General features: G+C 36.7%; 4 protein-coding genes and 2 non-coding genes across 12 annotated transcripts; 4 read left to right on the forward strand and 2 right to left on the reverse strand.

The window, feature by feature from the left end:
- Nucleotides 1–232: 232 nt before the first annotated feature.
- Nucleotides 233–349, reverse strand: LOC132310949 (small nucleolar RNA snoR111). Its single transcript, XR_009482777.1, has one exon. It is a non-coding gene; the product is annotated as a small nucleolar RNA snoR111 (small nucleolar RNA).
- Nucleotides 350–11068: 10719 nt separating this feature from the next.
- LOC132307136 (uncharacterized) lies at nt 11069–21811 on the forward strand. 7 transcript variants are annotated; one of them, XM_059804812.1, is made up of 18 exons: nt 11069–11205; nt 11361–11450; nt 11591–11713; nt 12244–12411; nt 12502–12594; nt 12732–12871; nt 13417–13464; nt 13584–13640; nt 13837–14550; nt 14894–15145; nt 15232–15375; nt 15453–15653; nt 15746–16612; nt 16956–17022; nt 17154–17270; nt 17536–17706; nt 18056–18411; nt 19794–21811. In XM_059804812.1, exons 1-13 carry the CDS (start codon nt 11185–11187, stop codon nt 16380–16382), a joined length of 2688 nt encoding a protein of 895 aa, XP_059660795.1. In that variant the 5' UTR covers nt 11069–11184; the 3' UTR covers nt 16383–16612; nt 16956–17022; nt 17154–17270; nt 17536–17706; nt 18056–18411; nt 19794–21811. The 7 variants fall into 7 exon arrangements, with proteins under 7 accessions (XP_059660795.1, XP_059660792.1, XP_059660791.1 ...); XM_059804809.1 differs by having other exon boundaries at nt 17536–18411; nt 19749–21811; XM_059804808.1 differs by having other exon boundaries at nt 17536–18411.
- LOC132307138 (protein PLASTID TRANSCRIPTIONALLY ACTIVE 16, chloroplastic) lies at nt 21687–25602 on the forward strand. Its single transcript, XM_059804815.1, has 5 exons — nt 21687–22258; nt 23195–23647; nt 23754–23822; nt 24717–24775; nt 24866–25602. The coding sequence occupies exons 1-5, from the start codon at nt 21827–21829 to the stop codon at nt 25425–25427; spliced, it is 1575 nt and encodes a 524-aa protein (XP_059660798.1). The 5' UTR covers nt 21687–21826; the 3' UTR covers nt 25428–25602.
- Nucleotides 25603–44178: 18576 nt separating this feature from the next.
- Nucleotides 44179–44287, forward strand: LOC132310899 (small nucleolar RNA R71). The gene has a single exon (XR_009482739.1). It is a non-coding gene; the product is annotated as a small nucleolar RNA R71 (small nucleolar RNA).
- A 9732-nt stretch (nt 44288–54019) lies between these two features.
- On the forward strand, nt 54020–56824 carry LOC132309556 (uncharacterized). The gene is made up of 3 exons (XM_059807850.1): nt 54020–54859; nt 55454–55999; nt 56483–56824. The coding sequence occupies exons 1-3, from the start codon at nt 54020–54022 to the stop codon at nt 56579–56581; spliced, it is 1485 nt and encodes a 494-aa protein (XP_059663833.1). The 3' UTR covers nt 56582–56824.
- A 5908-nt stretch (nt 56825–62732) lies between these two features.
- On the reverse strand, nt 62733–63344 carry LOC132309557 (transcriptional regulator TAC1-like). Its single transcript, XM_059807851.1, has one exon. It carries the CDS (start codon nt 63342–63344, stop codon nt 62733–62735), a length of 612 nt encoding a protein of 203 aa, XP_059663834.1.
- Nucleotides 63345–65403: the final 2059 nt, after the last annotated feature.

Genomic DNA, 65403 nt, shown 5'->3' on the forward strand with positions numbered 1-65403 from the left:
CTAGAAATTGAAAGATATGATGAACCCACAATCAGATTCAAAGTGCATCAGCATATACACAGAATCCTCAAGGAAAGATATTTTATCTCCAATAGGTTCAAAGTGAAGAAATAATTTGAATCATCGTCTGCACTATCTCTCATCGATTTTTCACAATTTTAATTCTAAAAAATAGAAATATCAAGAAAAAAAAGAAAAGAAAAGAAAATGATTATAATGAAAGTGTAAGAAAATGTAGACGAGCAATAATCGAATCGTCAATCTGATTGTATGACGACTGAAACGATATATCGCAAAGGGGAGCATATATATATATATGTGTAGACTAATTTATACATACACATATCAAATCCCTAAATTGCAAACCAAATTGCTAAACTGAAAACCTCAAATCCCTAAACTGAAAATCAAATCCACAGCAAAACTCACACAACCAACAAAATACATAATCAAATCTTCATACCATACTCATCCAACCAACCAAATCTATAACCAAATCCACAAAGAAAACAAAATCCATAACCAAAAAAACTTGGTACAGAAAAAAGGAGTGTGATTTGTGTTTACCTCAACAAAATATGAGCAAGAGTTGGATCTAGAGGAGAGAAATGCGAGCAACGATCTTGCAGAGAGAAGCCGTAGAGAGGAGAGAGAAGCGGAGAAGCCGTAAAGGGGAGAGAGAAGAGAGGTGTTGCAGAGCCCATTTTGGAAGAGGGGTAAAAGGTGTTATGTCCGAGAGCCGCTTCCGTGTTTTTTTTTTAAGTGCACAGTGTTCTCCGCATTGCTTCTCCCTGTTTTTAGAAACTCCCAAAATAGCAAAAAGGTGTTCTCTAAAAACTGATACTATGAGTTCTCAGTTTTTAAAAAACTATTCTGTGAAAATATATCCAAGTAGAACAAAAGGCAGTTTTCAGATTTTGGTAACTCTCAAAACAGAAAACTGTTTTGAGAGTTCTGATCCAAGCAGGGCCAAAGTATTTATAGTGATTTTGTAGGTTTGGAATGTATGAAGTTAAAGTAGTCCGTGATTTTGTTCGTAAAGTTTGAGAAGTACGAAATATTTTCTGTGAGGGTCAATTTGGTGCAATGGAAAATGGAAGAAAGGAAAGGAAAGGAAAAGGAAGGTTTTGGAAGGATATCAGAAGCTTCGAATAGTAATTTTCTTATCCTCCCAATAATGGGAAAAAATGGAAGAAAAGAGAAGGGGAGGCTTGATCTTTTATTTCTGATGCCAAATTTACCCCTATACAAAATCAAGATTACACTTGATTTTAGGATTTAGTTTGCAAAACAAGAATTACAGACCTTGATTAGTTGATTTAGAAAAAAAATTAAAATTGTGATACCCCCAGATTTCTGGATGCGGGTTGGCAAGGCCCACGCCCAAATAACCGAGGATATCAAAAATAAAAGGTAATAATCGAACACATAATACAACAAATGAAAATAAAAATAACCAAAATGCTGATTAGAAACTAAAATGATAAATAAAACCTTATAATAAATTTCTATTAATAAATTCTTCTGATACAAGTAATCCTCCAATTTATACAACTTGGGAATCTATAGTATGTGGACCCCTGGAAAACCAAAACTGAATAATCAGCGGTCTATAACTAGATACTGAAATCACAAAGGGAACTCCTATGTAGACAATTCGGAAGAATGAAGTAGACGATTCCTACTCAGCACGAACAATCCCTACTTCTGACAAATACCTGAAAAATAATGGTGGGTCAAGCCCACAAACAAATTCTACTCTACTATAGTCCGAGTAGAGACCCGATATGTAGATACATCCTAGATAACTCAATAATAGCTAAATAGTCCATATATGTATAAATACACATTATAAGACGCTCACTAGTCCATAGGTCTGTCTCAACCTGAATAGAAGGTAACATGCAAATCGTACATTAAGTGGGCATGTATACCTAGACCTATCAGGGGACCAGGTGTCTACTATGTCCAGTTATCCATCCTAGGCGATATACGCACCCTAACCATGATCCTGAGACTCAAGCTCATAAAACGATACAATAATCATGTATATATATAAATCCATCCAAAGCCAAGGTATGTCATTCAATTGTTTATTGACCTGACACAAATATAAGTAGGACTTAACGTTTATAGTTAATCCAATCCCTTGTTTCAGAATAGGTAGGACTTAGTGTTTTGAACTAATCCATTCCTAATATGTCACCGTCTCATACCGGTGCATATAATTCACAAAATAATCTAATAATTGATAAAACATAATAAAGTAATTTATCAATTAAAATCCAGAACACGATATAATGAAATCAGATATCTAACTGAGCACATTATATTGAAATATTCAAAAGAAGTTTCATCATAATCCATTTAATCTGCTAGAACAACACCAAGCAATTAAATCTTCCATATCCATTGACTGGATGCAAATAAGTATTTAAATTTCATAATGTCCAATATTTTAGCATATTAGCATATACTAACAATTTTGGGATTTTAACGTGTTGATTTAAATCATTTAAAACCCCCTATTAAAATCCATAATTCCATTTTAACCCCTGAAGTTCTAAAAATCTCAAAATTACACCCGTAGGTGCACTGCCAGTGGAGTCACCTCTCCCAAAGAGGGAGCCGGCTCCTCCCTTTGTGGAGCCGGCTCTCCCCCATGGGGAGCCAGCTTTACTCCTTGTAGAGCTGGTTCTCCCTCATGGAGAGCCGGCTCTCTCTTTCCTAAAGTCGGCTCCCTCATTTGGAGAGCCGACTCTTTTTCTCCCAGAGAGCCGTCACTAAAACCTTTCATCTTTTTCGCCTCTAGCGATGTTGCAGAACCCTCTGTAATGTTTTATTAAGGTTCATAGGCTTTAATCTATGTCCCAAATAATCCCAGAAATTTATAAAACACAGTATGCATCATTAACAACAATTTAAAATACCTAATATGAAACAATTGATACGATACATCAATTTTCAATTAACAACACATAATCTAGTTAAAATTCTAAATTAATATGCATACAAGATCAGTTTTAAAATCTGATTAAATTATGAAGATTATCTAGGCATGCACATAACACAAGTATAAGGGAATGAGTAAGATATAGAACTTGCCTTTAAGATTTCAGATTAAAATCTCAACGTCATATTTCTAGATTTTTCAGGCAATCCCTGACTGTTTTCAACTCCACTGTTGCCCTTTGTTCAACCCATGAGCAAGCTTCAATAACCTCTCATTGGTTTGGCCCTTGTTCTTAGCCAAAACCCTAATCACCCTCTCTCAGTTTCTCTCTAAAACTCTCTGTATTCTCCTGTCCCTCTCTCTACTGCTATAAAGTTTTACAAACCCTATTACAGACCATCATATGTATTTATAGGTTAAACAGAATCCAACCCTAGTCCTTATTGAAACCCAAGTCCGACGGAATTAAAGAAAAATAAAATATAATTACATATAATATGTCGTGATAATTAAATATATACATAATTTATAATAATAATAATAATCTACCCTTATATACGTATATATTCAATTATATATAAACAACTATCCGTATATGGGTAAATATCCGTACTCATAATCAACTCCCATTCAAGTAGTCCATGCGACCTAATTATTGGTCCATTACTACTATCCAAATTCATCATTTTAAACTAAAAATAAAATAAAATACACATTTAATCTAGCAAATAAAATTACATTTAAACAAATACATCATCTTTTAACAAATAATTTCATACAACAATTAATTTAAATAAATCACTTAAGCACACACTTACAATTAAACATATAATTCATTTAAACATATAACATGAAGCCACTTAAGCACACACTTACAATTAAACAATTAATTCATTTAAACATATAATATGAAGCTACATAAACACATAGCCACGTAAGCAACTAAAATACAATAAAAGAAATAATTAAATCCCTTTTTATATTCTTTTGAAAATTATGGGTATTACATTCTTCCCTCCTAATAAAAGGAATTTCGTCCTCGGAATTCACGAAACTCTGAATTATTTTCTTTTAAAGTTCATTTTCGTTCTCGTGTGGACTCAGCCTCTGTGTATGGGCTCTACCGAATTCCAATGCACCCAGCAATATCTAAGGTTCTTATATTAAAGAAGCATTATAAATGGACAACTTCGAGGTTGTATTCAACCATGATCTAATCTTACCTATTATTTAGTTAAAGGTAACGATCCCTATTCCTCCAAATTTCATAGGATATACGCATAAAATTCATATGCATCCATCGCTATCAAGTTGATAACGCTAATCTATAGGCTACTACCTCAATTGATAAACACAATCCGTAACAAGTCAATTTAATACGTAAAAACTGACATTCCTCCGAAACGCACACTGCTTCCTATAGGGAAAACATCCCAATCAACCGTTTCCTGATAGAAAACTCTAGTGCACGAGCTCAACTATTTACAAAATCCTACTACCGCCTCCAAATCGCGCGAAATCCATTACAAAGGAGAGTATTTATCTCTGATGTATCCTTAAATGAAGTCAAGGTCTCATTGTACAACCCTCGCTTCCATTTCAGACCAACAAGTGAGAGGTCTGCAATATATAATATACAAAACCTCGAACATTGTCACACCAACCTCCTTGTGCCAATAATATGATAGAAAAAAATATATATCTGAAAAACGAAGCAAATACTTCCAATTATCCATGAAAACCTTGGATATATGCCCCAAGCATATCCCCCATGGTTAAATTTAAATTTCTCGATCAAATCCTCCGTCTATAGATATGAAGCATAGTTGCTGCTCCAATATCTTCAGAAAATTCCTTCGAAACAACACTTTTCATCTACTATAATGGATAACCACATACTATAACTCCGTTATCAGTGTAATGTAGAACTGATATGAAGCTCTAAAGTGAACACTACTAGAATTAATTTCCACAAGCGAACTTGCTCAATCCACCACTCTTAATCCATATAGAATTAAAATTCCAATCAATGTCGATAATTTCTACCAATCCACTCCTGATTAGTCCTACTCCTATTTTGATATAGGAAGTGGCAAAAATCTCCAATGATATCAGATTATCAATTTCCACCTTTCTAACAAGTGTTACACTTAGAGACAGTTATAGACATGTCCCTCTCCGTACCGGCTCACCAAAACAAACATTGGACGACTTGATGTAACTTAGAGCCATTTGAGTGCACCATAAAATTTTGAATTTTTACATCTCAGTCACTTTGACCTCCCTAACATCATTTATACCAACTATTAATCCTCTTTCAGTACCCTAAGCTCTATCTGAGTAAGGTACTACCTCCTCCAGGGTTAGCTCCAATATTCTAAGTTGACCTTCTTAATTACCATAGTAATAGCAAGTGTTATTATTACACATGTTATAAATTCAACTGATTTCTCAATAACTACCTGAAGGTTTAATTACCATATCGGTTGTTAAGAGCATCATCCTCCCTATTACTTCCACCAGATGAAACTTAATGCAAAGTGTGAATCACCATTTCTATCTATGTAAGCCGTCTCGTGATCTGTTTTATTCGCATGAACTGATATCTTTCCAGTTCAAAACAGACAAAATGAAGTTGATTTAATTTATCAGTCAACCAATATCCCAACCAGAATTATGACCCTTGTGTAAAATTAGCAATCCTTCAACTAAATCCGTGAAAAATGCTCTGTCATTTTCACTTCAGAATAGAAAATGGCTACAAGGATTAGTGACCTCTGATGGTCCATCTCGATTATCTAATAAATATTAGAATTGGAGACAAAACCACTATGTCCCTCATTCTGTCTGTCCTCCAAACATTTGCTTCATACTGTGACGTATCATGTTTCTACCAAGATAAATAAAGAACTAAGAGTTGTGAACCACAATCCTTGCATCCTCCTTCCAATTTGTCTATAGAAAAGTACCGTTAGTCTGGTACCACCAGCTTTCGCCTACACCTATTGTTTAAATTGGAGCATCTTCAAAAGCTAACTCTGCAACTGAATCCATGCACCATTGATCTGTGATACACTTACCGATAAATAAAATCAACCGGTAATTCTATTCATCAAAAGTCAACTAGCTATAACTTTTCCACACACACTGTGCACATCTTCTTGTTATATAGGTGATCGGTCTCCCCATCTTGTTTTTGACACACCCTGCTTCTTTAATACAAGTAAGTGTCAATCTGACTTCTTGTCTAACTTCAAAAGAATATAGAATATTTCCATCCTCCAAATAGTCATCAATTTCCTAGCAACAACAGGGGTGGCAATTCGTGTTGGCGTGTCATGTTCGTGTCGACACGATTACGACATGGACATGATTAGGGTTGACACGAACACGACACGATTATTAAACATGTAACACGACACGACACGCATAGCCTATGTAATAAATGGGTCAAGACTTGAAACTACACGAAAAGACACATTTAAGTCATTTTTGACACGAATTCGACATATTTTGCTAAATGGGTCATTTTTTACACGAACACGACACGTTTATCTGACACGTTTAGTTAATCGGGTTAATCGTGTTTACAGGGTCAAATACGAACATGACACGTTTAGTTAGCGGGTCAATCTGTGTCGACACGATTATGACATGAACACGATTAGCCCAAACCCTAACCTGCTTATCTCGTGTCGTGTCAAATATTGCCACCCCTACAACAACTATTTGTTGCAACTTGGACCTAAAAAAAATTTCTTCATATTATTTGTACAAGTGAAGAGATTTTTCCTTCTTTATGTGCAACACCGGCAATTCTTCCAACTGACACCCTCGTGAATAATGTCTTGGTTAATAATAGACTGATGAAGATTTAGTCAGTCTACTATCCTCTCTTGGCGTCATTCCAATAAGTACCTAAACCAGCACGAAATCCTCCTTCCGTCTTGTTGACAACACTTGGAATTTCTAAGAAGATGTTCTGTAACTCTGACACCTTTGATATACCATCGTAGCGTTACAGTGGTCTTTACTCACCACAACCTCATGAATACCAAAACATTAACAACCACCATTATCATAGCGTTATAAAAAGATACAAATCCATACCTAACGTAAAGTATATTAAACTAATCGTTTAGATTATTTTACTTGTAGTGATAGTTTAACTATCCTATCCCAAATAACATGCCCTAATAACACCTGTCCAGGTCTATTAGATTGGCTAGAATTATCTTTAACTTCCAAATCATTTGACCTTATGCTCACAATCCTAACGTAATATAGCGCTAGTGCTCCATGGTATAAAAAAGTAGTTGACTGATCATATACTTGTGTCCCCAACTAAACCACATACCAAAACCCGAATAATTAACAAAAATAAATAAAAACGTAAGACAAACACAATAACACAAAATATATTCCTGCTTACGACATCGTTCTTTCGAGAAAAGAAAGTCTCATTTATAATCAACCTTACTAGATTGTGTCACAATTTCCTTTTATAGTTTCGTAGGTAATCATCCAACCTCGAAACATATCATTTAAACATAGCTTAAAAGCAACATCCGTTTGCCTAAGCAAATACCAAAAGCTTAACCCTCATCCTCCTTATACGCATAATGTAAACCGTCTAACGCGGCTTTATAAAACAACTTAAAATGTCACGACATAATACCAATGCTCTCCTGAATGTGATATAAAATTATACGTTTCGTTCCGATAAGAATTCCATCAAATCTCAAAATTCCTGAAGAGTACTTCTTATATATCTCTTTTAGAGATGATAAGAAAGTTCAACTATATGTAGATTGATCAACACCAATTCCACTAATATCATTTGTTATATCACTAGCAAATAAGATCACCCATTGCGCGATCATTAATCTTCAACATTTAGTACCCTCTTCCTTGGATACTCTGATATCTCCTCCATTAGGATACTCTTTGGACTCCTACTCTTCTCTTGTCTCTTTTTTGAGATCACTGAAGTCGCGTTGGCCCCGATATGCGGTGCCCTCTCACGTACACCTAAATCCTTCATTGGCTTATACTTTTAAAGTAATGCCAACCCGGAACTAAACCTTCGATCTCAAGTTTTGCCTTCTGGCAAAGAAATCGATAACATACTCCTTTACTCCTTTGGGTTTTTATCGCTTTCGCCTTGGACCCCATCATCTTTCTAGTGTCAACCATTCTGTAACTACGGAATATAATTGACATCAGCTCATTCTAACGAACTTTAAATAGAATACAACGAATCCTAATATGGCTCTAAGTTTTAAGAGACGCAACGCGGAAGTCACATAACAAAAAACACTCCTAAGGACACTTTAACCTAGAGTGCTCTGATACCAACTGATTTAAATCATTTAAAACCTCCCATTAAAGTCCTGAATTTCATTTTAACCCCTGAAGTTCCAAAAATCTCAAAATTACACCCGTAGGTGCACTGCCAGCTGGGGAGTCGCCTCTCCCAAAGAGGGAGCCAGCTCTTCCCTTTGTGGAGCCGGCTGTATTCCTTGTGGAGCCAACTCTCCCTCATGGAAAGTAGGCTCTCTCTCTCTTGGAGCTGGCTCTTTCTCTCTCTCCCAAAGAGCCGTCACTGAAACCTTTCATCTTCTTCACCTCCGGTGATATTGTAGAATCCTCTGTAATGTTTTCTTAAGGTTCTTAGGCTTCAATCTATGTCCCAAATAATCTTAGAAATTTATAAAACACAGTATGCATCGTTAACAACAATTTAAAATACCTAACATGAAACAATTGATACGATACATCAATTTTCAATTAACAACACATAATTCAGTTAAAATTCTAAATTAATATGCATACAAGATCAGTTTTAAAATCTGATTAAATCCTGGAGATTATCTAGGCATGCACATAACACAAGTCTAAGGGAAGGAGTAAAATATAAAACTTGCCTTTGAGATTTCGGATTAAAATCTCAACGTCGTCTTCCTAGATTTTTCTGGCAATCCCTAATTGTTTTCAACTTCACTGTTGCCCTTAGTTCAACCCACGAGCAAGCTTCAATAACCTCTCCTTGGTTCAGCCCTTGTTCTTGGCCAAAACCTTAATCCTCTTCTCTCAGTTTCTTTCTAAAACGTTGTATTCTTCCGTACCTCTCTCTGCTGCTGTAAGGGTTTACAAACCCTATTACAGACCATCATATGTATTTATAGGTTAAACAGAATCCAACCCTAGTCTTAATTGAAACCTAAGTCTGACGGAAAGAAAAATAAAATATAATTACATATAATATAATGTCGTGATAATTAAATATATACATAATTTATAATTATATATATATATAACCTACTAACCTAAACTACTATCATTAGTATTAATATTAAATAATTAATAATAATAATAATACTCTACTCTTATATACATATATACTCAATTATATATAAACAACTATCCATATATGGGTAAATATCCGTACCCATAATCAACTCCCATTCAAGTAGTCCATGCGACCTAATTATGGGTCCATTACTACTATCCAAATTAATCATTTTACACTAAAAATAAAATAAAATACACATTTAATCTAACAAATAAAATTACATTTAAACAAACACATCATCTTTTAACAAATAATTTCATATAACAATTAATTTAAATAAACCACTTAAGCACACACTTACAATTAAACATATAATTTATTTAAACATATAACATGAAGTTACTTAAGCACACACTTACAATTAAATAATTAATTTATTTAAACATATAATATGAAGCCACATAAACACATAACCACGTAAGCAACTAAAATACAATAAAAGAAATAATTAAATCCCTTTTATATCATTTTGAAAATTAGGGGTATTACAAAAACAAAACCCATACATACAAGTTAGCATTTGTAAGGGGGGGGGGGGGGGGGGAAGCTTGATAGTTGAGAGACAGCGGCTGAAGCTTGCAAACGGTGAACTCGAACTGGAACAGCGGGCGATGGAAACTAAAAGATATGGGTTTTGATTTTTGGAACAATCTGAAATGATATGTCAATATGGATTTTGATATAGGTAATACGATTTGAACTTTTGATTCTTGCAGATAAATAAATAAATTGAAATATATGGGTTTTGAAATTCTGATATTTGTAGATTCTGTAGTTTGCAATTGTAGAGAGAGAGAGGGCAAGTTCAGAGTTGAGAACGAGAATAGAGATAGAGGTGATTGGGGAGGTTGAAATTATTTGCCCTAAAAATAGTATATATTTTTTCTGGTGGCCCATCATCCATGGGCTATAATTTTTAAGGCCCATAAATTTATCTTTTAAAATATAAAAGGGTATAATAGTAAATTTACTAAAATACTTTCCTTTTTTTTTTTTTTTTTTTTTCATTTCATTTATTTTCCTTCGTTAATCAACCAAATACGATAGGGGGTTAAAACCTTCTCTGTTATCCTTTTTTTTTTTTATTCCCACCATACCAAATATAGCCCAAATGTTTTATTTTTCATGTACCAAGCATATCAAAGTAATTTCAAAGATGGTTTGCAAACTACTATTTAGCAATCCAAAATAAGTTGTAAAAATTTTATGTTTTGTTAATTAACCAAACACGATAGGGGTTAAAACCTTATCCTTTCTTATTGTTCCCACCGTACTTAAACATAGCCGGGTGTTTTTGTTTTTCTTGTACCAAGCATATGAGAGTCATTTCAAAGATGGTTTGCAAACTACTACTCAGCAATCCGGAGTAAGTTGTAAAGTTCTATGATTTTAAAATAAAAAAGTAGTATATAGTTAATTTTAATAACTTATTAGTAATATATAAAGGTGATTTTAGCACTAGAGTTAATAAGGTTAATCAAAACTCAAATCTCAAATCTCAAATCTCAAATCTCAAATGCATTCAAAACACACGCATCTAACAGTCCAATAAATCATAAAATATCATACGAGAATCAAAGCTTTAACAGAAAAAAAACAATAAAAAAAAAAATCAAAATCAAATGAAAAGCTACACATACTTGCAACTAGGACAAGAACCGTATACCTCCCTCTTTATTCATAACAAGTGGAGGATAACCCATGGGCAAATTGGTAATTAATCCGTTCAATTAGGGCACGCATTCCCTTTTATAGTCTCAAATCAGTCAGCTCCCGTATCAAACCCATAAAGCCAGAGTACCCGCACTTCTTTTACCCTCTTCCCAATCTCTCTCTCAATCAACCACTTCAGTTCCTCCCCCAGAAACCCTAGAAAATGTCGGGCGGGTTTTTCCGGGTAAGATTTCGATTATCACAGCACAATGAATATGTGAATTCGTTACAGATTGATTGCAATTCCTTGTTAGATCGGAACTTATTGACATGTACATCACACAGATCTCGTTCTTAGAGGCTCTGAGTGATTGATTATTGGTTAATTCTTGCTTGCAGGGTACGTCGGCCGATCAGGACACTAGATTCTCCAACAAACAAGCCAAGCTTATGAAATCGCAGAAGTTCCCCTCCGAATTGGAACATCTGGTTCGTCTTTCTTATATATTTTGGTGTTTGTGTTTGTGTATATTTGTCTATGTAGTTGAGAATGTGAAAAATTGAATTTTGCTAGAATTCGTGGAACATTGGTCGGACTTGTGTGTTATTGGTTTTACATGTGTGTTTAGGTGGACATGACGAAAGTGAAGATGGATGTTATGAAACCGTGGATTGCTAATCGGGTGACTGAACTCATTGGATTCGAAGACGAAGTGCTTATCAACTTTATTTATGGCCTACTCGATGGAAAGGTAATCTAACCGCTTTCTATGTTTATTATTGCTAGGGGGTTGGTTGTTATTTAATTACATGATTTTCCTTTTGGTAACTGAGAAAATTGAAGGGGAAGAAGGAATATAGTTTTGTATTGCTGTTTTCTGTTGTTCAGATTCAGACTTTTCTCACTATAAAATAAATGAAAAAACTTAGTTGATTAGGCTTAGTTCACTACTTGTTTTTGTTCTCTCAGATAATGATAAGTATAGGCGATAGACTTTGAAATGACTTCTCCTTTTTAGACCATTTTCTTGATCACTTTATGCATTTAATCCTGACTTGAAATGTTTTGGAAACCTTGGCAAAAACTCCCTTAGAGAACCAAAAAGAGGGTCAAATACAGTTTTATAAATTTGTAATTTTGTTCAAATGCTGTAAGAGAGAGCTTCATAGTTTATCTAAATTTGCTTTTTATAAGATGTTATTTTAGAAAAAAATGTTTTCTTTTTTTATTCTTGCTGGGCTAAAGGTTAATAGCATTAACAGCACTTTTTCTTGGCTGTAGGAAATTAATGGAAAAGAGGTTCAGATTCAATTAACTGGATTCATGGAGAAAAATACTGGAAAGTTTATGAAAGAGCTTTGGACACTTCTTCTCAGTGCACAGAAGAATGCAAGTGGTGTCCCTCAACAGTTACTTGATGCCAAAGAAGAGGAAACTAGGACGAAGAAGGTACTATTTTGATCTGAATTATGATGTGGGTTCCATTTTATAGTGTTATAGTGCCTCTTTCTTATCAATGTTGCACTGTGGGCTTTGTAGGCAGAGATGGATCGGGTAACAAATGAAATTCAAAAGAAGAAAGAGAAAGAGAAAGAGGGCAGAGAAATTGAGCAAGAGAAATTGAGGAAGATGGTAACTAACATTGTTTTCCAAGCCAGAGTTAATTTATGTGAAGCTGGGTTTTTGTTTTTAACTTCCATTGTTTTCATGGCATTCAGCTTGCTTCTGCAATTATTTGGGTTCATGTCCTTTACCTCAACCTACTGTAGGACGGTGAGCTTGACGGATCAAGAGCTAATGATGCTGGTTTGGAGCAAAGTTTGAAGCATCATCAGCAAAAGGCTTCTGGTGTTCGTACAATAGACGAGAAACAAACAAACGAGAGGAATGGCTTAAGAGGAAGAAGCAGGTTAGGGAATATATTTTTTATTTTCATAATAGTGGCAGTGTATGCCTTCTGGTATTTCTCTCTTTTGTCTTTTTGAACTGTCATTCATATGACTTCCTTCTAGTTTGAAACTGTCATTAACAGGTGGTCTCAGTTTAAAAAAGAATTAAAGGTGCTGTTTGACACATACATCCTTCATATAAATGTCCAGTCCAACCAGATACTTAAAACATTTTGATTTGTGGTTGAATGTGATGCATATGTAACCTATATATATATATATATTTTTGATACTGTAGTTTATATTTAACTTCCTTTTCCCACAACTGTTGTTTGAGTCAGTGCCATAACTTTTGTTGCAGACAGTGCCATGATGTTTTTTCCTTTTGCTATTTTTCAATTTTGTTTTGTTTCTTCATATATTTTGGCATTTCTCTTCCACCTTTTAAAATTCATCTTTTTGGGAGGGTTTGTTCTTTTTATTATCACAGTACATAGTTATTATGTTAATACTAACATTGCTGACCAGATATGTAAGACTAGTTACATTTTCTTCACCTTTACAGGATGTCTAGATCTCCTCGTTCAGCTGATCGTTCCCCTTCAACGCCTCGGTACTTATTCTGATAGTCATTTGCTTTATAATATCTTTCTCTAATTTGTTGCTCTGGGCACATCCGGAGAAAAATTTAAATTTATTGCTTTTGTTTGTTTGTATTTTTTAACCATGCAGAGGCACACCTTCTAGGTCAATTAGCAAGTCCTTCTCCAATTCTAGAAGTTATTCAGAGTATGTTTCTGATTTACCAGCAGAACCACTAGACGTTAGGATTTAGTTCATTATGACTTTATCTTATCTTTCTATTTGTTTCTCATGCTTTCTTACCTCATCATGTCTTGAATCAGATTGTACATAACTCTGTCCCTCTTGATTTTTTTTTTCCTCCCTTTAAATTATGTTGATATCCTATTTTAATGTGTTTCAGTGAAAGGCCCAAGTCAAGAAGTATATCTGGATCTCCTCAACGTAGAAGACGCTCCATTTCTGCTGAAAAGGCGTATCGATCTCCTCCTAGGCGGTCTGTTACACCTCGCAGGAGGCGTTCACCCCGGCAATCTCTTTCCCCTTCAATACGTAGATCATCTCGTTCTAGGTGGAGATCCACATCGCGTTCACGTCGCCGATCCCCTTCTCCTGTACGGCGTAGGGTCCGTTCACCTTTGAGCCGTGGATCGTGCTCCCCTAGGAGACGTAGATCGCGGTCACCTGTGCGATACAGGCCAAGGTCACCCTTCCGACGTAGATCACCATTTCCTGTGCGACGAAGATCACCATCTCCTTTGGGACGGGGATCTCCTCCTCCTTTGCGGCGTAGATCCCCGTCTCCTTTTCGGCGTAGATCTCCGTATCAGATGCGGCGAAGATCACCCTCTCCCGTACGTCGGAGATCACCATCTCCCATAAGACGAAGGTACCGGAGATCTCCATCAAGTCCACGACGTAGGTCCCCGTCTCCAGTTTCACGCAGGTCTCCTATCCCTGTCCGCAGGAGATCACCTACTCCTCAAAGTAGGTCTCCTTCGCCTCAAAAATGGAGTTCCCCATCTCCAATTCGTCGTAAACCCCTTTCACCTGTTAGGAGGGTATCACCAAAGCGCCAGAGAAGGTCACCTATGCAATCTCCTAGAGATAAAATCAGGTATTTCGGTGCTAAAAATGTTTCTTTTCTCTTAGTTGAATGTTACTAGTTATCCGTTCTCTCATTTGCCTTTTGATGCATGCCTCTTAGTTGTAAAGAGAATTCTGGAATACTGCATATGAACATAGTTGGAGTTTGTGAGTAGTGTGGCTGTGTTAATGGTGTGGGAATCAGAAGTATTCAGAACATAATGTAATGAGCTTGGCAGTTGTGGGTACCTTTTGCATTTCAATATGATTCATTATGGTCTTACTTTTATAGCTTCTTAGATGTGGTTTAGATTAATCATTGTTGCTTAATCATGCCTACCAAAGAAAATTTTCTCATAAAAGCATTTTTACAGGACCCACGAGAAACTCTCCCCAGTTTGTCGTGCACCCTCGAGAGAGAACGCTGGACACCCAATTGTGTCTCGTAGAAGGCCAGATGGCGGGGCACGTCGGCTTCCCATTTCTGCAAGGTCACCAGATAGAGATCCAAGGTATAGAAATGATTCACGTAAAAAGGTGCCAGCATTGTCACCTTCACCATACAAATCTCCTTCTCTTTCTGAATCTCCACCGAGGTCAAGGAGAAGTCCCAGTGAAGATAGGAGGTATCCTCTGATATTTATTTTATTCTTATGGCCATATTTACCGAATTTTTGTGGTAAATAATTTACTGCTGTTGAACTTCATATAGTTCATATCAGAGTCCTGTGAAGCAGACAAGGGAACAGAAGATCCATGGTAGCAGCCCAAGTTTTACACAGAAAGTGAGAGAACATAAACCTCATCTTGACAGTCCGGAAATAAGTGGAGAGGAGGAAGAAACTCCTATTGCCAGGTTGGTTTTGATAAAATCCTGATTTTTTTTATTCACTAGTATTCGGGATGTTGTAATTTGGATTTATTTAATTTTAGAGAGCATCGAGATCAGAAGCTTATTAAGTCTTCAGAAAAAAGATACACACATTCATTAACCGCTGATGAGCCTAAAGATTCTCTCCAAAAAGTTTATGACATGGATGAATATTCTCCTGAAAGATTAGATAGTCGTCGGTCTAGTGAGACTCGGAGCCGCCCTGATAGTGAATTGAGAAAGAAAGACCTGGGGATATTAAGGTTTGCGTTATCTCTGTCATATATTTTTTCTTGTTTTATGATTGCATGCATTCATACATACACATGATATGTGGGTTTTAATTTATTAACAGTGAGAAAACTTCTGGAAGGGTGCTTAATGCTGAAGTACCTGATCAACAAAAGTCGCCCACAATTTACCCTGATGAGAAGGGACGTTCTCCTTCAAATGATGTGAAGTACAGCAATTCACGTCAAAAATCTGAAACTTTGTCAAAATCAATTAGAAATGTTGGTCAGAATGATCAAAGTGGTTCCTTGGATTCTGGCTCTGAGGAAAGTGACAAGCACAGAGCTGAAGTTAATGAAAAGAGAAAGCACAGAAGGTCGGAAAGGCAAGAAGTGGCATCAGATGATGATTACAGTAGTGATTCCCAAATAGACGAGAGGAAGAAGGCCAAGAGAAGAAGGAAGGAAGAGAAGAGATTAAGAAAGGAGGAGAGACGTAGGCGGCGGGAGGAGCGACGTCGCAGAAGGGAAGAACGGCGGGCAGAGAAGCTGAAAAAGAAGTCAATTGAAACCGACAGTCCACCCTCAGATTTTGAGAAAAATCATGATGGTTATGAGTCTTCTGATGGTGAACGCATTGCTAGGAGGAAGTCTCGAGCAAGTGACACTGAAGAGAGAGAGTCTGAGCAGAAAAAGCTTGAGATTGAGCTTCGGAAAAAGGCTCTTGAATCTCTTAGAGCGAAAAAGGGCGTTAGCCATTAAACTTGTTACTGCTTTAGAACATCCAGCTGTTATTCCATTGTTTTAATCTTGTTGATCAGTATCTTTTGACATTTATTTGAAGAATATTAGTGTTTTAAATGAGGTGGTATTGCTGATAGTTGTTTAATGTAGTCTATGTTTACTGCTGGCAGCTGAAATGGATAAATGAGGATTTCCTGAGCTAGTTTGTTGATTGCTACTTCATACAGACCTTGCTGCTATATTTGCTGGTAATGATTATTTTCCCTTCATTGGGGATTTAATTTTGTTTTTTTTATAGGATAAATAAACAGGGTGAATATAAGGCATCTTAGCCTTGAATGGTGTTCGTGATGTGCAATCTTTTATTTCTGGTTTTATTTTCTTATTTGGTCTTACAAAACTTCCTGTTTATTTGTGCGCGCGCTTTGAGATGTGAATTTATTGTATATTGCTGGTAGAATCAATAATATCGTTTGTAGGTTCGCTTATGAGTTTTTTTCTTCTCCGGGATATATGAAATAACCTAAAGGTCTTGGCAGTTTCCTTCTAACATATGTTTGATACTAAATTGGCTTTCTGGTTAATTGATAGATGAGAATATTGTCAACTAGATGGGTTGAGCAGACTTTGTGCAGCTCCTAGATTTGAAGTCAATCAGGTGAGGCATGTTTTCATCCTTTACTGGGTTTTCTTAGATGTAAGACTTTGATATTGTAGGCTACTTCCTGTTTGTATGTAAATAGTTTCACCTCTCACTGAGTTTTGGTTTAACCTCTCTATGGTTGGCAGCTTAAGAGTTGTTCCGGGACTTTGTTTTCTAAATTCTCCGTGGTGCTTTAGGCTTCAATACATCCCTTTTCCTGGTGTAGATATCAGCTGTTAAATCAATTCGGGTGAAGTTACAATGTATGTATGTGCTTTGATTAAAATTGCACAAGCATGTCCGGTTTTTTCATAGTTCTTTTTAGTTTTTTTGGACCGTTGTCATGGATTGTTTATGATTAGTTTTCCATGGCTTCTGGCAAGAGTGTCTGCTTTGCAGACGGTAAAAGCTTCACTAGTTAATTATTTGTTGCATTTACATCGAGTAATCATTTATTGTGGTTTTATTTGCTCCTTTTTTTGTTTCTTATATATACATATATATCTTTATGTTGTACTTTTGATGCAGTGTGATCTGGCAACGCTATATTGGTTTTTATTCTCCCCCCTAAAAAAAGGAAAGAGAAATGTTATATTGGTTACTGGCTCCGGAGTAGTTTTAGTCCCTCTAGAAGCATTCTCTTTTTGACAAGTTACCTTGACTGCTTGAGGAATTTTTGTTTACAGCAAGCTGGTAAAGGTCTGTATTACGTACTCCTGTACCAAATCTCGGGCTTGAAGCTCACCCTAAACCCACTTCCCACTATAAATGTAATTCGCTCACGCCTTTCTGATGCGATATTTCTTTCTTTTTACTGGTCTCGAGTTAATAAATGACACTTCTTCAAATTCATCCCATAGGTACCTTTTAGCCATTGCAATACCCATTTCCCTAACTTGGCCCATACTTTTCCTCCGTCAACTCTATATAAAGATCATGCAACCATTAGATTGAACCACCCAAAATTTCTTTGCCCAAACCATCTTGTCTGTTATTGGAGTGTAAACCGCATCTCAGTTTACCAGGTAGTATTTGAATTTTTGCCCAGGTGCCCCATTGAAAATCCTCCAGATGTTATCCAACCTTTTTGGAAGGGACTTCGGAATGTTGAAGATAGAAATAAAATATGGCCAAAGGCTTGAAAAGATGGCCTTTTCCAATTTTAAACAAACACTGCTGCTGTTTCCTTGCTGGCCGTTTCCTCTTGAAGCTTTCATCACTGAGAAGAAGTCAGAAGAAAGCGCCTTGGAAAGACAAAGCAGGATGCCCGAAAAGCAAAGGGTAGCAAAGCAATATGCCTGGAAAGCAAAGGGTAGCCGTAGTATTAGCAGGGTAAGTTCCGTAATGGATGGGTGCTCTCTTCATCTGAAGTCTTTGTCCATGGGTCAGCCCTGTTTCCGGCAGGTTGGTTCGAGTCTTCTTCATATGCCTGATCTTACGCTGCCTTGTTTTTGAAAAACCGCCTAAATTTTAGAACTAAAATATTGAATGGTGAAGATAGAAATAAAATATATCCCAAGGCTTGAAATGATAACATTTTCCCATTAAACAAATACTGCTGCTGTTTCCATATTGGCCATTTCCTCTTGAACCTTTCATCACCGGATCTTACACTTGTTTTTTGGAAAGACGTACCTAATGGTCAGCCCCATAGGAGGTAGACCACTGCCTTTCCTTCCATCCTGGATTAAAAGCTAAATCTTTGACATCTTGCACCTTCCCTGTATGGGATGCACTCTCCTTTTTCTAAATTTAACCGCCTCAAGCATATAACTAATATTGCTGTTGCCTCAAACTAATATTCTTTAGCCTTGTAGACATGGTGTTGTCCTCTGATTACAAAATTTAAGTAACCCGAGCCACTTCTTCCCCTCAATGCTTGCCAAAAAGGTTTCAGCATACCTCCACCTACCGCATCATTCACCATCCAGTTAAGGGTCACCATCCTTGCAATAAGAAGATGGGGAAAAAGTTCCCCTGAAAAATCTTGCATATCACAGGATTAAAGATTTGAGCCTATTTTTATTATACTGTGATTTTTCCCTTTGGATTATGTAGAGAACTTGGCAACATCTTACCATTAGAAAACAAATTCTGGGTGCACACTCGGGCTTCCAAGCTTGATGCTAGAGAACCCTGGGTAACCATCTTTTGAGGTCAGTTTGATTGGCTATTGCCTATGGTTGGTGGTGGCCTAGTTTACACTATATATACTTGATTGGAACACAGGAGAATAGGTAAACACTTCACTTTCTTATTTCTGATGGTTTTAAAAATATGGTGTTGAAGCCATGGACTGTGTCCTTCTCTCCCGTCCACCAGTAAGAAATGTGCATATGGAAAAAAGCCCCCTATCGCATAAACCTAGTATGCCCTGCCTTAACCTTCTGCGGTGGATGAAAGGAGGTAGCTTCACATGCCAATTCCCGACCCTCTTACGTTTTTGTATTTGAATAAGAAATGGAGATTATTTCTTTGTATTTTTTTTTTTTTTCATTTGCAAGAATCTCATACCCATTTGCCCCCTATGGGGACTTGAACGCAATGTGAGGTAGAGGAGGTTGAGGAGATACGACTAGGTGGTGGATGAAAGGGGAGGTTCAATAAAATGAGCAAGTGGGCAGGGGAGGGGAGGTAGCTTCCCGTGCCAATTCCTGACCCTCCTTTTATGCTTTTGTATTTGAATAAGAGATGGAGATTATTTCTTTGTTTTCTTATTAATTGTTTTTTTCATTTGCAAGAAACTCATATCCATTTGCCCCTTATGGGGACTTGAACCACATTAGGAGGTAGAGGAGGTTGTGGAGATACGACTAGGCAACAACCTTGGTGCACAAGAGAAAATGGAGGGAATAAATATTTTATCTTGGATGAGATCTTCCGGAGCAGTCTTAAGACCCCTGGATTGGATAACGTGGAGTTCAGTATTTTTCCTCAGGATATCTACCTGGCGACAAGTTATAATGATCAAAGGTTTTGTAACGTACTTCTTTTTTAATTGTTACAATAAGATGGAGGAGTATGAATAAGTCTACAAGTTCTTTACAATTTAGGGCTCCCATGAACACGGATAATCATGTCTCTTGCTTAGAGGTTAAACTAGTGTGTAAGATTTTATTTTTCTTCAAGATCGGTAAACAGGCTTTATATATATATATATATATATATATATATATATATATATATATATATTTATTTATTTATTTCCCTTTAGTTGAGGACTGATCTCTGCATCCCAGTGCTGATTAAGTATAGAGATTGTTGAGCCGGTGATTGTTTTGGTTTGATAATGTGCTTGAACAGGGGTCTTCCCATGTTTTTTGTGCTTGTCATGTTTCTCTTGAGTGTGCTTGTCTGGTTTGTGGCCTATTAAGTCAGCAATGATTGGTTATTTCAAGAGCATGCCTTTGGGGGCTTTCGCCCTTGTGTAACTTTTTTCGATTCTTAAATTGGAGATTTTTGAAGTGAGCACGAGTTAAATTAAAAGTGACACCTTGAAATGGTATTACAGTTAAATGTTTCTCTTGACTATGCATGCATATGGTAGGAATAATTCTCATGGAGAGAGAAATGGAAGAAAAGATAAATGATGATCCTTCTTTGTAAGGGGGATGGATATTCTGTTACAATGGTCACTGAGCTAGTTCTAAGGTAGAGTAAGGATGATCAGATTAGTATTTGACCTCTAAATTGTGAATTGATCTGATATTAGTTTTTGGAATCGGAAGTGAATCAGTATGCATGGATGGTATGAACGGACTAAACAAAAGAACAACAGACCAGAAAGTACCGGATTAAAGTACCGGATTCTCTTTCGAAGAGGCCCAGAAAGAAGGCTAGAATGTCTTTGGATAGTTGGATTCTACAAGCAATTTGGTTCAGTCGGTGTGTGTTTGCTTTATCTTTGTTTTACCATTCAAAATTTTTTCGGGCACAAATGCATTTTTGTACTCCACCGGAAAAATGAAAAAGGAATTAACACATAACTTGAGAGTTGGTTTCTCTTTGTGGTTTAAGAAAACAAACGCACAAATGGGGTAAAATATTGTTTAAACATTTATTGGATGACGAATCTCCTGTTTTTGCTTCACCTTACATTATTGTATTTGTACCTCACATAAAACTTGACGCACGGGTCAGATATTTTACGATTTTAAAAAGCTTAGGTTATTTAGCGGTGGTGTCAACACCAATTTTATATGTCGAAGATCTTTCTTATCCGGATTTGATGTAAGATAAAAATTGATAACATTTTCTCTTATCTAACTCACAATGTATGAACCTGTCTACTTGTCCACCCTAATGGTGGGAGATCCGAACACTTTCATGTGGATGTTAGAGTGACACCAAATAAAAAATTAAACCCACTCTGATACCATCTGCTATGGGCCCGGATAAACCAAAAGCTTTAGGCCGTGACACATCGCAGCGTGTGGGTTTTTTCATCGGTGGGCCAAGTGTGTTTTTTATTTATTTTTGATCAGTACATTGAGAATGACATTTTATGGTGGATTGGCGCACTTAATATGCTTCGAAATTGTCTGGTGTCCAATTTCCTTCTATGGATAAAATTTGCTTACATGGCTGAATCCCATTGGACATTCCTCACATCTCTCCATCCAGATAACATTCAAACAACACAAACCCTTCTGCTCATCCAATTCACACACACACACACACACACACACACACACTCTCCAACTAGTGTTTTTGATCCAATCTATGAGTTGGGCACTTGAATGGACACATTAATTCATTACATATGTATATCATTTTGACAATACTACTATAAATTTTTTTTTTTCTTCTTTATCCATTCATGGCTCCAACTCTCACCTCCAATGCATTCCTCCCACACACTACCCCCAATTCAAGGTTGACCCTCAAGAACCCAAGGCTCACCGTGTTTGCCAAAAGGGCTGGATCCTTCCCATCATTTCAGTTCGGAAAGCGGTCCGGTGTCGACGATTCATCGGAGCAAAGCCAAGCTAATGAATCCACCAATTCCAACCCTTTCTTTAATTTTGGTAAGGTGACGGATGTGAAGGCTTTGATCCCAGTTGTGACGAAGCCGTCTTCGGGGCTGTTGTTCAGGCGTAAAGACCCCGGCACGGTGTTTGTTGCCGGAGCAACCGGGCAGGCAGGCGTTCGCATTGCTCAAACACTGTTGCGTGAGGGTTTTAGCGTTAGGGCGGGTGTGCCGGAGCTTGGTGCTGCCCAGGAACTGGCTGTTCTTGCCGCCAAATACAAGGTAGCTCCCATGCCTAACAAGTAACAAATGTGCTAGTTCTATAACTTTTTTTTTTTTTTTTGGCTGGCTAAATCTGCACTGGAGCACATCAATTTTTATTTGAGGATAATTAAAATGAAAAATGAAAATTGAACATTTTCTTAGGTAATGAAATGATTGTATCTGAGTAAAATATGATATTCCATCTTATCCGAAATTCATTTTATAGACTAATTTATTAAAGTTGAACTAAAATTTCAATTTGGGTATTGATTTGTTAGAATATAGATTGGTTTAAAATTCAAATCCGATCACATTCAGTCCCATTTATCTAATTTGAAATTATCTTTTGTCCATTCGGTAATATTTTGTCACATTCTAAAGTAAATATTCTGGAGTTCAAGTTCTCATACTCAGACGGACCTAAAAAATTATGCAAGGGTTAGACTTTTAACAACTACAATAAAGAATGTTGTTGGAACAATAGTGGGATTTTTTTATTTTTTTTTAGTTTTGAGTGGGAATAATTTTAAAATTTTATAGATACTTAATACAATAAAATAAAATAAAATAATGAGTATATATTACTAATTTTTTTTTTTCAATTGTGCGTGCTTGCCAGCATAAGTCGTCGTGCCCTAACTACTGTCGCTAGTATTCCTTTTTCTAGTAAAAGAAAAATGATATGTAATTCGATAGCTAATTAACCGGTGAAGTTATCCTTATATAATTCAAGAAATTATTATTACGAGTCACAAATGTGACATTTAGATGTAGGGAGAAAGAAAGACAAAATTCTTAACTGAATGTTTTTAATTGATTTATGCTAAATAAATAAAAATAAATTTCTCTAATTTTTTGATTTATTACATTAATGATTAATCAAATGTATCCCGTCAAATATCACTATTACGAACATTTGGTTTAGTTTCACAAATACTTCCAACACCTCTTCAGATAATTTCCAATGAAGAATCAAATCGTCTCAACGCGGTTGAATCCACCTTCCAAGATGCAGAATCAATAGCAAGAGCAATTGGAAACGCTAGCAAAGTGGTGGTCACAATTGGACCTTTTGAAAACGGTCCCACCACTGAAGTCACCACATCGGACGCTCTACAAGTCATCGAGGCCGCACAGCTGGCAGGTGTCGGCCACGTGGCGATCGTCTACGATGGGTCAATCATGACAGCCTCCACTTACAACGTCATAGACGGAATCTCAACTTTCTTTGGCAACCTGTTCTCGCGATCACAGCCGTTGACAATGATCGAGTTTCTTCAAAAGGTCGTCGAGACGGACGTCAGCTACACACTCATCAAGACACGGTTAACAGAGGATTTTTCCCCTGAGAGTTCGTACAACGTCGTCGTCTCGGCTGAAGGAAGTGTCGCAACAAACGACTACAAAGTAATGTAATGTATGCGATAATTTCTTTGCCAATTATTTTGTTTTAACTGTATTTTCCTTTATATATATTTCTCTCTTATGCTATATGAATTTTGAGAATTAATAGGTACCCAAGTCGAAGATAGCGTCACTTGTGGCAAATGTTTTCTCCAACACAGCAGTGGCAGAAAATAAGGTCTGTTGAATTTCCTCTTATTATATAATATAAATTCGGGAAAATTAGATTATTGTTTTCACTATTAATGTTTTCTTTTTTAAAAAATAATCTTTGGTGAATAAAAATTTCAACTTAGAAGGTTGAGGTGGCACCATTTGTTGGCCACCACTACCGAACTCAACATTATTGACACATAATGATGATAATGCAAAGAGCCTTGACATGAAGTTTGATAGTGAAATAATTCTAATTATTTTTATGTTAGTGGGAGTCGTCATAGTGGTAGTAGTCTCATCAATAATGTTATCACGACGTCAATCTTCACTTACATATATACAATGAGATTAATCTAATTGTTAAAATATATATATCATTTTTCTTAAAATAAAACCCTACTATCAACTTCCAATTACGAGAGAATGGAATTGTGGTGGTGCACTATTTTTATGAGTCGTGTCCAAGTGTTCTTGGTTTATATTATTGCCTAAACTTGTTTTTCTAGTATTATCTACACTTGATTATGTAGGTGGAAAAAGAAGAAATACTTTGTTGCTCTAGTTGTAGTTGTATTAACACATAGTATCACTAATTGATTAAATATTGACACGTAGTGATTGGACCTACTAAATTAAAATAGTTTATAAAATATAATTGGTTGATGTCATGAATGATGTAATATAACGGGTGCCGGAAAGTCTTTTTCCTTGTGTGTAGTGTGATAGCTAGTCTAGTGGTATGATATTCGTGCTTGTGGTCAAATGGCCTAGGTTCGACTCTCCATCCCATATATTTCAGTTCCTTTAACGAAAAAGTGTTAAATTCTTGTGCAAATGACTGGGGGTCATTTTTGTTCTTCTGGTTGGCAATTGGTTCACCCATTCATTTGAGTATTTGGGTTATTTTCATATTCAGGTTGTGGAAGTTTTTACTGATCCATCAGCCCCATCAAAGTCTGTGGGTGAACTTTTTAGGTAATTGCACTTTTTATATTGCAATTTTTTACAATTGTCTTGGATGAGATATGTACTACAATATTTGTGAATATGAATTGCATTTTGTAGAGCCATTCCTGAGGATGGGAGAAGAAAAGCTTATGCAGAAGCTCTTGCCAAGGCAAAAGCGGAGGAAGAAGCTATAAAAGCCAGTGAGAAGGCTCGTGAAGCAGCCAATGCAACAAAGAAGCTCGAACAAGAGGTGAAAAAGCTCGAACAGCAAGAAGCTCGGGCTGCCACTCTCGCGGAGGAGGCAGAAGAGAAGGCGGTAGCTGCTGGAGCTTCAGTGGAAAGCCTCTTGAACAAAGCAAAAGACTTAAGTTCAGGACTGTCTTGGGAGAAGTTCAGCTCACAGCTTTCGGAAGCAGTTCAGAATAATAAGCCGAGCGACGAGAAACCGAAAGTGCAGGTTGCCACGGTCAGGGGACAGGCGAAGGCTCGGACTCTGCCACCCAAGAAAGCAGTCATCAAGCAACCGTCCTTCAGCTTCAAGCCTCCTGCTCTGAAACCAAAAGCAGAGCCGAAGCCGAAGCCAAAGCCAAAAGCCACACAAACAGAGTCCACTAAAGAAGTGAGGAAGCTTTTTGGAGGTCTGTTTGAGCAAGAAACCATCTATGTGGACGATGAGTGAAAAGATATCGCGTCACTTTTGTGAATTAGAGTTCGTATTGTTGATGTTATTAGGGTGGGATTAATGAGTCTCAGCAAGAAATGTGTACATTCTTGCATACTAGCTCTATTCTTTTTCTTTTTCCTCCCCCAATTGAAAATGAGCATCTATTTAGTCCAGACTTTTTTTTCTCAAATCCAAGCTTTGACGTAATCTTCAATTTAGTAATGATATGGAATGCTTTTATCAAGGCTTTAACATGTCAAAGTCATTTGCTTATGCTTTGTTCGGTAGGAAGGAAGGAAGGGGCGGATGAAAGATAGGAAGAAAGAAATAAATTTTTTTTTTGTTTGGTACAGAGGAGACAAGGAGAGGAGAGAAAAGATGATGGATGAGTCATCTTCCTCTTTTACAAATTTTTATCCCTCCAAATATAGGTGGAAGAAATGTAAGAAGAAAAATATTTTTAAATTACAAAACTTTCCTTATAATTAACACTTTTCTTTTTCTTTTCTGGTAACAAACAAAATATGATATTGTCCTATTCTATTCTCTTTCATCCAACCAAACAAAAAGAGAGATTGGCACAATCTCTTCCTGTAATATTTCCGTTTTTTGTCATTTTTCATTTTTCATTTTCTGATTTTTTTATTTTTTATTTTTCAAGGGTATTTTCGTCTTTTCTCATTTGCGTACCGGATAACGTAGGTTGTGTTGAGTATGTCAGAGTGTTGATTGGGGCAACTCTCTGAGTTCAGGACTCTTGAAAATGCCTTGGTTGCCATTTCGGCATTTTTTTTTCATTTTTCGGGCCGGGAGGCGGTCCCACTACAGGAGTTGTTGTATACCGGAATTGTGTCTTGGGTCCATTGCATTTCACAAATTATTATTTGATATACAATTATGTGGTTATATGTTTAAATGTGTGGTTGTGGTGTGTTTATTGTTTATATATATATATATATATATATATATATATATAATGACAAATTGATTTTAAAGCCAAGGGACCCACCACTTACCTTTAGTACTATGTAATGATCTAAAGGTCATCATTTTAACACCTTCCATTCACGCAGCTTCTCACCTCCCGTATCAGTGTTCAATTTTTTTATTTTTTTATTTTATTTTTCACTAATTCAACCTTAGATCTAGATCAAGCTTTTGAGAATTTGATTTTGCCATTAAAGACAAAGTTGTCAAGCTCGTCCTAGGCTTCATTTTGATCGAAGCTGATTTTCAATTGGCCACCCATTGGATTCCGAAAATTGGGCTGAAATTGGGGTTTTCTACAAAATTGAGGTAGGAGTGTTCTAATACCCATTTCTTTGAGCTTTATGAGTAAATCTCCTTTAATTGATGTACAAGCATGTTTATACTGTGCTAAATTCTTGAGATGTAATTTATATATTGTATACATGATTTATTTATTATTATTATTTTTTATGTTGTAGAAAGTGTGTGATTATGTGATAGCCGCCTTGTTGAGATGATACATGCTTAAATGATGTTAATTTAAGTCTTATGTATTTAAGTTGTTTAATTTGCAAATTGAAAATATGTAAAATGCCATGAATTAGAAATGTGAGAATGTGATATTGTGTAAAAATTTATGTTTTAAACATGTCTAATTGATGTGGATGATATGTACGAAATTTTTATATTGTTATAGCATTGAAGGAATTGCATAATTCATACATTACCATTGGGAAAGTAAATGGAAAAGTTTATTTTAAAAATAAATGAAATTATTTTTGGGAAAATATTTTCAAAGGTGTTTGCGAAAATCGGAAGCCTAGGAGGCGCCTAGTGGTCCGTGTTATTAGTGTAGTCTAGAAGGGAGTATGGTTGAGCTAACTAGGCCGAATGCAACGCCTTGGAGGTGCCTTGTGGTTATGAATAGTTAATCAACCCTCCATTCGTGACGCCTTGGAGGTGCCTTAGGTCGGATTGCACTAACGATTTGGAAGTTGAAATGGTATTGTTTTGGAAATGGGGAGTGACATTGCATGGCATGGCATTACATTGGCATACATTGTATATTTGGTGGTTAGACGACTTGCGTCTGTATTTGTTGATATCACCGTTGCTTTACTTGCTTTCCCAGAAGCATGATCCCATTTACTTATATTCTATTCTTTGTATGGATTCATGAGGTCGTAAGAGGTGTGTCTTAAACACTTCCTACTGAGCGGTTGGCTCACCCTATTTTATTATTAACATTTTTCAAGATACGAAAGGGAAGTGGCGGACGATGCTCCTCCGCAGTTTTTTTTGACGGGTTAGTGGACTGTTTTGACATAATTTGTAACTATGATCCCATTTTTATTATTGTTATTATTATGTATTGACATAGGAAAGGACGGTAGTGTCCTTAGTTGACCTCAAATTTAGATAAGGATCTAGTTATCGATTCGAACTGTCGGGTTCGGGTCGTTACAAATTTGGTATCAGAGCTTGAGGTTCGAAAACCAGGAGGACGATGGGTAAAGGCCAACCTAGGGTTGTGTAGAAGGTGGATTGCATTGTTTATGTGCTTATGTGTTAAAGTGTTTGTTACATGAGAAACATGTTTACTTGCTTAATTGCTAATGTGTTTATGGTTTTAAAAAGCATGCTTATTTGCTAAATGTTCACATGCTTAAATGTTTAATTGCTAAAATGTGTGTTATATGGCCATGACGATGAAATGTATACATAATTAAAAATATATTAATTATGATGTGATGACAAATGTGATTTAGGTGGTAACGGCAAATAGAGAGCACGGTAGGTGCAAGCATGTCTCGTATGATATTGTGATGGTTATTAGGCTTGGTTATGTAAGAATTTTTTTTAAAATGAAAGACAGGGTGTTTAATAAAAATAAATAAATAAATAAATAAATAAAATAAAATATAAATGATAGGATACAATTGTATCATGGTATTGTGGGTTTCATTCATTTTGTATATGTGTATATCCTTATTATTATATGCTTATGAGATTGAGCATTGGGGTAGTTGCTAGTACGGTAGAGTACTTGTCACGGCATTAAGGGTTATGTAAGTTTTGACCTGAGTAGGAGAGGAGCTCGGTTGCTCCAGGGTTGTTGGGTATTGATTCTTATCGAACTACAGGTGTTGACTTTTAGCTCGTGGATTGAGTTATTTGGCGTGTATTCATTTTGATCTTCTTGTTGCATTTTGTGTAGTGCTTAAAGCACGACTTTAGAGCGGGTTCGTATTTCATGGCATGTTGTTTTTGTTGTGTGTGAGTTTCATGCATCGGTGGATGGGATCCTGTGACCGTAAAGGTCAGGTGTGCGAGTGAGGGGTTCGAGGGATAAAGGTATGACCTTAGGAGGTTAGTATTTGTGACTTGGGTCATAGTTTGGTGCGGAGATTCTTTTCGAACCGGTCTTGGTAGGTGTGATAGAAGTTGTTTGAGTCACGAATGTAGTTTATGGGTTATAGATGTGTATTGCGGGTATTCTGGTGCGGCCTAAGAGAGTGTGTTGGTTACGGTTGGTTAAGAAGTGACTCCCATTTCAGGAAACTACAGGAGTGTGCTATGGGTAATTGACTCTCGGTGAGTCGATTGCATAGCTCGGTTGATGAGCGGGTTTCTGGGTTGGCACGGCTGTCTAGAGAGTCTCGAGGTGGTGTATAGTGGTTAGTTTTAGCTGTGTAGTGTAGGATTGTACGATAAGGCAGGTATTATGTAGTCATCAGTATGTTTGGTTATTGCGGATGAAGTGATGATGGTAGGTACTGTGTTACCAAATGAACTATGTTTTGGAAGTTGAAAGTTGTAGACTGGAGTTAAATTTTACATTGCGTATGGGGTATGAGGATATAGTGCTTGTTATTTAAGGATTCAAAAAGATAGATTGACGATTGGAATGATTGGGACGAGGTTGATCTTGTAAGTTTAGTTGGTAGCCCCATTTGACTTTTGTCGAAGCCAAGGGTGTTTTGAGGAACGGTGAAGAGGGGACGTAGTGATGTTGAACCTAGGGCATGAAGTTTTCTTGCTTAGGCATGTAGATTACCTTTGAAAGAGTGGATTAAGTGGTCAGTTGAGCGTTAGTGATTGATTGCATTGTTGATGATTTTAAGGAGACAATTGAGTGTTGAACATTCTGAGATTTGTGCTCATTTTGTTTTGAGGATTTGTTGGCATGGCATTGCAGTATGGAGCTTCTTTTTTAATGGTAAATAGTGGCTGTTGTGGAAGGTATCGAGAGTAATGTTTATTCTTTTGTTATGATGGTGTCATAGGTTGAATTGCTTGGTGGTGACTTGGTGATTTGGTAAGAAGAAAGGTTTGAGTTGTCATTCGAGGATGATGGTAGTAGAGGCGTTATGGCGTGATATTTAGTATTGATGAGCAGAATGGTTTGGGGTATGATCAGAGGGTGGTTTGGAGATTATGAGTTATTTGTTATGTGCTGACAGGTAGATGATGAGATTGTGCACCAGTTGAGGCGATTGTGGATGGTTTGGTCATTAGAGCCACTGAGGACGATGTTGCCAGTTAGGCACCTTTTTCTTTTGATGGGTCGTGGGCTGATGTGACTGAAGTTACGAGTCTTGTGCATAGTGTTCGAGGTAGTGTCGCCTTGAGAGGTGGAGGTTGTAATACCCCTACTTTAAAAAGGGATAAAATTGGAATTTAAATGTTATTTTATGTGCATTTTTATTTTATTTATTAATTTTATGAATAAATGCTTATGTGGCAAATTGTTTATTTGTGTGTATTAATTGATTTATTTGTTAATTATTTATTTGTGTTTATTATTTTGGTTTAATTGCCTTAGCTGAATTATTTAACATTATTTGCATTAATTGACTTAATTGGATAATTTGATTTAATTGATTTATTATTATTTTATTAAATGGAATTTAATTGTAGGTTTTTGTTATGGGCTAACTCGGATTAAGTTTAGGGCTCTATCTCAATGTGACAAGGATCAGGGTTTTAGTATTTAGTTTATAAATACACCATTATGCGTTAAGCTAGGGTTTTACGATATATCACATAGCATATACACGTAGGGGGTTCTGCAAAACACAGAGAGATACAGAGTAAGGTTTGAGAGAACAGAGCAAATTGTGAGTTCTCGACTGAGGTTTCAAGGCCAAACCTAGGAGAAGAAAAGGGCAGAGGTAATAGGAGGCTAGACAGTGTTGCAGTGGTCACCGGAAAGTCTAGGAAGAAGACGACGTTGAAAGGTTTCAAATCGGAACCGAAAGGCAAGTTCTATCTTCCTCTTTCCCTTTGGGCCGTGTTCAGTGCACCTTGATAATCTCTAGGGTTTAACTAATCAGTAATTGGAACTTACGTGTTTATATATATATTTTATTGATGATATGTTTGCCTTAAAACAAATCTGTTACAAAGCATGTAACACTAGTTCCAGTTTTCTGCCTTTTAAGCATGTTGTAACTTTAATTTTTGGTAGTTAATTTAAACTACTGTAAACAAAGTATAAGAATGCTACTGGGGTATATAAAACTCATAGGGATACTATTATTCTATTTTAATTACTTGTTGCAGTCCGTTCTGTTTCATTTTGCACATGGTTCCAGTGTTCATACTAACAGCATGTTAAGTTGGGTAGCAAACTTAAGCTTTGTAATTGATTTAAATTGCTATAATCAAACCCTGGGGATGCTATTAGGAGGGTATTAGATCCTTAAGATCAGTTTAAGAAACCAATAGAGGGGTAGGAATTGATCGGAGAAGGAGCAGATTGACGGAAACGGAGCAGAGATGAACTGGAGGCTCTCAAGAGGGAGAGAGCCGGCTCTAGAAAGTTAAGAGCCGGCTCCCCTTCAGCAAGAGCCGGCTCCTAGGGAATTGGAGCCGGCTCCAATAGGGGAAGAGCCGGCTCCAATTTGTTTTACGTCCAGAAAGTGTTTTCTAGGGCTCTGTTTGGTGTTTTGAGCACTGTTTGAGCTTTTCAGTGATGCTAATGAACTGTAGGGACTTAACAGAGGATCTAAGTAGTAAATTTTAAGTGTTATTAAACTTATTGTTGTATGGTTTAAGTCTCTAAGATAAAGGATGAAGCAGTGTAAAAATATACAACGGTGTATGCTACTAACAGAGAAATGAACTAAATGGCTTGATTAAATTTTAGAAATTTAATGAGACTTCACGGGGGGGATTAAATAGTTAATTTTGGGTGTTATTAAGACCCTAAATTGATTTAAGGTTAATTCTAAATTAACGGATCAAACTGTATAACACTTATGTACAATTGTATACAGTTAGTGGATGGATGAAGTTTTAAATGCTTAAGCTTATTTTTAGGCAATCCAGTGGGATTTAATATATTTATAAAATGGGTTTAAATATATTATAGGGTCATTGGTGTGTTAGATGTGATCTATGCATGCTCTGGATGTTAGTTGTTGATTTATTAAATCATTTCCTGCAACTATATGGTTAACTGTTTGGATTTAGATTACTGAAACTTTAAACAGTTTCTTACAATGGTTTGGATATTGGTTTGGACCGTAAATTGCTAAAATTTAATTTAGGTGTTGTAATTTACTTGGTTTGGATGCCAATTGTGAAATCTTATATATTATTCTGCAATCAACTGGATTAGGGTTTTGAACTGAAATTGCTATAATATTGTATAAACGATGCTGCAATTACTTGGCTTTGGTTTTGGATTTAAATTACTTACTTATTATATATATGTGGTAATTTACATGGATATGGAGGATTGTATGTACCGGTATGGGACGGTGACATACTAGGTATGGATTAGTTAAAACACTAATCCTACCTAATTTGGAATGAGTTGGATTAACCATACAAAGGTTAAGTCCTACTTAAATGGATGTATATGAATCGGTATGGGACGGTGTCATATTAGGGATGGCTTAGTTCAAAACACTAAGACCTACCTATATTGGGAATGGATTAGTTCAAAACACTAAGTCTTACCCAAATTGGATTAAGGTATGGATTAACCCTAATGGTTAAGTCCATCACCTACTTATGTCATGTCAATCAAATAAATTGAATGACCTACCATGGTTTCAGGATGGATTTGTTATACATATATCAGACCACTATACAGATGGATGATATTTTGTATTAGAAGTACGAACTTTATATATTTATTATATGGGCCATGGTTTGAGCTTGAGTTTCAGGACCATGGTTAGGGCGCGTATATCGCCTAGGATGGATAACTGGACATAGGTGTTGTTCCCTGGTAGGTCTAGGTACTCATGCCCACCTTAGGGTGCGTATTTGCATGATGCCTTCTATTCAGGCTGAGATAGACCTACTGGACTAGCGAGCGTCCTATAATGTGTACTATATACATATTTGGACTACTCTAGCTATTGTGAGGTATCTATGGTGTATCTGCGTATCGGGTCACTGTATGGATTGTAGTTAGATTAGAACTTGCTCGTGGGCCTGACCCACCGTTCTATTATTTTTTTTTCAGGTGTTCGTTAACTCCAGTCATAGAGCTGGATCGTGCTGAGCAAATACAGTCATTCACTCCACCGTTGGCATAGGATTGTATTTCATATGGTAGAATTGAGTTTTATTTCCAGTTCTTTTGAATACAGTTGGGATTTGAATAGGGGTCCACTAGATGGATTCCCGAGTTGTATATGGAGGATTAGTTGTATCATAAAGGTTGTTTACTAATGAAATTTTATTTCGGGATTTCATTCAATGGATTATCATTTTAGTTTTCTATTCAGCAAATTTTGTTTATTCTTATTTACTTTAAAATTGTACTCTGTGTTCGTTAATTGCTAATTTGTTTGATATTCTCGGGTAATCGGGCGTGGGCCTGGCCGACCCGCATCCGGAAATCTGGGGGTATCACAGAGGTGGAATGGGTGATTTAATGTCATTGTTTAGTATGGGGGTTGTCATTTAGGAGTGACGGGTTCTTGGTGGAATGGGACGTGGTGTCCAACGTACAGTGATTGTTCCTAGTGTTAGTATGTTGTAGGCATTGGTGCTCATATCTGGTTGGTTTTGGTTAGCACGGGTATTGCGGCATAGCGTATGCGAGGTTCCGTGTTTGTAGTGTTTGGCAGTCCGTTGGTGGCGAGGTCGCGTAAATTTGTGTTCATAGTTCCATAGTTTCCGGTTAGTTCACCTCTTTATGTGTAAGGAGTTCATTTCATCATAGGTGAAAATTGGGTGTCTACGGTTGGACAGTTGGTGAATAGCATGTGACAGGATATCAAGTGCATTCGGGTAGGGGCTGTCAGTTTCTGGTAAGTGCGGGGCTCAATACCCTTCCATTTGTTCTAGTCCTAACAAGAACGTTGTTGTCGTAAGTCCTATTCTCTATTTAGGAGTTGTGTGCATCCAAGGATGGACAGATCTATGTGTGGTTTATTATGTTGTTAGAGTTCATCAGTAAATGTTTGGTTGATTAGGTCGACTCATTCCCGCGGAGGGAGATAAAGTCTTTAGTTTTTGTATTGCTTGTTTTAATAATGGTTTTGACCGGTGGAATGTGAGGTATGGGTTACCGAATAGGGATTGTATGTTTTCGGTGTTTAGTACTTTCGGTGACGGCTAGGGGTGTGTCGTGAATTGTAAGCTTAAGGATAGATAGGTGACGTGATGTGAGTCGTGTACTTGGGTGTTTCTATAGATGTCTGATTTGAGCAGTGTCTTGAGGACAAATGTTGGTATTGTTTGAGTGTTAAGCAACTAGAAAGTGATTATGGGATTCCGTTGAGGAATAATGGGAATGATTGATTTTGATTTTGAGGTTTCAAGCATGAGACGGTAGTATTGTGTGTTTTGAAGAAGTAAGAATTGAACTAAATAATGTTATGGAGTCGTCTACCTGGTATGGGTGCTATGAGATCATTAGAAAGTTTTTACGCTGGTCGATGATTGTGACGTTTGGTGCTGTGTTATTACTAGCTTGTTAGGGTTGTATGATTAAAGCATGATTGGGATTTTTAGAGTAAGTATATGACTGTTTAGCCGTTGTGGTTACGTAAAACGATGGATTGATAGCGAGTGAATCTCATGGTTGTCTTATGGACTATGTGAGAGTGTGTTTGAGGTTTGGACATGAGGATAAGAACGACATCTGTGTTAAGACTAGATTGATGATGAGAATGGCCTGGCCAACCATTTCTCCTAAATCAGTCCCTCTTAGCACGATGTTAGGTCAAAGGTCAATGATTGTTTCAATTTGTCAGGGACAGTGAGAGCATAATTTTGCGAGTCATGTTGGCGTGGCAGTGTGGATTCGGGTGGTTTGTCTCTGGTGACGAGGTGTGTTAGATAGGATCAAATGTCCGATAAAGGGTTGTGGTACATGACCGGTCCTTTACAAGGGTCGCGATACCAAGTCAAGCTTGAAGAGTTGTGAATTTAGGAGGTGGCCAAGTTTTACATTTATAGAAAGCCACTACTACTTTTCTCTATATAAAATATAGATAGGGCGAGTAGGGATCGTCCCAAGGGATTTGATGGTGTATCGAATTGTGAAACTATGGTAATTGGGGTTAGTAGGTCGAGTGATCACACAATTGATTGGTTAGTTGATTAAGTTAAATTGAATTCAACTAAATAAAATAATATGAAGTAAACAAGAGAGAGAGAGGTCTTGGGGTGTAGAGATCACCACCAAGTAATACTTTTCTATACTACTAACAAGTGATCAATTGAGGGTAATGGATGTGTTGTAATATGATAAGGGTGTGTGTGCATTAGGTTGATTCAATTGGCAAGGATGACAAATCAAACAAGTATTGTCTAAACATCATATGAAGAGCACAATATATCTAAACAATAGAGCATATATTGTCTAGACAACATGGAGATAGCACAATAGATCAAAACAAGTCATTAATCCTTCATTAAGCTCACAATCCACATACAACACAATATTAGAGGAATATGCCATTTGGACTCACAAGCATGGAACATCAAACATCAAGAGTAGATTGTCCTCCCATCTAACATTACACTACCACTACACTAAATCTACACTACTAGCATGAAAATAAAGTTATCTAGACTAGGGGAGAGGCACAAACTATCAAGAATAGGCATAAACCATCAAATGAACCAAAATAACATTCATTAAGCATATCATCTTGATAATCTCTAGATCTATAGCATCAATACACATAGACATGCATCAAAAACACTAAATCTAGGGATAAGCACATGAATATCCTACTCTAGCATACATAGACATATCGATAGAATAGAATAGTCAATTGGAAGCATTAAACCATACAAACCATGAAATAATCAAGATTTATATATACATGAATATCAAGATGTATCATACAACACTAATCCCTCAATAATACACAAGATTAGAGTATAGAAAGCATGCTTGGGGCTAACTCTAGCCCTAAGAGGATGTCTAGCCACTCATGGTAGTGATGATCCAACCCTCAAGGGCTAACTCCATGGCTGCTCCTTGTTGGTGAAGATCTCCTCCAATGGTTGCTCTAGCTTCCTCCCTTCTTCCTCTCCAAGAATAGCCTCCAAGATGATTTTCAATGTGTGACAAGATACTTTCTCAAAAAGTGTATCATATTCCTTATATAGGTAGGTCAAATACACCTCATAATGAGCTATGGTCGTGCAAGGCATATTTCTCAATGATTGGATGAAGGACGGAATAAATGAGCTGGACTTTAACTTTTTCTCGCTGAAGGAAGTTCGATCGATCGAACCTTAACTTGGATCGATTGAAAATGGGTTCGATCGATCGAACTGCATCTTGGATCGATCGAAGTGGTCTGACTCCTCCGGATAATGACAAGGCTGGGATATTTTCAAGATATTTATGGGGAAAAAGACAAAAGTGGTTGGTAGGCGTACAGCTGTGGATAAGATCAATCATTTGAATAGGGTTCGATCGATCGAAGGTGATGTTAGATCGATCGAACTTTGAATTTCAGCAAAGGCCAAGGTTGGATCTATCGAGAAGTGCTGTGATCGATCATAGATGTTCGATCGATCGAACTTTAAGTTGGATCGATTGAACTTTAAGTTGGATCGATTGAACTTTTCAGCTGCACAACTTGATTCCTTTTTGCTCCTTTCTTTCTCCACTTTGCTCCCTCCTTTGGTTTGTCTCAGGATTGCTTCAATTAAGCTCTTATTTGGCTGAGTTAGCTCAATTTTGGGATTGGTGCCTGAAAATATAAATAACACGTAATAAGTCTAAAACGGCAAAGTAAGATAGATAAAGGTACTAGAATGCTTAAGCTTAACGGGTTTAAATGCGTACTTTTCAGTGCTCATCACACCCCCAAACTTAAATATTGCTAGTCCCTAGCAATGAACTAAGAAGTAAAGGAATGAAATAAACAACTATACAAGTATAAACTGGAAAGCAAGTAAAATGATAACACCATTTTCGTAGGGAACACGATTGCATTTAACATATGCAACAAGTCTTTTAAACCCCTAGGTTACCCCTAGTGGATGAGTAAAGTCTCGTGAGGGTTTCCAGAAATGGTACCCACAAACATTAAGCTCATTCTTTCAAAAAAGGCACCAATATTGCAAACAAGCATTAGGAGAAAACTACCTCAAGTATGCAATTTTTCAACCGTTTCTAAGCAATCTCCCAAAATTTCAATATCAAGCAAGCAAGTATGGTCCTCCACATATCAAGAAAATGATCATGAAAATCGAAACAAGTCTAGAATCCATGTGAGAGGTCCGGCATCAAGTGTGTTGCTATCTTAGCCAACTAGAGAAGTAATCACATCCTTACCCTCAAACTAGCACACAAATCTAGTACCGATCATCAAGATAAGAGAGTGGACATTTTATTAAAGCTTTATTGTTCTAGGTGCACTTATTCTTTTCACTCATTTTCTTCTTTTTTTTTTATTTTTTTTTATTGAGGATCAAAGATGGAAATATTGTGCAATGTGTTGATCTCTTAAGTTTTCTAGAAGATTCATGTAGCGAGCTTTAAGTCAATGACTCCCAAACCAGATGGCTTTAGGGCATTAGGTGTTAAGACACCCCAACGGACTTACAAACTCAAATCAACTGGGCTACAAATCAAGACAACAACCATCTAATCATTTCCCACTTCTCGCCTTTTGGGAGAAGTCCTCACTTTTATTACTTTTGCAACTTCTTCTCTTCTTCTTCTTCTTCTTCTTTTTTTTTTTTTTTTTTTTTTTCAATTATTAACCTAGAGTTTGGGTCCACCTTTCGGCACGAGAAGTTCACTGCTTAATGAGGCAAGAATCCCGGCTACTCAATGAAAAGGGGTTGTTATCCACCTTTATCAAGAATGAAAGTTTTCAATACACTACTAGCCCAATTGGGATATAACCAATTCAATAATCAACAAAGCATGTACCCCACAATTGAATGCTAGCGTGCGTTGGTGCTAGTGTAGAATCCTAGAATGAATCTCAAAACAATCACAAATTCAGGATGATGTGGACCACAAATGCAAGCAAGATATCAATCTTTTGAAAAATTTACTCCTAAATGGCATTCAAAAGGCATACAAGGAGTATTGGACTCTCAAGTCAAGCAATTTTTAAATTTTAAGTAATATAGTCCTCAAAAGATCAAAATCATAGCTAGAAATGGACCAAGTATAGAAATATCCCTCAAATACACAAGACATGCTCAAAATTTGAATTTTAAAGTAACACTGAAACATACACCAATACCCCTAAACTTAAACTGTACATTGTCCTCAATGTGTGAAGAGAACAAAGGAAAGAGTATACCAGTGCTGTAGACATGAATGATCGGGATAGAAGTATCCAAAGTGGGTGGCATGGCCCCCCCAAACTTGGGATAAACTATGGTCCTGAAAAGTTTGCACTCGGATAAACTCATTAGATAACAAGATAGGATAATCAGTACACAGTGGACATGCAAGTGTAAAATGGGATAAAAGATAGAGAATAGAGAGAGAGAGGTGTAAGATTGGTCCTGAAAAATTGGGCAGCACTCTCTCACTGAAGTCACCGTGGTGTACCTGATGGAGTCAAACATACAAATATGAGATACTAAGAGACATCCATAATCAAAAAGCAATATATAGAGAATATAAAGTGCATGTACATCAATAAAATAATAAAGCCGACAAACCGGCCGCAAAGTATAATACAGTAACAGTGACAGTATAATACAGATCCAGAATAAAAGAAATGAAAGTATAAAACAACTGGAAGTGGAGTCTCAGGAGGCCTGATCGTGAAGATCTGCAGTGGCTGGAGGTGCAGGTGCGGGTGCAGGTGCAGGGAGTCGGCTGGAGAGATCGGCAAAGCAAGCCATGACATCCGCCCTGAAAGAGGTGTACTCAGCTCGATAGGCAGTGATGTCGGCTCACATGGCTGCTACGTCCTCCTTCAGTGTCTGCAAGCGTGCTCCGAATCCGGGAGTGGGAACTAGAGACTCAAGCAGAGATGCCTCTGAAGAAGACTCCCGAACTCGCTCCTGAGCAGGGGCTCGATCACTGGTATCATCGGCATCAGCATCATCTGCAGCATCGGTATACTTCTCCGCAAGTCGCTCCAGGTCAATGTCCATGCGATCGGCAGCCGGACCGACTGGTGCGTCGTCCGCTGCGATATCTGCTGCTGCTGGAGGTGCCGGCTGTGCCTGGGTTGCCTCCTCCTCCTCTAGTTTAGCTGCTGCCTCTACAGCTGGCTCCTGAAGACTCTGAATAAGAGCATTGTAGCTCTTCTTCCAGTCGCTCCTCCCATAGAAGCTGGACCGTGCAAGGGGCTCTTCATCTGGGGGTACTCTGTAGCGCTGGTCAAGAAGGATTTGCCTGATGAGGTGTCCGAAGGGCAGGACCTTGGACCGCTTAGGGTCCTCCCTGGAAAAGAAAGAATCATACAGCAACCTCATCACGCTCCAGATGAGGGCTGGGAGAGATACCCAGCAACCCGTGTAAAAAGCGTAAAGAGCTGTCAAGTAGTCATGACGCCTCTGGATCTTGTGGCCCGCCATGTAAATGTTCTAGAAGAGAACTGTGTCGATGAACCAGAGGTCATCAGGCAAGAAGGTCCTGGTGGCGAATGTCTGACCACCGGCATGATGGCCTGTCAAGGAGACAGCTATGTCAGAAAATGAAGGCCTATGCAGCCTCGGGTATGTCTCTGCAAGCTCAGGTGGACACCGGTGTGGGCACTGGCAAGCACGGGCCAGAGTGTCAACTGTGATGACAATCTCGTGGCCGTCCACTGTAGTGATTATCTCCGCGGTAGATCGTGGCGAGGGCCGGAGATGCTGAAAGAATAGTCGCACCAGTCGTGGGTATACAAGGTCGGTGACTGGGGCAAGGATGGCTGAGAGGCCCCGCTGCATGATATCTTGATAGCCAGACCGGGTTAGGATAGACTCGGAGAAATACGCAGTATCGAAGTACGACTCCTGAGCCACGGTCATGGCTGCATATCTCGGTAGCAACTGGTCACGGCGCTGAGCCGGTAGAGGTGGTTGCGGTGATGGCGTAGCAGCAGCATCTGCCTGATGGCGCGCAGGAGAAGGTGATGGTGTGAAGGCTGGAGCAGCCTGGGATGTAGATGGCATGTGGTCAGCTTCCTCCTCAGCCTCGTGGGATGGGGACTGAGGGGGAGTAGCCTGTACGGGCTCCTCCTGAGCATGAGATGGCTCTGCAACCATCTCTATCCTGGGCCGTATATGTCTGCGGGGTCGCTGTGGCCCCGAAGATCTCTTGGCTGTACTCTTGTACCGCGGAGGCATGATCTGTAAAAAGACAAGAAAATTTCAATATATAAGTCAGTGCCAGATATATAAGAATTTAAGTACATAATAGAAACATGTATGTCAAATAAGATAGACAAAATATGGATGACATGAATCTATGATAATAATGAAAAGTGAGTCATGCTAAGCAATGTAGGTATGAAATGCATCCAATGTGGAATATCACAGGCATTGTGCATATAAAGATAGCATGAAGACGACACAAGATGAATGGAGTGTGTATGTGTGATCTTTGAAAGTTCGATCGATCGAACTTTAAGTTCGATCGATCACCGAAAATTTTCGATTGATCGAAGTGAAAAATATTCAAAAGTTGGATCGATCGAAGTGAATTGGATCAATCCAACACTTGGATCGATCGAAGCATGAAAGTGCACAAGATTGGATCGATCGAAGGTAGTGAAATGAAGTTCACTACTTCGATCGATCGAAGCACAAGTTCGATCGATCGAACTGCGCGAATGCCGAATTTGAAAAGTCGCAGATCTGTGAGATCTAGAGTACGGGGCCCACACAAACGTGTTTGTGGGCCCATCTACACATCAAACATCCAATCCTCAACACCCAAACACTCCCCAAATGCCACAAATCACATCACAATCCCTAATTTGGTTCGGCCGAATGGATATGTATATGTATATCATGTAACAGGAAATTCAAGCTTCAATAATGGACGATTTACACATTTATAACATGATTCAACATAGAAAATCAATAACATGCATCGATTAAACTTTTAAATCAAGAAATGGCTCGCGGTTTACCTCAAAACCGAGAGGGATGAGATGAGAGAGAGAGGGCGAAGCCGCGGTGAAAATAAGGCTCTACCTTGCCGGAGTTGGCTTGCCGGAGATAAGGAAGATGATTGGAATGGAGGTTGGCCGGATTGAGTTTGAGATTGAGAGAGAGGGAGACTTAGGGTTAGGGTTTGTTTCGAAGTTGGATCGATCCAAGTGTATCGATCCAACTCGGTTTTATTTAAAAAAAAACACGATATGCAGAGTTCGATCGATCAAACATTAAGTTCGATCGATCGAACCTAGGTCTCCACTCAAAATTTTTTTTTTTTTTTTTTTTTTTTTTTGAATTTTGAAAAATCAAAGGAAATTAAATTAATGAGATGCAAATTTCGATCGATCGAAGAGGATAAAGAATGTACAAGTTTAAGGGCTCAAAGTTGACACGTGCTGGAACCTTGGATCGATCGAACTTGGAATTCGATCGATCGAACATGAAAAATTTTGGAGATCCCGAGAGCATGCATTTTGGAATTTGGATGCAGGTCCAAATTTTTTCTAAGTGTTGGGACTCATGATCGATCGAACCACGTGTTGGATCGATCGAACCACATGTTGGATCGATCGAAAGATAGTTCGATCGATCGAAATGGTTTACGATCGATCGAACTTTTAAAAATTTGGAGATCCCGAGAGCATGCATTTTGGAACTTGGATGCAGGTCCAAAATTTTTCTAAGTGTTGGGTGCAAAATGAGAGCTAGATCGATTGAGTCCATAGTTGGATCGATCGAACCAATGTTCGATCGATCGAACAAAAACTTGGATCGATCGAAATTATGCCTAAATGCTCAAAATGACTTGAATGCTCATGCAATCCCTTACTCAGTTCCTTCCAATGTATATGAACCACAAAAACAGTATCTAGACTTCGCAAGAATCAAAATGCAAGATAGAAATGAGGGAGGAATAGGGTTTTGACATCCTACGAGTTTCGGTGCTAGTCTTTAACGTCTCTAGCAAGACCTAGGGTTCTTTTAACCCGGATCAAAGATCTTGCAATGCATCCCCTCTTTTTTGGGATGAGAGATGTTTTGAGTCACTCCCAACAAATGGTTCTTGGAAGAACTTGTTGGGGTAAACTCAAAAGACGTCTTGAGTTCTTTGTCAAAACTTTCCTTGGGCTTCCACGCCCTTTCACAACAAGAGTTCGAAATCACTTTTCTTGCATGCAATGCTGAAGATGAAGATGAAGGCTTTGAAACATTGTTCATACACAAAAGCTCATTCCTTTCACAAGCAAGATCATGATATTCCTCTACTACATTAACCTCTTCCTCATATTTGTCAAATGGATTGGGTGTGCGGTTAAAGATGTTCAACTTCACTCTCATGTGCCCAAAAGAAATCTTCATTATCCCCGTCCTACAATTTATGTTGGCATTTGAGGTTGCCAAGAAAGGACGGCCAAGGATAATCGGAATTTGGTTCTTTGGATTGGGCACCGGTTCCGTGTCAATGACGACAAAGTCAACTGGGAAGAAGAACTTATCAATCTTAATCAACACATCCTCAATTATCCCCCTAGGCTTCTTAATGGATCGGTCGGCAAGTTGTAAAACCACCGACGTCAGTTTCAATTCACTTAGGCCCAATTTGACATAAACCGAATAGGGAAGAAGGTTAACACTAGCCCCTAAGTCAAGAAGTGCCCGGTTGATGACATGTTCACCAATGATACAAGATGTTGTAGGTGCACCGGGGTCCTTAAACTTTGGCGAAGTGTTGTGTTGTAGAATGGAACTCACTTGTTCGGTTAAGACCACTTTCTTTGATGTTTGGTTCTTGTTCTTCCGCTTTTGGGTGCATAAGTCCTTCAAGAATTTGGCATAAGTCGGAATTTGCTTAATTGCATCCAAAAGTGGAAGATTGACTGTGACTTGCCTAAACATATCCATTATCTCATTGTTCTTGGTCTTTTGCCTTTCTCTTGAAATGGACCCTTTCAGGGCGTCCGGAAATGGAGCTTTTTCAAAAACTCTTTCAGCATTTTCTTTCAAAGAATTCTCAGCATTAGACTTGTTTAATTCATTGGATTTCAAATCACTTTTCAAAGAAGAATCATGAATAACATTTTTCAAAGAACTTTTCTCAAACACATTTTTCAACACTGTTTTCAATGAATCTCTTTGGAAATCATCTTTCAACTCACAATTTGAGGGTTTCTCATTCTCAAGATCATACACATGCAATGAAGGAGGAATAGTGTGAACGGGACGGGTGACAACTTGAGGTTGTACCGGTTCACTCTCTTCATTAGGCATTCTAACTTGATTGTCTACTACCCTACCACTTCTCAAGGTTGTTACCGCATTGACATGCTCAACATTATGCCCTTCCAATGAGGATTTAGTTTCTACAACACATTATTGTTTGATTGGGGCATTCATGTGCATCTTTCCCTTCTCTCTAGCATTAAGTGTTTCAGCTATTTGCCCTACTTGGGTTTCTAACTTGGCAATTGATTGAGAATGAGAATGCAACAATTGAGTATTTGCTTCTAGAGTGCCCAAAGCATTTAAAACCTTTTCCTCAAAAGCGGAACCTCTAGAATTTCCTTGAGAATATGATTGGTTAGGAAAATGAGAATTAACAAATTGATTTCCTTGTGAGTTATATGGTCTTGAACCTTGGGATCCTTGGTTTTGAAGTGGAGGTGGAATGTATTTCCCTTGAAAACCGCATTGGGAAGAGTTTGAGCCCTCCCCTTGGTTTTTCTAAGAAAAATTAGGATGATTCCTCCAACCGGGATTGTAATGGTTACCATAAGGATTGTTCCCTTGGTTCACAAATGTTGCATTAACTTGCTTAATGGGTTCATTTTGAATTTGTCCATGAGGAAAATTAGAAGTAGAATGAAGAACACTAGAACAAGTCATACATGATTCATTTTGAGTTCTAGGAGAATGGTTAGGAAAAGAAGACACTTGATTCGCCAAGTTTTAATTGATCAATTGATCAAACTTTTGAGATAAAGACTTCATCTCGGCGGTAATATCATTTAAGTGGTCAACTTGATGCAAGCCAACACTCTTCTTACCTTGAGAATTTCTACCATTCCTAGATGACAATGTTCTATGCAAAGAGTTTTCACTCATGCTCTCATAAAGACGTCACACGTCTTCCTCTTGCCGGTCTATATAAGAACCTCCCATTGAAGCATCAACCATGCCTTTATAATTGTCCGATAAGCGTTCAAAAAAGAATTGGACCAATTGCCATTTAGGCATGTCATGGTGAGGACACTTCCTAAGCAATTCATTGAAGCGTTCCCATGCCTCGTGGAAAGTTTCTCCTTCCCCATGTGTGAATTCTCTAATGGCGGTTCTCATAGCATTGGTCTTAGAAACCGGATAGTACTTTTTCAAAAATTCTTGTTGCATTTCTGCCCAAGAAGTTATAGAAAAAGGCCTAAGATTGTTAAACCAATACTTCGCCTTATCTTTAAGGGTGAATGGAAAAAGTTTCAGCCTTAAAACTTCTTCCGGCATGTCCATGTATCGAACGGTAGAACAAACTTTAAGAAACTCATCCAAATACTTGTAAGGTTCTTCACTAGGAAATCCATGAAAGTTAGGTAGCATTTGGATAGTTTGTGCTTTAATCTCATAATGGTGTGCTCTAAATGGTGGCAATTGAATGCATGTGGGTGCATTATACTCATTAGGCACATAGTGATCTCTCAATGCGAGTGGTGGATTAGCAACTTGAGGTGCAACATGGACACCTTAGTTATATTGAGCTTGATTAATGATGGGGGGTTGTGGTGCATACATTGGCCTTGGAATTCCCATTGGAATTTGGTCTTGTTGTTGAGGAGGTTGATGAATGTATGGCCTAGGCATACCTAATGGAACTTGCATATTATCATTTTGCACATTAGGATGAAGGATGCCTTGTTGGTTTATGTGACCAAGGTCTTCAACATGATCATCATTGAGAGCGTCCATTGGTAGATTGGTTCTATGTGAACTTCCTCTTCCCCTTGGATTCCTAATAGTGAATTCTAAATGCAAATCAAGAGGGACAAGAGTAAGTCTCAATGAACGACGACCATGCATGCACAATGCAACACGAATAAGCAACTTTCTCAACAATGCAATTAAACTTCACAACCACAATTTTCAAATGCAATGTATGTCAAATAAATGCCTCCACGTGGGCCCCCGATTTATCTAAGGAGATTGAGTAAGAAGGTCTCACAATAGTCCTTTAGCACTTCAACTCCAAAATTAAAAGCTTAGCTTAGCAATTTTACTTAGCAATTTTTCATTTTAAGCATTTTTCCTTTGCTTTGCTTTGCTCCTTAGCTTGGAATTACTTTGCTAGCTCCTTACTCAATGCACCTAGTCAATGAAGAACAAACTTAATAAGCAATCAAAAACAGAAAATAAAAAGAAAGTAAAGACACGATCAAAAGAGTACTAATCCTAATTGAATTTCACAATTCGACGTTGCCAATTTAAAATCCCCGGCAACGGCGCCAAAAACTAACCGATCCTTTACAAGGGTTGCGATACCAAGTCAAGCTTGAAGAGTTGTGAATTTAGGAGGTGGCCAAGTTTTACATTTATAGAAAGCCACTACTACCGTTCTCTATATAAAATATAGATAGGGCGAGTAGGGATCATCCCAAGGGATTTGATGGTGTATCGAATTGTGAAACTATGGTAATTAGGGTTAGTAGGTCGATTGATCACACAATTGATTGGTTGGTTGATTAAGCTAAATTGAATTCAACTAAATAAAATAATATGAAGTAAACAAGAGAGAGAGGTCTTGGGGTGTAGAGATCACCACCAAGCAATACTTTTCTATACTACTAACAAGTGATCAATTGAGGGTAATGGATGTGTTGCAATATGATAAGAGTGTGTGTGCATTAGGTTGATTCAATTGGCAAGGATGACAAATCAAGCAAGTATTGTCTAAACATCATGTGAAGAGCACAATATATCTAAACAATAGAGCATATATTGTCTAGACAACATGGGGATAGCACAATAGATCAAAACAAGTCATTAATCCTTCATTAAGCTCACAATCCACATACAACACAATATTAGAGGAATATGCCATTTGGACTCACAAGCATGGAACATCAAACATCAAGAATAGATTGTCTTCCCATCTAACATTACACTACCACTACACTAAATCTACACTACTAGCATGAAAATAAAGCTATCTAGACTAGGGGAGAGGCACAAACTATCAAGAATAGGCATAAACCATCAAATTAACCAAAATAACATTCATTAAGCATATCATCTTAATAATCTCTAGATCTATAGCATCAATACACATAGACATGCATCAAAAACACTAAATCTAGGGATAAGCACATGAATATCCTACTCTAGCATACATAGACATATCGATAGAATAGAATAGTCAATTGGAAGCATTAAACCATACAAACCATGAAATAATCAAGATTTATATATACATGAATATCAAGATATATCATATAACACTAATCCCTCAATAATACACAAGATTAGAGTATAGAAAGCATGCTTGGGGCTAACTCTAGCCCTAAGAGGATGTCTAGCCACTCATGGTAGTGATGATCCAACCCTCAAGGGCTAACTCCATGGCTGCTCCTTGTTGGTGAAGATCTCCTCCAATGGTTGCTCTAGCTTCCTCCCTTCTTCCTCTCCAAGAATAGCCTCCAAGATGATTTTCAATGTGTGACAAGATACTTTCTCAAAAAGTGTATCATATTCCTTATATAGGTAGGTCAAATACACCCCATAATGAGCTGTGGTCGTGCAAGGCATATTCCTCAATAATTGGATAAAGGACGGAATAAATGAGCTGGACTTTAACTTTTTCTCGCTGGAGGAAGTTCGATCGATCGAACCTTAACTTGGATTGATCGAAAATGGGTTTGATCGATCGAACTGCATCTTGGATCGATCGAAGTGGTTTGACTCCTCCGGATAATGACAAGGCTGGGATATTTTCAAGATATTTATGGGGAAAAAGACAAAAGTGGTTGGTAGGCGTACGCTGTGGATAAGATCAATCATTTGAATAGGACAAAATAGGGTTCGATCGATCGAAGGTGATGTTGGATCGATCGAACTTTGAATTTCAGCAAAGGCCAAGGTTGGATCTATCGAGAAGTACTGTGATCGATCATAGATGTTCGATCGATCGAACTCTAAGTTGGATCGATCGAACTTTTCAGCTGCACAACTTGATTCCTTTTTGCTCATTTCTTTCTCCACTTTGCTCCCTCATTTGGTTTATCTCAGGATTGCTTCAATTAAGCTCTTATTTGGCTTAGTTAGCTCAATTTTGGGATTAGTGCTTGAAAATATAAATAACACGTAATAAGTCTAAAATGGCAAAGTAAGATAGATAAAGGTACTAGAATGCTTAAGCTTAACGAGTTTAAATGCGCACTTTTCAGTGCTCATCAGTACAACCATTGACTATTGAGGATCTTGTTTTGAGGATTTGTGATCTGGGTGCAGGATAAATTATTTTATTGTTCTAGTGACTCATGATTATGTAGTCGTTGGGAGATTCATTATTTAGTTATCTTGAGGTTAATTAATATAATGATTGCCAATTGGTGTGGTTAATGGTCGTTTGTATGATTGTGTGGTGATGTAGCTGTATATTAGATAGTGAGTGCTTGGTTTGACAGAGATATGTAGATTTGAGTTGGGCTTGATTATGTAATGGACGGGGTTCCTAGTCTGAGGTTTTATGTGTCATATTCGGTGGTTTAGTGACTGTTCTTCTTTTGGGTTTCGGAGTCTTGTGTAATAGTGTAGAGTGGACGGATATCCGTTTTGAGTCGATTATAGTGTAGAGCGTACCATCTGGTCTTCTGTTATGATGTTGTGAGTGATGAGTACCCTCATAGGGTGGTGAACATTGGGTTTTAGTGGCAACGGTGTGTGATTGCCTATTGGAGTCTGGTGTCAAAGGCAATAAGGTTGGTGAGCTCATAGTCTTGCGATTTGGTGAGGTGTTTCTCGAGAAGGTATATGACTATGGGCCTCCTTCTTTAAGAAGGGTAGATTTCGAGGACGAAATCTTTCAAGGAGGGTAGATTGTAATATTTTCGATTTTTATCATTTTTCATTTTTTTTTTTTTTGATTTTTCAAGGGTATTTTTGTCTTTCCTATTTTGCGTACCGGACACCGTAGGGTGTGCTGAGTATGTCAGAGTGTTGATTGAGACAACCCCCTGAGTTCATGACTCTTGAAAATGCCTTGGTTGCCATTTCGGCATTTTTTTTCATTTTTTGGGCCTAGAGGCTGTCCCACTACCGGAGTCGTTGTGTACCGGGATTGTGTCTTGGGTCTATTGCATTTCACACATTAGTACTTGATGTACAATTATGTGGTTATATGTTTAAATGTGTGGTTGTGGTTTGTTTATTGTTTATATATATATATAATATGACAAATTAATTTTTAAAGCCAAGGGACCCACCACTTACCTTTAATATCATGTAATGATCTAAAGGTCATCAGGTGACCATTTTAACACATTCCATTCACGCAGCTTCTCGCCTTCCATATTAGTGTTCGTTTTTTTTTTTTTTTTTTTCCATTTTTTCACCAATTCAACCTTAGATTTAGATCAAGCCTTTGAGAACTTGATTTTGCCACTAAAGGCAAAGTTGTCAAGCTCGTCGTGGGCTTCATTTTGATCTGAGCTGATTTTCAATTGGCCACCCATTGGATTCCGAAAATTTGGGCTGAAATTGGGGTTTTCTACAAAATTTAGGTAGGAGTGTTCTAATACCCATTTTTTTGAGCTTTGTGAGTAAATCTCCTTTAATTGATGTACAAGCATGTTTATACTGTGCTAAATTCTTGAGATGCAATTTATATATTGTGTAACGACCCTAAACTGATGCCAATTTAAAAAAAAAATCGGCATGACTTCTACTAGAAAGGGGCTTACGCCAACCTGCTTAAATGCATAAAAAAATGCAATGGCCTCTCTTGGACCTTCAAAATTTATCTAACCTTTCCGAATTCACGGCAAAGTATACCACATTACATAGATATAACCATTACTAATTTCTCAAAGATATAACATCATCCTCCCATTCAACATAAGCATTTACATAGTCTCAAATTACATCAAAAGTAATCAAGTATTTTAGTTAAGTTACATGGCCATGATTTGCAAAAATGAATACTTTTTTCCACATTTTGTGACTTTACAAAAGATTAACTAATTCGCAAAAGGTGTCAAAATAGATCTCTAGTCCTCTTCATGGTTGAGAGGGATTGGCATCCACTGTTTCCTTTTCCGGCCCCGAAAAATGTTAAATAAAATGGGGTGAGCAATTTGCTCAGTAGGTGGTGCCAAAGACACATCTCTTGTAACCCCGTGAATCCAAATAATGAATAGGACAATAGGGAGTGGGATCATACTAAGCTAGGGGAAATCACAAAATCTAATTTTATTTTATTATTATTATTTTTTTTTTCAAGTTCAAAACAAGCAAATGTCGTGCCATAGATGTAATGCCATGTATGTCATTCCCCATTTTCAAAATCATTCATCACTTTTCAAACTGTTAATATAACCCGTCCGTTGGTGACTCCGTAGCGACACGAGAGAAGGATTGACTACTGTCCCTGACCCTTGGCACCTCGGCGGCGTCATTTGGGGCCCAGCTAGCTTAACCACGCTAAGGTATTTTCACCTAATTTCTCTATGTTACATTAACACACCGGCCCTTTGGTGACTCCGCAGCGACCGGGTTTTCTCAAAATCATTTAATCAAAACTTCTTCCCAAAGTTTCCTATTACAAATTATTCCTATTTTCCTCCCAATGCTCATGCATGGATATATCATGCCATACATGTGTATTCATCATTCTTCAACAATTTTACAACATAAGAAAATTTCTACATCAGAAATTTTCTACATTTTACAACAATTCTACATAAGAAAATTTCATATGCTCTCACATAACATTTCTAGCAAATTAACAACATAACGAGCATAGAAAAATTAACACTTAAACATACTTTCCATCCAAATAAAGTAATACACACAATTACATGCTTCATATACACACAGTAATACACATAATTACATTCTTCATATATACACATTTTTAGCAAGTTAACACCCAATAGACATAAGGAATCAACACCTAGGCATGTTTTCTATGTAAATCAACAAATACACATAGTTGCATGTTTTATATACACAATTAAATCATTTAAGAGACAACCAACTCAAATTAAGCATGCATAACTCAGATAGGTGCAAGAAAGTGGGAATTAGAGACCCCTACCTCAAAAAATGAGAAAACCCCCAAATTGAGCCCTAGAATTTCAAAAATCCTATGGTTGGCCAAATGATGAATTGCTTACATCAATGTGTAGATCTTGATGTGCTCTCCGTTTTGCCGCAAACGGCACCAAAAATCTCCAAATGATTGAGAAGTAATCAAAGATTGAAGTTATGAAATGAAAAAGAAAAATAGAAAAACAGAGAGGAAAAAGGGAAGCAGCCGCGGGGAGAGAGAAAGAAGCTGAGGTCTGGTAATGACCTCTTTGGCTTATTACATAAAATGTAATAAGGTGGGTCCTACTCAATTTAAAATATCTTTTTTTTTTTTTTTTTTTACCACCAATATATATACACACACACACACACACACACATATATATATACATAATAATTCACAACCACACAAAACATATAAAATAAAATAAATGAGGTGCAACTGGACCCAAACAAAACTACCGTACACAACAATTTTGGTAGCGGGTCCCACACGGGACTTTCCGGTCCGGAAAACTGAAAAATGTCGAAATAACAACCTTTACATTTCAAAAAGTCCTAAACTCAATGAAATGCCCCAATCAACTCTCGGACACACCCGGTACACCCCATGGTGTCCGGCACGTAAAATGAGAAAAGATGAAAATACCCTCGAAAAATCTGAAAATTCTAAAAAATGAAAAATGGCAAAAATCGGGAACATTACATATTGTATACATGTTTTTTATTTTTTTTTTTATTTTATTTATTTTATGTTGTAGAAAGTGTGTGATTATGTGATAGCTACCTTGTTGAGATGATACATGTCTAAATGATGTTAATTTAAGTTTTATGTATTTAAGTTATTGGATTTGCAAATTGAAAGTATGTAAAATGCCATGAATTAGAAATGTGAGAATGCAATATTGTGTAAAAATTCATGTTTTAAACATATTTAATTGATGTGGATGATATGTACGAAAATTTTATATTGTCATAGCATTGAAGGAATTATATAATTCATGCATTACCATTGGGAAAGTAAAGGGAAAAGTTTATTTTAAAAATAAACGAAATTGTTTATGGGAAAATATTTTCAAAGATGTTTGCGAAAACTGGACGTCTAGGAGGCGCCTAGTGGTCCGTGTTGTTAGTGTAGTCTAGAAGGGAGTATGGTTGAGCTAACTAGGCCGAATGCGACGCCTTGGAAGTGCCTCGTGGTTGTGGATAGTTAGTCAACCCTTCATTCGTAACGCCTTGGAGGTGCCTTGGGTCAGATTGCACTAACAATTTGGAAGTTGAAACGGCATCGTTTCAGAAATGGGGAGAGACATTGCATGGCATGACATTGCATTGGCATATATTGTATATTTGGTGGTTAGACGACTTGCGTATGTATTTGTTGATATCACGTTGCTTTACTTGCTTTCCCCGAGGCATAATCCCATTTACTTGTATTCTATTCCTTGTATGGATTCATGGGGTTATAAGAGGTGTGTCTTAGACACTTCCCATTGAGTGGTTGGCTTACCCTATTTTATTATTAGCATTTTTTAGGATACGAAAGGGAAGTGGCGGACGACGCTCCTTCACAGTTTTTTTTTTTGACGGGTCAGTGGACTGTTTTGACATATTTTGTAACTATGATCCCATTTTTATTATTGTTATTATTATGTATTGACATAAGAAAGGACGGTAGTGTCCTTAGTTGACCTCGAGTTTGGATAAGGATCTGGTTAGCGATTTGGACCGTCGGGTTCAGGTCGTTACACTTCCGTAAGGATGTTTCATTTATCCATTCCCCTCTCATTTCCATCCAAATTTCTTCCATCCTACCAAACAGAGCATTAGTGACTAGTACTCCTTTTGATTACAATTTCACACCCTAGGATGAACAGATTTCTGTATTGCTTTAGGTCATTGGTTAACACAAATAATCGTAATAGATTGTAGCATGCCTCTTCTTCTATTTAAGGATTTAAATATTAAAGTTACACCCTTTCGCTAAGAGCATCAGGTATCATTTTGTAAATATAGAGAGCCAGCTCATTAGGCTCGAGAAGTACTTTATTGCTCTAGTTGTATGGATGACAAGGTATCACCAATTGATTAAATACTAATATGAAGTGATTGAAACCACTAAAGTAAAACAATTTTACTTATGTGACAAGATATAATTAGTTAATAGCACGAACGACGTAGTATAATCGGTGCAAAAAAGTCTCTCTTTGGACTAACTCGTGGCTCTTCATATTTGGCTCGGTTGGTTCTCCATATATATTTTAATTTGTTTTCGAGAGGGAAAGAGGGAGTGAGAGAAAGAGGAAGAAATGGAGGAAGTGGGACTTGCATTTAATTTGTTTTGCAAGCACATCGTCCTATAGTCTTTTTAGAGGTATTTTTAGCTTTTTCAGGTGCAAGAAATTTTTACATGATTTGAAACTGACTACATAGTCATGACTAATCACACGATACCATACAAGTATTTAACCCAAAAAAAAAAAAATTAATAATAATAATACTTTTAGTTAGGTGGTGCGAATCACAACATATCTCTCACCCTATTGTGTACCAAGTCTTTTTCTCGGGCCCATAAAATATGTAAATTATGTGAAGAATAATGATAAGGGGGCCGAATTGCATCCCCCGAACAAACAACCGAATACGACGTGGCCAAGCCACGTCAGATTCTAAAAACCCAGAATAAATACCTAAAAAAAAAAATAATAATAATAAGGGAAATTGATGGAGGTCATGGAGCTACGGATTGTGTGAAGATACGCTAAAGAAGTGGGTATGCATAGAGATAAATATATATATATATATACACTCACATACAAATTTACATATATACTGAAAGCAGATCATAGATGTTCATGGATTCTTCCTCAATTTTCTGTCTACGGTTCTGGTGTATATATTTCTCTCTTAGATTTCACAAAATCGAAGGGATACAGAGCAATAAGCATTTTTCCTCTCTTCGATCACCGTATTTTGCATATACAGTCCTAATCTTCTATTTGAATCTAAATAAGCCTTAATTTGAATTTTTTCTGAAAAAATGTGGAGATTTCCATTGCTAATTCTGATTTAGAGATGGAAGTGATATCTTAAAAGAAGCACAAACTTTATCATATAAACTGTATAAATACCAGGAGCTACTACTGTAATACCATGATTTTTGAATTGATTCAATTTTGTAAAATCAAAGAAAGAAAGAGATTACTAGAATCTAAGAAAGAGAAGAATCTATCAACCGAAGATGAAGAGACTAGAGAGAGGAATTTGGGGAGAGAAAATCAAAAGAGAGAGTTTGACTTTTCCATGTCTTCTAGCGGTGTTTAGGAATTATGAAGATGACGTGGTTGTTAAATCAGGTTTGGCACCTTTTCGGGTGTTAGTGTTCCATTTTTGTATCACCACTCTTATGTGAAAGGACAAAAGAGATAAAAGTAAAGTGAAAGTCAAACAAGAATAGATCCGAGCTTGTAACAGCCAAATTAATTAGCCCCAACAAAACAAATAAATAGTTAAATTAAATAGAATAAATAGGCCAACATAAATAGTCCCCATATAAAACTTATGCAATAAAGAAGTTTAATGCATGTAAATGGAATGGTTATATTAATTTGCTGCAAAGCATTATCTATGTCAAATAAGCACACAACCCACGTGAGCTTGCAGCCCAAACTAAACCTTACTACAAATGAACTGCTATATATCACATAAAATAATTCAAAAACCAGTCTTTGGATATCTAACTTTCCTGATTCAATCTGTTCAGTTTAAAGCTCTACAATCTCATAATGTCACCTACCAATGCCTTTAGAAGAGACACTATTCAACTTTTATCCCATAAATTGATCATTAATGGAAGGTTATGCAAATCTCTGGCTATTTCAGGACTAGTCCTATATGTAATCTACAATATTTTCTTGTTTATCCTGCATCCCTGCTGCCTCTCCTCCTCAGCCCTCTTCGACGACAACTCGAGGCACAGACGGTCTCAGTATGCCAATACACTTAACTCTGCTACTACTACTAATATTAGCCATCTTGTTTTTGGAATAGTTGGCTCAACAACTACATGGAGGAACAAGAAAGGTTACATTGACGCATGGTGGCAACCAAACTTAACCAGGGGATATCTTTTTTTAGACAGACCGCCTACGGATGAGTTGCTTCCATGGCCTTCATCATCTCCCCCTTTTCGGGTTTCTGAAGACACCTCCAGGTACAAAGAGTATGACAAGCACGCGATGCCATTTGCCATTCGAATGTTACGCGTGATTCAGGAGACATTTGAGGCAGAAAACAGAGGAGGAGTGAGATGGTATGTCATGGCAGACGATGACACACTACTTGTTATTGATAATTTAGTTGACGTTTTGAAAAAGTATGATCACACCAAGTACTACTACATTGGTACCAATTCGGAATGTGTTTCGTCGAATTTTCATAACTCTTTTGAGATGGCGTTTGGGGGAGCTGGATATGCTTTGAGTTACCCTCTTGCTGAGGCATTGGCGAAGAATTTAGATCTATGCATAAAGAGATACCCATCTTTGTATGGGAGTGACCATATTTTACAGTCATGTCTTGCTGATTTTGGAGTTTCTCTAACTCAGGAAAAGGGGTTCCATCAGGTAAATAAATTATTCGCCTGTTTGGTTCTGTTTTCGAAAAATTATTTTCAGAAATTATAAAAGACAGTAAAAATAGGTCTTTTCTTAATTAAGTTTTCATGAAACAATTTTCGAAAAACTACAACTTGAACAAACAGACCCTGTGTTTTTGGATAACCATCTACCATATGAAATGTATATATCCCTAGCTCTTTGGCTTGCCTTCAGTTTGAAAAATTAATTATTCACCTATTTGGTCCGGTTATCAGAAAACTGTTTCAGAAACTATAAAAGTTAATGGAAATAGGACTTCAGAAAACTGTTTTCAGAAACTAGGTCTTTTCTTAATTGAGTTCTCATGAAACAATTTTAGGAAAACTGCAACTTAAACAAAATACCCTATGCTTTTGGATAACCATTTACCATATGAAATATATATATCCCTAGCTCTTTGGCTTGCCTTCAGTTTGAAACTAATTATTTACCTATTTGGATTGATTTTCAGAAAACTGTTTTCGAAAAACTATAAAAAAAAAAAGTGAAAATAGATCTTTTTTTTTAATTGGCCTTAAGAGATCACAAATTAACAAGCTCCATTGATGTTTGTCATTGCAGATTGATCTACGCCGCAACATATTAGGTCTTCTCTCAGCTCATCCACATTCTCCTTTCCTCTCCCTCCACCACCTTGATTTTGTAGACCCCTTATTCCCCTCCATGAACCGGCACCAATCAGTAAACCACCTCATGGAAGCTGCAAAAGCCGATGCATCTAGGTTGCTGCAACAATCAGTCTGCTACCACAAGCAAAGGAACTGGACATTGTCCATATCATGGGGCTATACTGCTCAAATCTATGAGAAAATCTTCCCTCCAAGCATTCTACATAGACCTCTCGCGACATTTGGTCCGTTGAGGATGGATGCAAGACCGCCTTACATGTTCAGCACTCGGTTTCTCGACATCCACAATGGTTCTTGTGAAGCTCCCCATCTTTTCTTCTTTGATTCAGTGCAGAAAATCAGAAGAAACCACATTGTTACAAGATATACCCGAAAATGGCCACGCAGATTACCAGCTTGTTCATTAAGTGGCAGTCATTCTGCTGATCACATCTCCATGATTCATGTCCTTTCACCTATAATGAAGCATAACATTGGGGTAAGTGCATTCAAATTACCAATTTTTTTTTTTTTTGGAAAATGCCTGCAACAGGTCCTATATATTTTCTTTTCATATTGGGGAAAATGCTATATTTTTTTATTTTTTATTTTTTCCAATTTAGGATTCATCAGGTTTTTCATCAAAGACCTCTTACTAATCTTAACTTTTCATCTTCTCTCTTTTATTTATTTATTTATTTATTTTTTTGTCCTTAGTGTTCATCATTTGATTCTTATATAGCAATGTAGGCACGTAACTATTGTGTTCTACCATTACAAGTTCTTGTTACTAATTTAGACTTGGAATTATGAACTAAGATACATAAATACTATATAAAAGAAATTATTATTATTTTTGTCTGAAAAATATATAAATTAAAGTTTCATTATATATGAAAGCAATATTGGTGATACATAACAGAGCCTTAATTGAATTGTATGTTTATATGTTTATTATGCATATTCTTGATTTTGCATGCAGGTAGGGAGTAGAAGAGAATGCTGTGATGTAGAACAAGTGGCTGACATGAATATCACTGTCAAGCTTAGGGCTTGCATGAAAGATGAAATAGTGGCCTGAATTCAATTTCATTTACCTACATACATGCCTAAAGTTCTAGAGACGTATTTATTTTTGTCAAATTAGAAAAAGTTTTCGAATATATCACTCCCAATTTGACTATGAATATATACCCCCACCCCCGGCCTTCTCTCTATTTTTTGTAAAATTAGAAAAATTAAATGGATAAAATTATTTTTGATCAGTACTCTCTAATCCTGCTCCTACATGGGTTCCATTGTAAATGGAGAAATTCTCTTGAATAATTCATTGTAATCAGCTATTTTTAATTGAAAATTATTAGGGTACAAGGGATTACATCTCTCCCATCTCTCTTTAGTTAGTGTCAAGTCAACAGTTTTAGCACTACAACACCTCTTCATATATATATATATATATATATATATATATTCACAATATTGACTGTTAACAAAAAAAAAAATTATTTAATGATTCAGAATTAGAAGATTTCGGCCAATCAAAATATGTCATGTCCCTAAAAAGTCGAATAAAACTAACATATTTATAATCCCAAACAATCTAAAACGTCTCTAATACTCAACCTTCTCTTTAGAGAAAATGAAATTATATTATTTCTCGTCCTCTTATGGCCTCTTTGGCTCAGGAGTTGATTTGTGTGGTCAACCCTTAGACTTAGAGTTCAAGAATTGATAGAGAGAGAAGAGAGAAAAATCATACTGTATGTTTAAGCTAATAACCATTGACGACACCTTTTAAATTTTATTTAACCAAAACAATTAATTCAAATGAAGGTATTTTTATCATCTAATTTACAATGACAAAAAAAAAAAAAAAAAAAAAAAAAAAATCTAATTTACATGCTTATTCTTAAAAACGTTTTTTTTTATCATTTCATCATCATAAATGACCAAAAATTAATTGGACCCCCAGTGGTGAACAATACATATATTTGATTTACTTTCCATAAATATATATATATTTAGTTATCCTTTACATAAACAGAAAATTAGTTGGTGTCTCACAACCACCTTACCTTCTGTCATTTGGAGTCAAGAAAACCCTTAGAATAACCAGGAATTAACACTTCCCCAACCTTCACAGATTTTAATGGCTACTTATTTTTGGCATATATAACCAACCCTTATGAGATAAAAATAACTTGTCATATATGCTGTAAGTTGTAACTATGATTTATATCCAAGCAAACAACTGTCAGACAACTGTGACTTCTTTTCATCCAAACTCAAAAATTCCAAACTAATTGTGTCTTCCCCATATAAATTATAAATCCTCAGCTCCATTTTCAAAATGAATTAGAATCAAACATTCATTTTAGTTTACAAGTTATTGGGTACATCTCAATACAATGGCTGTGACTAAGAGGGCAGTGATGACAATGGCATTGTTGTGTGCGCTGCTCGTCTTGTCACAGGCCAAAGGGCGCGGCAGCGACGCGGCGGCGGCGAAGGCAAAATGCATGTCACAATGCTACTTTGAATGCTTGCAGATCAAGATTTTCACTCTGAACGAATGCAAGAAAGAGTGCAGATGTGCTTGCAAGAATGTTAGTCGCGGAATTAGGGGAGGATGTGGTCAAACTAGAGATGTAGCTGATTTAGACATGTGATTATACTTGTAATCTCATTTTTGTCCTTTTATTATTTGTTTTCATTTTCAGTTTTGTTTGACGAATGAGTTTTTATTCATGGTTACAAAAAAATAAAAAATAAAAAGGTTACATTGATGCATGGTCACTTTAGTTTTATTTCCTTCCCAATGTGTTTAGTTTTATGCATCTTGCAGGAGCCCAATTTGTTGAGCATAAGAGAATTTATATTGGAGTTTACTATGAAGTTTTTAAATGTATAAGAAGTAAACAACATATAATGTTATGTTTGGAAGTATCGAATCAGTGCTTCGTATTTAAAATTGAAAAAAAAATTAGTTTAAAATTTATATTAAATTTTTAAAAATTCCAAATTCAAAAAGCCACCAAACATAGCAATACTTTATTTTAAGAATTTGAAATCTTCAATTGTTTATTTATATATTTTTTTCTCAGGCTAGAAGTAGAAAAGAATGCTGCAATGGTATAAAAGATGAGACAGTGGTATGAATTTCATACCAAAATTTAATTAGTCACTTTACATTCGCGCTCCAATTAAGTCTTGGCCCTCCATTCACAAATATTTTTTTAAAAAATAAAATTACAAAAAAATCCTTACTCCACGCAATGGTTTGTTTTTACGTACATTTTTTATGTCAAAATTGCCCTCAAACTCTAGTGGAATACACCTTCTCTTGGATTATCTGTTTCTACGATTCTAATCGCCCTTAAACTCTCGTGAAATTTGCTTTCTCTTAAACCTTCTTTGTTTTGCGTGGATGCTAGTGAAAGAAAATGAATGGAATGATTAATTACGATTCTCTTATCCGTTGTAAGCCATCAAAATGATTACTAATTTTTTTTTTTTTGGAACGGTTAAATGACATCTAATTTAATTTAGTAATCCTTTGGACTCATCACATCTCTCTCTATCTACACCGTACCAGTTTCCAGAGCTTCCGTAGCTTTCTTTCCGTCAAAAGTAAACCCTATAAAGCTTAAAACTCAACATCCTATTCACACACAGAAACACACACACACACATATATATTTGCATATGTATTTGTGTTTTTGATTTGATACTTTGAATTCAAATTAGTAGAGAATGCGAGTGAAGGAAATGCATCCAATGTGTTGTATCTCGCCGCCGAGCTGGTGCTGTCGAGAACCGATTCATGCTTGTTCGAGGAGGAGATGGTTCTTAAGGAGCTTTTTAGAAAAAATATATATATATATATATATTACTTGGTCAACTTAAATCAATTCAAGGATATTTTTGTAATTTTATTTTAGAAGAAAAGGTGTATATCAACACCCATTTAGTTATTTACTTATTAATTATGACTAAGTAGCAAATTTTTCAAAATTTTACTTCCAAGTGGCAAATTATACTCACAATATACGGTTTATTTATTGTGTTTATAACATAAATATTTATCGGCTGACTACCAGTAACCAACTATTAAGCACTTGGTCATTTATTCTAATTGAATTGGTTTAGCTTAAGAAGCATTTAGTTAAATGGGTTACAACTGACTAATTTAGTAATTTTCATTGGGCCATGGTCAGAAAACATATAATGGACTGTTTAGAAGAGTTGAAACCGTGAAACCAACTCTATAATTTATGGGTAAAATGAGAAAAACACTTATAATATTTTAAATTTGGGCAAATAACACTCAACTTTTATTTTGAATATATAAGTCCATTTTTAAAAAAATGGGCAAAGAATGGCTTAATTCATATAATATGTCAGAAAATCACATTTAAGTAACAAATTTTCTAAACTTTCCTTTTAGTCTCCCCAAAATACCATTAAAGTTTTTTTTACATATAAACACACAATTTCATTTTTGGTTAGGATACTTTGATCATTTTACATTATTTTTGTCTTTCACTTTTTTTTTTTTTTTATATACATAAGTGTACTTTAGTGAGTTTAGTCTTTTAATCACTCCAGTAACAAGAGGCTCTTATCTACACTAAAAATAAAAATTAAGGACTTTTAATAACCCATAGGGTGTTTATGGCTCGCAATCCATATTTTATTGATTGGATTGGATTAAGATTTACACAAATGGAATTGAATTAAAGGAATGTTCGGCTGCATGCAATTGAAGTTTTGGAATTGAAACGGATGGAATTTGAAAAAAAATAATTAAGAAAATTGAACCAAAACTTTCTCAAATTCACAAATTATAATTTCAATGCTCAAATTTGATGCAGCCAAACGCACCCTAAATTTAATATCGGACTTGTGAGACCCGACATTAACTTCCGATCCATCGGATGGATGTAATGGCTGAAAAGCCAGATTGTTCAACTTTTATGTTTCTCTTCCATTTGTGAAGTCAATATAAACTCAAAAGCTAGCTATTGAGTACATCATACAGGGGACATTCCCCATAAAATTATAAGTTCGATCACAACCACGTCTAAAACCCTAAACCCACCGGTCAACAAAACAAAGTAGACCAAAAAGTAACAAAGAAGCCCAAACACTGAGGGAAGCAACAAACAAACTTCCAGCTGAAAGGGAGAATAAAGATAATATACTGTACGTGACTGGAAAAGTATAAAAAAAATACACATATACATGCACACTTCACATCATCTTTGTGAGACTACCCATTGCAATCAACAGAATTAGAGGAAGTAGTGAATGACCAAATTAAAAACGAGGACCTCAGAACAGTTACACATCTCTCCATTCTCTTTGAATACAACATAACTGGTAACCATTTTACCTTTTTGCCCCCGCCGGACTTGAACCCCTTCTCTCCTCGAGGTTATCATGTGTGGTATTTTTTTAAGTTTCCAAGAGATTTTATTTTGAGTAAATTCAGTTAGGTGATTTATCATAGTGTTGAGTAAAAATAGACAAATCTGCAACTCTTTGTTTAATTCATGTCATTTACATGCATTTAGAGAGATGCTACTACTACAAAAGTTACCATATATAATTTACTATTAAGAAATAGTACTTACAATATTTTCCATCATTTCATTTCACTGCTTTCATGGAAAGCTGTTATTCCAAGATTTAGTCTCTGTATAGAAGACCTTGTAATCCTTACACATCTTGAACCTATATTTTTTTATTGAATACTTTTCTTACGTACGAGGTCTGTTAGACAGAGACTAGAGAAACTTTCGTGTTCTCCTTTTTTAGAGGGAGTATCTTGAAGAAGATTTACCTAAGGTAGAAGAATGGTGTGTCCACAAATAAAAGGAAGATGCTTGGACTATATACCATCCTTCACTCTAAATATAAACTGATGCTTTAAACCATGAAGATGACAGTAGCCATATCCAGATGCTGCCGATAAAACCAGTAATGTTGAGCCATGTACAAATTGCTTTATGCAGAAATTGTCTTATTTAAGAGCATATGGAATAATGGAAATGAAAATCTAGAACTAAGCAAAAAATATCAGTGTACGTGTTGCTGAAGGAAATATTTTTTTTTTGGAATGAATCTGACCGGATCCCCTCCTTTGGAGGAGATCCTGTGCCTTTGTCCTGTGGTGGATGTAGATGGCTAGCTAGTGCAACACGCCACAAGCTAGTACGTACGACACGCTACAAGCGATGTAAAATTGTTAATTACATAAGCAATGTGAGTTGTTGCATAAGCGATGTGATGGGAACATGATAGCGCACTCTACGGAGTGGCACTGGAGGGGATCCACATTTTTTGTTGGAATACTGGATTGCTCTTGTCATTTCAAAAGTTGAAATGGAACACAAATATGTTAACACACTAATTTGGTAAGCTAGCTTAATTATGAAAAAGAAAATCCATAGTCCTTTACAAGAAGGAAAATTAAAATTTATGATGCATTTCTTTGTAAGGATCGACAACCGAAAACCATCCCAGAATAAGTGATGCATTGCATCATATTGAGGGGGATCAATCAATTGATGACTCGTTCTAACAAAGTTCATATTACTTCGATCCCATTCTATTATTTTTTCCAAAAAGGAAAAATAAAGAAGAAGAAGAAGTACGTGGCAAGAATATAGGGATACTAAGGGAAGTAAAGAATATTCATTCTAAAACGAGCTCACTTGAATTATGAAAAAATAATTCTCACATTCATGCAAAATAAAGTCCGTCATTGCCACGAGGATTGTTCTTGTTAGTGTGTGTGTGTGTGTCTGGTGGATAGGTTAATATATCACAGAATTAAACAATTATTCTCCACTCAAACCTCATAAATTAGCAAGTCTGTCATTATGACATGAAATTCAAACGAAATTTTAAACATTAATGATCAATTCTTCTCTAAAGGGTATTGGATCAAATGATCACAAATAAAGGTTATAACTCTCTTTAAATAAATAAATGAAGGTTTAATCAACAAATAAAATGATATGACCAGAATGTCAAATTCTGATACTTGTGGACAGATATCAAATGGAAAAGAAAATAGAACAAGAACCATAAGACTAAACCAAGACAACCTTTAATTGTTCATGGTTAATTAGGAACACCATAAAAATTCATAAAAAGATAGTAAGAGATTTTGTAAGAGAGGTAGATTTGGGTAACTGGTGATAGCAATACAGCGAAACTTGGATTCAAAAGAACTTTTTAGTAGCCGGTGATTCTTGAGGCTCATTCCCCAACCTAAGCTCAAGGTCCAACTCTGGTCCAGATGAACAATGGCTCGACGAAAACCCCTCTTTAGTTTCCACAGCGACGTGAACGCTCAGCTTCTGATCAGCAGTATTTGATGTTGTTTCAGCAAAAAGTGGCAGCTTCCGATGCTCTCCCACATGGATTTCATCTCTTTTAGTAGCATCATCATTTTCAGAAGATGACATCCATGGCCACTTGGTTGTGACTTTTTCTTCAGTAGTAGTACTGGACATGAATTTCAATGGCTGAATTGCGTCTGTGTTAGGGATTAGTACTACCGGAGGACACAAAGAAGTGGTCTTTGGGATGTCAAGTAGTACTGCTTGTTGAGCTTCGTTCGCGGCTTGCTTGAGCTTGGCCTTGTATTTCCTGTGGATATTCATGTGGCCTCCCAGTGCCTGTGCATTAGAGAACCCTCTCTTGCAAAAAGAGCATTGGTATGATCTAGCAGCAGCTTGGCTTGGAACCTGTTCATCTGAGGTGCACTTCACTGCCTGATCAGAATTTTCTAGGGCAACCGGATTTTCTAGGGCAGCCGGATCATTCTCCATCCTTGATCAATCTGTGTGTGTGTGTGTGTGTTTGCAGAGAGAGAGAGAGAGAGATGGTCAACTGACTGCTAAGATGATATATATTTTTAGTGAGGGGGAAGATGTGTGTATACTGTATAGCTGCAGGCCAAGCTGTGTTCTCTAGATGAATGTTTCTAGACAGTTTTACATACATAATTACCTAATTAGCCAAACACTTTTCCTTTATTTTATAATTTATCTCCGTGCATCTTAAAACGGCCATTTCATACAAAATAATGTCAAAGTTATGTTTACTCTCCTAACTTTTTCTTTATCGTACATTATACTGGTACAGATGTAATCAGCATTGAATAATGACCTTTTTAAAAAAAACAAAACTTAGAAAAATTGGTTATCTAGGGCACCATCTATTCTAACTAGCTATTTAATATTAAGTTAAAAACAAGGTGGACAATTGGTTACTTTGTCTCAATACAAGGCAAAAAAACAGTTCACTGCTGCACGCTTGGATTAATGTTGTTCAAACTTAATTATATTAATGTGAATTACAATGCCAGTGTCTTTCTTTAATCATCAGAGTCTCAAACTTTGAACTGTAGATATATATATATATATATATATATATATATATATATAGGGTTCACTAACTAGCTTCCTTAGGTTCCATTTCCGTCGTTCAGAAACAAACAGTGGCCTAATTTTTTTTTGATTCCTGGCCTGATTTTTCCCCACTAACTTAAGACCGCTGAACAAACTTGGTTGACAAAGATGGTTTATCCACCGCTTATACAGAGGCTTGTCGACCATTTCACAAACTCACACCATATAGGAACACTCGGTTATTTAAAATTTATTATTATTATAATAATTATTATTATTCAGTAAGTTATCAGTTGTATATATCATAAACTGTACCTAGCAAAAAAAAAAGGATCATCAGATTAAGTATATCCAAAATAAAAAATAAAACCCATTAAAATATATATATATGATACCATTTGGAAATTTCTTCATTGTTCGTCTGATCCATAAACGACTGACGGCTTTCATATTGCATATATAATAACGCTCTTTTTTTCTTTTTTTCCCTTCAGATTGGTAAAGTCATTCATTATGATTATGGGTAGTGAGCGAAAAAAAATCCCTATGATATGTATATATGTATATAGAGTGTATAATCTCCTGTACATTATAAAAAGTTCTTAAAATTCAAATATATATATATATATATTTTAAGGGTATTATTAGAAGAGAAAATAGTATTTTCGAAATTTTATATCTTAAAATATCATGTGTAATGCACATAACTAAATTTGTAACGAAACAGCCACCTCAAACCCCCTTTTTTGATCATTTTTTCTAACTTAACTCACTTATATAAATAAAACATAAAAAATAAAAAATAAAAGTTATGGGTGATATTTGTCCAAAATTTAAATATTAGGTGTGTTTTTTTCACTTTGTCTGCCTGTAATTAATATTTGTTATTAATTGATATGGCTATTATTGTGATAAGAGTATTTGTTGACCACTATGTATTAGAGTTACACAAAATTACTATCTAGAGATTATTAATGTTTGATATTATTTGATGAGAGTACCGTGAGATTATTGCATTGTGATTCAAAGGTTGCGTGTATGATAAGAAAAAAAGAACCTCCAATTTTCAAATGAAGAATGAGCATATTAATTAAAAATTTTAATCCTTAAAATACTAATACAGACTCGTGCACTGAGTTACTTGTAACATGCATCCCCAAATTTATTGGCATGTGTATAAGTGTATTACTGTATACATGAAATATCCCTAAAGACGCTACCATAATCCTTCTGTCATGATCACCCAAAATATTGTTTAATTCCAATAGTACCCTTCGACGTTTTCTTTGGCCGCCCGTGCAGCATAGTTATTCCTTAATCCCACTCACAACGTTCCAAAATCTAAAATAAAAAGTCCTAGTTAGCTGCATTCGTAATAGAACTGTGAATAGAGCTTGTTGTGGTCAAACCTGAATTCATAGTGAGTGCCAACAGTAAATTGAAGTTGGCAAGATCCAAAACACCACCCCCGCCAGCT

Source organism: Cornus florida, unplaced genomic scaffold (genome assembly GCF_030987335.1).
Source record: "Cornus florida cultivar Cherokee Brave unplaced genomic scaffold, ASM3098733v1 CherokeeBrave_3.0.0_Hap2_Chr05, whole genome shotgun sequence".
Classification (NCBI taxonomy): domain Eukaryota; kingdom Viridiplantae; phylum Streptophyta; class Magnoliopsida; order Cornales; family Cornaceae; genus Cornus; species Cornus florida.

Bases quoted from the DNA above. Each gene is read 5' to 3' on its own strand.
- LOC132307136 (XM_059804809.1), top strand. From the start codon at position 11,185: ATGTCGGGCGGGTTTTTCCGG. The intron at 11,714-12,243 runs GTAATCTAACCG...TCTTGGCTGTAG, and splicing joins ATGGCCTACTCGATGGAAAG to GAAATTAATGGAAAAGAGGT. The intron at 13,465-13,583 runs GTACTTATTCTG...TTAACCATGCAG, and splicing joins CGTTCCCCTTCAACGCCTCG to AGGCACACCTTCTAGGTCAA.
- LOC132309557 (XM_059807851.1), bottom strand. From the start codon at position 63,344: ATGGAGAATGATCCGGCTGCCCTAGAAAATCCGGTTGCCCTAGAAAAT.
- LOC132309556 (XM_059807850.1), top strand. From the start codon at position 54,020: ATGTCACCTACCAATGCCTTTAGAAGAGACACTATTCAACTTTTATCC. The intron at 54,860-55,453 runs GTAAATAAATTA...TTGTCATTGCAG, and splicing joins AGGAAAAGGGGTTCCATCAG to ATTGATCTACGCCGCAACAT. The intron at 56,000-56,482 runs GTAAGTGCATTC...TTTTGCATGCAG, and splicing joins TAATGAAGCATAACATTGGG to GTAGGGAGTAGAAGAGAATG.
- LOC132307138 (XM_059804815.1), top strand. From the start codon at position 21,827: ATGGCTCCAACTCTCACCTCCAATGCATTCCTCCCACACACTACCCCC. The intron at 23,648-23,753 runs GTAATGTAATGT...GAGAATTAATAG, and splicing joins TCGCAACAAACGACTACAAA to GTACCCAAGTCGAAGATAGC. The intron at 23,823-24,716 runs GTCTGTTGAATT...TTTCATATTCAG, and splicing joins CAGCAGTGGCAGAAAATAAG to GTTGTGGAAGTTTTTACTGA.